General features: G+C 34.4%; 5 protein-coding genes and 1 pseudogene across 7 annotated transcripts in view; 5 read left to right on the forward strand and 1 right to left on the reverse strand.

Annotated features, from left to right (window-relative positions):
* The window catches only part of LOC119641552, a 2036-nt pseudogene extending 980 nt beyond the window's left edge, over positions 1-1056 (reverse strand).
* Positions 1057-9978: 8922 nt separating this feature from the next.
* LOC119641563 (proline-rich extensin-like protein EPR1) lies at positions 9979-11782 on the forward strand. Of its 2 annotated transcripts, none has more exons than XM_038040307.1 (6): positions 9979-10211; positions 10285-10607; positions 10671-10758; positions 10823-10873; positions 10940-11397; positions 11454-11782. In XM_038040307.1, the coding sequence occupies exons 1-6, from the start codon at positions 10073-10075 to the stop codon at positions 11595-11597; spliced, it is 1203 nt and encodes a 400-aa protein (XP_037896235.1). In that variant the 5' UTR covers positions 9979-10072; the 3' UTR covers positions 11598-11782. The 2 variants fall into 2 exon arrangements, with proteins under 2 accessions (XP_037896235.1, XP_037896236.1); XM_038040308.1 differs by having other exon boundaries at positions 10671-10749.
* A 13733-nt stretch (positions 11783-25515) lies between these two features.
* LOC119641570 (23 kDa integral membrane protein-like) lies at positions 25516-34712 on the forward strand. Its single transcript, XM_038040318.1, has 6 exons — positions 25516-25639; positions 27299-27398; positions 33529-33720; positions 33785-33946; positions 34023-34217; positions 34300-34712. Exons 2-6 carry the CDS (start codon positions 27339-27341, stop codon positions 34369-34371), a joined length of 681 nt encoding a protein of 226 aa, XP_037896246.1. The 5' UTR covers positions 25516-25639; positions 27299-27338; the 3' UTR covers positions 34372-34712.
* LOC119641569 lies at positions 25694-27117 on the forward strand. Its single transcript, XM_038040317.1, has one exon. The coding sequence runs from the start codon at positions 26340-26342 to the stop codon at positions 27066-27068; it is 729 nt and encodes a 242-aa protein (XP_037896245.1). The 5' UTR covers positions 25694-26339; the 3' UTR covers positions 27069-27117.
* A 23881-nt stretch (positions 34713-58593) lies between the features above and the next one.
* Positions 58594-67808, forward strand: LOC119641560 (CD63 antigen-like). 2 transcript variants are annotated; one of them, XM_038040300.1, is made up of 6 exons: positions 58594-58806; positions 66829-67020; positions 67085-67246; positions 67315-67518; positions 67585-67667; positions 67726-67796. In XM_038040300.1, exons 1-5 carry the CDS (start codon positions 58747-58749, stop codon positions 67654-67656), a joined length of 690 nt encoding a protein of 229 aa, XP_037896228.1. In that variant the 5' UTR covers positions 58594-58746; the 3' UTR covers positions 67657-67667; positions 67726-67796. The 2 variants fall into 2 exon arrangements, with proteins under 2 accessions (XP_037896228.1, XP_037896227.1); XM_038040299.1 differs by having other exon boundaries at positions 67585-67808.
* Positions 67809-70801: 2993 nt separating this feature from the next.
* LOC119641553 overlaps positions 70802-72089 on the forward strand; it is a 5197-nt gene continuing 3909 nt past the window's right edge. The window contains exon 1 of the mRNA XM_038040293.1: positions 70802-72089. This exon is cut by the window's right edge and continues 131 nt beyond it. Within this exon, the coding sequence (XP_037896221.1) occupies positions 71550-72089 (540 nt within the window). The 5' untranslated portion in view covers positions 70802-71549.

The raw sequence follows: 72089 nt of genomic DNA on the forward strand, positions 1-72089 counted from the left end.
TTCAGCATTATCATTCAACAACTGATTGATAATGGGTATAAGAAAAGCCGCGGTTTTGCCGGATCCAGTCTGCGCACAAGCCATCAGATCCCGCTAAACTTTTTATGTATATGTAAACGTTGAGACTATTTGGAAAGACAACATTAATATTATCGTTTTTACTTTATACATATGTATTATTATTGTTGATGCGCTTGCTATGTAGTATTAGTGTTTCATAAATATACGTACATGTGTTTGCATATAAAAATAAGCGAAAAATTTTAAGTAATTTTTTTTCTTTACTCCTCTCAGAGCTATTTCACATTTTCTTAGGTTAACATGCAAAATCAGCAAAAATCGTCTAGTCCAAATCAGCAATCACAACAACAACAGCAACAACAGCAGCAAATGTTGTCCCAGCAGGCAACACTTGTTCAAAATATTGGTGGCAGAGCCAAAATAAATGATACAACACAGAATCTATCAAACGTCGGTAAGTGGTAGTATCATTAATTAATGATTATGGTGTCAACGGTTACTACTGGTACAGCAGTCTTTTGAATGGGTGTAGGTACTTTATAACCGAACCGTTTTATATTTTTTAAAACAATATCTCGAAGGCCAGCATCTTCAAATGTTTGAACGCATTCTGGGTAGGTTTCTGACCATTTACCTTAACAGGAATGCTTTCATATTTAGAAAAATTTATGCAAGAGCTTATACCCCTACCAAACATTTCATCTTCATTATCGGTTTGTTCTGGCGGTATGTAGAATTCGCGAACTTTCCGTGGCTTATCTGCACCACCATTTTGATCATCGCCATTTCCATTCGATAGTATATGGCTAGGCGGCAGTATAAGAATGCGGCAAAAACGGCTGTAATTATAGCAAATCAAGAACAGGTGACAGATAACTATAAAATTGCACACGATTTATTATTTTCTATGGATCAAGAATTACGGCGCAATAATTTGGCGGTAACATCCGACCTGAGGCACAATCTTGCACCGCTACCACGTAAGTCTTCACTATTCACTATTTCGCTTGAACAAGCATTGAATAAGTTTACCATCTTTCTCTTTTTAGCAATTTAATATTGATAGTCGACTGAAATCTCGTACGAAGGGAGCCATAGTTAATGAAATGTTGATCGATCTTCCTTAGGTGGATCTTGTACGAAGAGAAAATGGCATGAAATTAGCTCTAACGGCCACGAATAAATTATTTTATAAATATTTCTTATTTATTTGATCATGATATGATTTCTTATGGATTAATCTTATTAAGAGTGTGAATTATTTGTTATGTAATAAGAGCTAGAAAAATAGTAAAGAAAAATAATTATTTTGTGGAATTATTTATAACAAATTTATTATTATTATTATTATTGTTATTAGTTATAACTTTTAGTAGAATAAGATTGTTCATATTTTATTTATTTTTTGAAAGAAGATTAATTCCTACATTATTTTTGATTTTAGGATGGGTTTATCAACCTGAGCGTTTGCAGGCAGGGGTTTATTTATTATTTTATACTTTATTAGTTTCTTTACCTATATTAATCGGTATTTTTTATTTATATCTTTTAACAGCTTGTAAAAGCTACACCGCGCTAATCTTCCTCAAGCGGGCATCTAAGATATCCGACTATTTTTTTTTTTTTTTTGGTAAAATAAACCTCTCCCCTTTTCGTAGACGTGCAACACGGAAAGAAGCGAGAAAAGACAAGAGGACAAAAAGTGGCTACAACTTAGTGGTTATGTGCTTGGTAAACCTCTTTTCTGAAACCACAATCAAGTGTGAACAAACCGCACTGGGAATTGAACCGGCGAAAACCGATTGATAGTCTCGGCGCTAAATATAAATAAATGGTCACCGGCGTTGTGTCATGGGCTTCTGGGTTCCCAATCACCAGGCATCTATTAATTAGCAAGATTGATACTTCCAATGTTTCTCGTTTTTCCTTTCTGCACAGAACTCAAGTTCATAGCTTGGGAAAATTAAATTGCCTGACATTTTCACGCAATAACTTACACTTTCGCATAAGTGATATTTGTTTGAAATATTCATAGGCAAAGTAACGTTATTTCTAAAAAAAATCTTCTAGAAATTGGTGCTTAGCACTGAAGGTTTCAAGTTGAATTTTACGCTATTTAACCTCGATCTGATAATTTATTTCAATATTATGATAAGCGTTGTGATGAATTTTAGACAAAGTACATAGTGGTGCAAAGTTTGGATTCATACACAAAATAATCCTCTCTCATGTTTACTCTAGGTAAAATCGGCCGAACCTTATTAGGCGAATGCATTTTTTAGTTTTAAAAATAATTTTCGCATTTTTTTCGAAGGAAATCACTGCCGAAAACTACCTATTACTGTGTATAGAGAGTGAGGCCAATTTAATTTTTTCTTTTTAAAATCATACTTATTTTTCATCATCTTTTTTTATATAGTTTATTAAAACATTGATTTGTGGTGTCAAAAATAAGGATTACTTTTTTTTTTTTTTTTTTGGTATGTTGAATGGAGATGGACTAAGCCAAGAGATTTGTGGCTTATATATCCAGATAATAAACTGCCGTAATTTTTGGTCACAATTATGTACAAAACGTAACAAAAAAAAGATCGGCCGTGATAACTGGAGCTAGCATGTTAAGTGTAATTGTGTGTGTGTGTGTGTGTGTAATTGTGCTTGTTGTGTTCTTGAAAGTCAAACAGTGTTGCAAACTTTGGCTGAAAACGAAAAGGAATCCTATGGTAATAGAAGATGATTGAACGCAAAAAAAAAAAGAAAGAAGAGGAAAAACAAATTCTAAAAAGATAAATTGGCTTTTCTAATAAAACAAGTTAGTTCTCCGAGATGACGTAAATTTTTTGCTGCAAAGAGATCGTGGAGACAGCCATATAACTTGAAGAAGTTAAAGGAATCTCTAAAGCCATCAAGCCTATGACATCTGAAAATTAGATGCTCAGCAGACTCAACAACATTACAAACTTCACAAACATCACATGGTATAGGACGATTCATTTTTAAATAAACTTCCCAGGAATACTTTTTTAATTCATTAAAAATTTACTCTCAGATGTTGGCAATTTTTAAACAAATACATTTTTAATTATTGAGAATTGTAATCAAACATAAACATAAAGAAAATGTTGCGGGGAGACTTTTTCTGAGCTTTTGTTTATTTTCATTGAAATTCCACCAGTTTTTGTTCAGATTCATAGCACAAGTTGCAGCTTTAGTTTAAATACGCATTGTTTCTTGTACATGCAAATGGATGAAAAGAAGTTGAATGATTTTACTGAAGCTTTTTTTTTAAGAAATCACTTTCTACAGAAGGTTGTGAAGTTATATTTAAATATAACTAGCAAAGATATAAACTAAGATTTATTTGCAGAGCTCTGTAAAGCCGTTAATAGAATTCTGTTAAACGAAGTCTCGGATGGATTTAACCCAAAATACAAGTAAAACAGACGTTTTCAAGAATTTTTTTGCAAAATATTATAAACAAAACATGACTTTATGGAAATCAGTTAATATTCGAAAGGACAACATTTTTACAGCGTAACCCATTCAATAAGTGCAGCGCTGCAATTAGGTGCAGCGCACTCCATAAATGCAGATACATGCAGCACAGTCGCTAGGTGCAGCGCTGCAGTACAGTTGTTAGGTGCAGCGTGAAGCATTGCAGTTGGATGCGGCGCTGTTGCCAGCCGCCGTCTTGTTCTGTTGGGTTGCATATACAGACCGAAGTTTTTAAAATGTTGGGATGAAATTTGGCGTACTGACGTGTTTACCCACAAAATCTTTTAAATCATTCAAATATATTCGCTTTTTTTAGGTATCGCTTTACTTATTTAGATCTATTTATTTATCTGTAATCAAAAAGATTTAAACAACAATGGAATAAAAAGTGGAAAAAATATATTTTTTCGTATTATGTATAAGCACAAAATATTTGAAGTGAATATTCTGTTAAAAAGGCAAAGCAGTAGTGGAATAATCTGTTAAATGGCAAAGCAGTAGTGGTATAATCTGTTAAAAGGCAAAGCAGTAAAGGAATAATCTGTTAAATTGCAATGCCACCGGCATTTATATCTGTTAAATTAAAACAATGTAAAAAGATAAAAAAAAATTAAAAAGCTCTGTTGACATGACAAATCAATGCAAAAAAAACTTGAAATCTGAAACCTATCCAAACAAACAATTGCTTTTCGTTCTTTGTTTAACTTTATTGAATATATATACCCTTATCAATATATATTCAATATATATATATATATATGGTTATAACAAAAAATACAATATTCATCAATTTCGTTGTTTGAACATATGATGTGGAGAAGCGTGGTTCAAATTTTGAAATTGGAAAAATTCCTTAACGGCGCCAAATTAGCTAAAACTGGTAAAGCAAATTGCATGGTTTATTTCAACAACCAAATGGTTGTTTACATTGTTGTATGCTGTTACTGAAAAGTTCATGTTCGCGAAATTTTGAATATAAAAAGCTTAAGGTTCACATAGTTAATGGCCAATTCAATAGAAAGTTGACAAATGGAGATGCTATGCACATCTTGCTGTCTCTTGATCGAAAAAATATGGACCCAATTTCATATCATCATACCATCAGTCATATGCATAACTGTAGAGTTGTGTAGAATATTTTATAGTGCATTGCGATCCATTATTGTCTTCTATTTCCATTTTTTTATCCATAATACGCATAGATCTAACGGCTGATTTAGATTCTTTTTTCTCTTGGTCTAATGAATTATAGACATAATAAAACGACTAACGGCATTTTCACGTGCCTATCACAGTACCTCAAGGGTGGTGTGGAAAGCCGCTTTCTTTTATAGCTCCTTGGTCGGCTTACGATGAATAAGTCCATAAGATTAAATGGAAAACAGAATTCTTCACCAGTTAATGGAAAGCGAATTTCACCAGATTTTACATGTACAATTAATCTGCAAGCGTACTTTATAGCTCTTGAAATTGATGGCCAACTCAGTGATAGGATAGGATAGAATACACGAGCCAAGAAATAAAATTTAGAAAAAAAAGTATTCAAAGTCATAAATGACAATTTCTAAATTATCGATCAATTAGCATACAAAAAGACTGTCGATGATGTCATAAAATTTAGGTAAATTATTAAGATTAAGAATATAATATCTCGAATTGCAGAACTTCACGCTAACGAACAAAATTCAAGACTAAGAAACTTAACTTTATTGCTTATGTTTACATAGTTTTCGTAATTTTTACTTCTAAACCACATGTTTTTGTTCACATTTCCCTGTAAAACGATATGCAACGCGTCTCCCCATTGTGTGTTGGGGGTTTCTATTCCAAAAACCAAAATGACGAAAAAAAAGAGACTAAGAAACTCTTCACCACTTCACGATAAAAATTGTGTAAGACGAGCTGGTTACTTTTATGAGAAATGTAAAAAGTCCGTTTGCCTGGAAAGTATGAAACCATTTCATTCATAATTTTTTATTTATTTCAGGCTATTAAATGATACTTTCCCAATTTGATTTGTCGAAAATCTAATTCCCAGCGATAAGGTCATCAAAAATCTATGTCTCCACGTACGCATATATTACATATATATGTATTCTATATATATATATATATATGTCGGTCATATATATTCCTAAAAGGAACAAGAACAAGGAACCTACACCAAAAGGGAATAAGAACAAGCAACCATATATATATATATATATATATATAAAATGAACAGATTTAACTATATACCAACTCAGCTGAGTTTGGAAGTTAATATACCGGAAATTTATTAACGATGCAAAATACTGCAACTCCTTTGTAATCAATTTGAAATTTGCATTTAGAATGTATCTGACAAATCATCAATAACTATATATATATAAATATATCAATTGAGCAAAATTGCATAAACCTAATCTGAACAGAAGATTGGTTCTTTTCCAAAGATTTTTTGCTTTCACTGGCTTTAAAATCATTGAAAACTTTCCAAAGACTTCTTGGTAAATACTCGATCTCAATAAACAATCCTTTTCTGATGAGATTCTCATACTGCTAGCGCGAATAACTAATGCCCGGTTGATAATTGTGTCTTTTATATAAGCAATACAAAAGCATCCAATCTACTGCCAGTTTGTGCTGCTGCTCTATATCACACAAATTTTTTAATGCGATTAACAAATCGTTTTCGCATTTATATTCAATCTCTGGATCCTTTTTGTACTTTATATAATCGAGATAAATTCTACAAATATTGCTAAAATTATTTGAAATATATTTGAAAAATTTTCTCAACTTTTAGGTAAGGCACTCACATAAATGATTGACCTCCTTGACCTTGCTCATTTAAGGGCTTCTGTATATAATCTGTAGCTGAAATATATTCTTCCAGTTCAAGATTATAAATGAACATGTAAAAACGAAGCATTGACGCATTACTAAATAGGTCTTTCAACTGAAATAATATACACTATTTTATAAAAATTTTTTTTTTAAATTAATATAAAAATGTAAACATAAGCGTACTCTGCGCATTAGGCATTGGTACATATCACAATTACCGATCGCACGCATGTATTTTGCAAGAATTACTTGATCTACAAGAATATTTTGTTCGTTGGAAGGGATTATAGGTCAGTTTAGTAATGAGTCGCCGCAGTTGACATTGAAGTTGCTGAGAAGAACGATTCTCACGACTTATTTCGGAGACATCATCTTTTATTAGTTGTTCATAGAGAGTTAAGGTTAAAGGTGAATCGATGCATGCTTCAATATCATCGTAGGCATCCTGATCCAGTGATTTTATGCTTTGAAAAGCTGGGCTTGAAGTAGCTTCAGCTAATTGTATAAAGCGCGCTTCCGGGTCGAAAAGACTCCAAAACGCTTATAACCAAACCAATAACTATTCTATTCACGTTTTATACATATCCCATTGCTTTCTTAATCAATACTAATAAGTCACAAAATAAGCAGCGTTTTAATGTTTCCATTTTAAAATTGACTGAAAATTTCAGAATGAAATATTGTAGCTAGTAATTTTTGCTTGACTTCACTCGGTATTTCAGGTTATTGTTTAATTGGGCACATGGACAATTGGTCTCGAATTTTCTATGCTAAGAAATCTCGGAGGTATTAGTAACCTTAATGACAATTTGCTCACATTCCAGCAAATTAATTTTTCAATGAATATTTTTCTATCTCTTAAGCTAATTTGGCAAGCAAGTACATCCGAACGTACTTTCTAATCCTTAAATACCTTTGGAAGCAGATGTTTTAGAGGTTGCGAGACGACGCTGTTCTGGCTATGTTGGATATTTTTACTTTTTAAATACTCTGCCTTGGCTGGTGAAAAGGATTTTTAAAGTCTGCAAAACTGGTCCCACTCTTTTATAACAGCCTGTATTGTTGTATGTAATATAATTTCCACATATTAATGAAACAAACATTCATACCATGAACCATAAACAACAACAATGACTGATATGTTTAATTGCAATTAAGGTCGATATGGAAAAGAAATTTTTACGGACAAGATAAGAAAGACGATATTATCTATTGTGCGTGTTTCGATCAGGTTTTACAAACCAAATTTCACTCTTCAATCGCGCAGGCAGAGAAAGAAATGAAAGGAAGGAAAATCAAATTATAGTTTGGTCTATTGCATCGGTTCAACATCTCGTCGGTCTTAACTCTCATTACACCACAAACAGTCTATCTATCTATCTATCTATCTTTGAGAATAAGCATATTCGTTCTCATTTGTTTTGCATGTATTGTGCCGCTTTGAGAATAAACGTATATTCGTTCTCATTTGTTTTGCATGTATTGTGCCGCTTTGAGAATAAGCATATTCGTTCTCATTTGTTTTGCGAAAAAAAGATTCGGTCACCAATATAATCTGCTATAGCCCTTTATTTTTTGAAGTTTTGAAGAATGATTCAAGATATAGTGATATATGTATTTTGTTTATAAAACAACTACTGAAATAATTGATTCGATTAAGTGGAAATCTATTACAGGATTCGAGCTTTATAAGAGAAATGATCCTTTGACATTTCCTTATCAGAACACAACTTTATGATAGCCGAAATATGACAAGTATAAGGAATTGATTTATATTCGTGTTAATTTAACGAGAATGAGTTCGCAAATAGCCTGGTGATCCGCAAGTTGAAAAGTCATGGGAACAAACAGTAACCCAAATCCAAACTATCCTTTCCTATATATATATATATATATAAATATATATATATATATATATATATGCGCTTCGAAGTCTGAACCCAAAAATAGTGAAACCCCTCATTGCATCAACCACCAAAGGAAGACACGAATTATTTGAATATATGTCATTATTATGATTATAAAAAGGTCCTTGAAAAAAGCAAAGTAAGCGATTATGCAGCCGATTACACGGTTTGCCAATACACTTGTTTTACACGAATTCTTTCTTTCTGGTCGTATAGTATACTTTCTGGTCGTATAGTATACTTTTCTGTCGTATAGTATACTTTTCTGGTCGTATAGTATACTTTTTTGGCCGATGATGAAGACGAAATGGAATGAAATTGGAATTTGGAGATAACGCGTAAATCGCAAATGCCATCCTACAAATCTTCTTAAGTTCGTTCGGAGCATTAAACTGCGATATGAAAATCCGACTGTAAACAAACGAAGTAAAAAGACAATAATGTCGTTTTGTATACTCTACTGGAATAAATTTGAAAAACGCGAATATTATGAAGGATGTAAAGAACTAAAAAAATTATATTTTATTAAAATGAACTTGTCTGCCTCCGTTTATTCCTTAAGAATAAAAATTCCTTTTTTTACATCAAAATGTACGCAAAAGTAATCGCATATGATCTTAATATTTAAAATGTAAACAATAGCAGACGCACGACAAATTTAAACAAATATTAGAATTTGCAACATAACCATATGGGTTACTAGTGGCAACTACTGTATACTACAAACAAAGGAGCATCGTTTCCTATGTGCGCATCAATTGATTTGGTTTTTTTTTTGAAACGTGCAAGTCTGCAATACGTATAATCTTTTCTTACTTTGATTACCTGGTTGGAAATAGGTAACATCTAAACATATTGAAAAGATTGAATGCTTATAGCAATAAACAATTAGAATAAAAAATAAAAATCTCTAAATTTGATAATAAAAGTTTTTCAATAAATTTCAAATTAGATAACAACATTATTATTATTATTATTATGAATTTCGCCAGAGAAATAAATTCTAAGACTAAACTCTTAAAAGCACTAACATCTAAGGCTATCGGCCTTTATTAAAAACTCTACCGCACTTGAGATTCGAACCCACGACCACTGAGTTGCTAGTCGAGACTCTTGCCTACTCGGCCACCCAGGTGGATAGATAACAACAATTTGCTTGTTTTGAAAGAAACTTCTCTTTTCTTTGAACGTACGGTTTTGAGCGTTTTTTATTTTCGTATAAAACTTTGTCAACTTCAATCGAAGCTAGAAATGTTGAATAACCTTACAAGCTTGCAATGCCCAAATTTTCGATGTGTGTTCAAAGAGTACTGTCATTATGTTTAACTCATGCGTGAAAGCCTTAGAAGTAAGAATATATATTATATTATTATATTATGTGTTGTCATCTAAGGGTAATTGTTCAGACTTTGACGCTTAAGTTACCATTATTAAAAGCGAAAAACCTTATAGATCTTTCTATATCATTGTATGAAAACTTGAAATGTATCTATTCCACAAGCTGACTTGATGATTGCAAAAACATCTACATAAGACATTGCAAGCCGTTTTCATTCTTTTCTCAGCTTAAATGCCATTTTCCCCAAAGTTAGCAACACTTGGTTAGGTCGTTGAAAATTCTAACAGATATTCGGTATCGATTGCAGATAAGTTATCGCATATAATAAAAAAAGTTATCGATAATATTCAATCTTTATGATAAACATCTGGAATTCGTGTCAAAACTTAGCAATAATTGATGTAATAACTTTTTAAAATAGTTTTTGCCGAGAGTAAAAATAAAAATCGTCAAAATTACGGAAAAAAAGTTTAACTCAAAAATGCCGCCCGCGGGGTCAAATAATAATACCTCGAACGCGAATGCGGCAATACAGGCAGCTGCCAAGGCAGAACGGGAAGAAAAGCTTCGCGGTGCCCTTAAATCTTTTATAATGAAAGAGCGGCAACGCAAGAAAGAAGGTTCATTTATCAAAACAGCGTTGTTTTTTCGTTCTATTTGAGTAAATTTTCTGAACGTTTTTATTTTTTATAGAATTCGAAGCTAAAGTTGAAGAAGAACGTCAACGCAAAGAACGGGAGGCACGCGAACGGCAAAATGACATGACATTGGAAGAAACTCGTGGTCAGATTGTTAAGTTAGAGCAAAAATTATCAGAGTTACACAATCAGAAACAGCAATTATTCCTACAACTCAAAAAGGTTTTGAACGAAGATGAAATTCGGAAAAAGCAACAAAAGGATAGTGAAATGATTGCTATGCAAGCATTGCAAGCACAACAGGCAAATGCGCCGCAGCCACAGGTATTTTTACCGCCTATAAGAGTGCAACATCATCAAATGCCTATGTTAACAAAGGTACGCTAAAAAGCCGAATTAACCACTTAATACAATGAAGTACACCTTTTAAACTATTTTCAGCCCGTTGGTAATCCACCAGTGAAAAGAGGACGGAGTCCGTCCCCAACTCATCAAGGATATTATAAGACTGCAAATTACGGTCAGTCCAGTACGTATATATTATTTATTGGCAATTAGATAAATAAGTATTAATTTGTGTTTTCAAATTTCAGAGCACGATGATGGCCGCCGCAATGCTGATTACGCCAGAGTTTTATGGAACAGTAAGTCCAATGTCTTGCTTAAAACAAATGTTAAGTTTTTCACTTAATATTATTAACTCAATACAGAACCGCACACTACATACCAGAGTCCAGGGACGCTGTTTTATCAAACAACGAGTAACGGGCCTCCCCCACAACAACCGCCAGACGCACGGGGACCTGCTCTAATTTATACGCCTTATAATCTACCAATACGTCAGGGCTATCATATAGAGTTGCCTCCCGCGTCGTCGGTGCCCGTATCTAAAACTGATGCGTCGAATCAAAAGCCCACTCAGGTGTATCACATTAATTTAGATCAGCCGCCAATTTCGCAAGCCGGTGGTAATGGACACAGTGTAGTGCAATCACAAAAGCCTCAAATAACGATGGAGAAAATAAGTGATCGTTATCACGTTGAAGTGAAACACGATGCACATGGACCTCCCCCGCCTCATCCTTTACCGGACAGCGTAGTGTATACGCCCTTAATACCAGGAATGCCTCTACATCCTAATGTTATGCAAATAAGTGCTCCTCCACAGGTGAAGGCCATGTTTTTGTGTTTAAAAGTTTTACTATAACCATCTTTGATTGTTAGAATCCCAAAGCTGGTAGTAGCATAACTCAAGGATACGTTCCAGCACATGAAACGCAGATACCACGTCAACAGTTAACAGTAATACCAGGACAGCCAGGTCAACAGCCCCAGCAATCCATTCATTACCAGCGCCATATGTTTTGATCTTACAAATTTCATTTCAAGTGGAGAACCCAGGTGACTGATTGTATTAATTGCACTATACATATAAGTTTAAGATTATTTGTAACCGTATTGTTTGCCGACAATATATTTCTACTGAGAATATTTATTTTAATGTAAACCTAGTGAAAACGTACAACGTGTTCTTTTTTATAATTTCATGGTTTTCCATTCCGATAATTTAAAAATTTGTATACGAAATGTATGTTTTTGAATTTGTTGTAAAATATGTGCAAAAAAGAAAAAAAAAGTAAAATAAGTAAAGAAAAGTTAAGTGAAATCTTGTGACGAATTTTTGTTTTATTATGAATATTTCGCAGAATGGATAAAAAAATAACATTTCATTAATGAAAGAGTTCGAACACGCACTGAAGATTCCGTCCAGCATAGCTTATTCCATTGCTCCGAATTTTAAGGGCCAAAACCGCTCAGAAATGGCGAAAGTTTAAGTGTTCACTTAAACTCGAAATTTGATTGTAAAGAGCAAAAACAAAAAAAAAAATAACGATGTTAGAGCGATGACGATTTGTGCCTCGGCATTAAAAAGTGCCAAAATCTGTTCTTTCAAAATCATTTCCTCGATTGTGTGCGCTTTTGCATCAGGTAGATTCTTGTATTGATATCTTAAATGATCTTAACAAATATCTGCCTGCAAATTACAAATTATAGGTTTTCGTTTATTGTGAGTTTGATTCGTGATTATTAAGAAATACCCGGCTCTTATGTTATAAAAGTTTAATTTTAAATAAAAAAATGTGCTGGCAGCCAAACTATTATACGTGAATTGCTTTCACTCGATATGGCATATGGATTATACAAATACATGTTTAATTATTGAAAAATGTAAACAAATGTGTGGAAGCTTATTCTCACATGGTTGGCATTTTTACAAATTATTAAGAACATATACGGCTTATTCTTATAAAGCGCGGTTAGATAATACGCTTATATTCTCTAAAGCGCCATTAGACATTTTGGCAGTTGAGCCGCGGAATACCAAATCTGGATTGCTGACATCAACTAACAGTTTATATGATATGTTTTCTTCCTCCTACCTCCACAAGTGTTACAAAGAGAATATGTCCCTAAGTTTTCGGTGATGAATTCGGGAAACGCTTGAATATTATACAAGTCAAAGTGAGCAAACCTCACAACACACAACAATGCTTTTCAGTATCGCCCTTGAGTTTAACATCAGATCAAATGCGTTTCAACGACAACAAATTCGGATTAAACGTTGCCTTACCATGAAAAGTGTAAGGAAACATTTCAATTTCCATTGCTTTTGATGTTGCATTACATTCTTGATCTTCTATTTACTATATAACTGTTAATAAGTGAGTCTCAGCTTATGAAAAGCCGCCAAGCAAGAGAGATTTATTTCTCCAACGATAATGGTAAGAAATGCTTTATTAAATTCTTTGAGAAACATTGTGCATTGCGTATGTATTGATACGAACTACCCTACTTAACCTTTAGGTTACCCTACTTTTTAGGTTAAAGAAACCGGTACAAATTTATTTACCTACCTAGCATATGATACTTATTTTAAGAAATTCAATAATATAAATGAAAGGGAGAACACATTTTTTCTTTCAGCTAAACGACATTTTCAATGTCGTCGTATTTACAAGGTATTATTCTTTATACGTTACTTTTATGACCAGTTTGTTGTCTAACATTCATTCTACATTCTACTCTCTTCTAAGATGAGGTTAGATGTACAGCTACCTGATAGGATACAGGTAAGTCGATTTTCGCTCAATATTTTTCCCTTGTTCCTTGTTTCTATCGTAAAATACGTTAGAAAGCACTTGTGCAAATGAGAAAGAGTAAATAATAATAATAAAATTGAAATGACTTTGCAACTGGTTTTCCAATAAAGTTTAGTTATACAATACTATGTCAAAATAATATAACAATGTTTTATTTTTTACATGAGCTTATAACAAATTAATACAGCGTGAAAAATGTTTTCGTAATGAGTAATAAATTTATCATTAATGTCATAACGTGTCAGTATCTCATCTTTGTAGGAGGTGGGCAATTAATTAAGGAAAATGTTTCGAAACATAGATCGCAATTTTGATAGATATATTCGCAATACGTATTGAAATTTTGTTGTTTCGAGATTTCTGTCATTTACCTGTGAAAACGTCTGTCACTGTCTGTGTGTTTACGAGTCGATTATGATCAGCTTTGAGGCTCGTGGATTCAATGCTTAGAAAAAAAAACAAATAAGTGAATAATGAAAATGTTTATTTTTATATTTCATTCTTAATATTATTTTTTTATTTGTTGCCTTTATTTTAATTATATGAAAATGTTAACGGCGTCATCTAAAGACATGAATAAAAGCACAATTAAATGCCCAGCATCACTTCGTTTAATCCAGTTGCTCTTATAAAGACTTTTCAAATTAAGGGCTTATATGAGAAGTAGTCGGAAAAGTTGTACAATCTAAAACCATTTTCAATGGCGTTCATCTTTGGGCCAAAACAAGCAACTTTTTGTATACAATACTCTCATCGTATCACTTTATAAAGATCGCGCAACAAGCAAGAATTTCATTATCTGTTATCACAATTAACAAGTAAGAAAATTAAATTCGGTCAAGACCGAAGCTTTTATACCCATCACCGTTGTCTTAAAAAAGACAAAAGAAGTAAAAGAGCAAAATTTTCGTGGTCTATAACATGGAGTAGGTACAGATGATTTTTTTTATTTTGAATATAAACATTTTTGTCGTAGAGGCATGTGGACGTTGCAGGCGCGTCCATTCAAAACTTTAGGTCTATTCCAAATTCTTTTGCAAAATTTGTAGGTAGTACCTTCATTTTCACAAATGAGAGAATGTTTACCATAATTACTATAAAGTTGCGCAAACAGATAGACGGACATACGAACAGGCAGGAGTCTTTAGGTCTATTCCAAATTTGAAATTGGCCAAGAATTTGTACACTTTTTGGGGTTTTTGATGCTTGTTTCTGCGCATATTAAAGGTATTGAAAAAACAATTAAATTTTGGTACAATGTAATGTTGAGTGGGCGCGGTCTATTTTTTCCATCGGCATTGAGCAAAAAAAAACAATTTGTCATTCCCTTTGAAAAACAGAGGTGTGCTGAGTTTACTTGATATTGTGGGCATGTCCGTCGACCGATGTGGCCCATTTTCAATACCAACCGGCGTCCAAGAAATTCCAATGTTGCCGCTAAATATGAATTCGATAGTTTCAGTTTCGCAGCCAGGAGAATATTTACAACAAATATTACGCAGACGGATAGACGGACATGTTTAAATTAATTTAGAATTTGATGCTGATCAATAATATATATATATATTTTGTGAGATCTCTGATGGTTCCTTCCCTTAATTTAAGCTATCTGTTAAGCTATTTATGTACTGAAAAAAGTTAAAAGGTTGAGTCGATGTCGAATACCGTCACTAATGTATTATTTCAATAGTTTCCTCGTTCATTAGCTGATGCGTGTGTTTATCAGTGTTTACTTTCCATTTTTAAAGTAAAATTAAACTACATTTGGCATTATCTCAAAATTGCGATCCGTACACTGAATAAAAGAAAACAAGAAGGACAAACGGACAGACAGACTTCAATCAATTTAGAAAGTGATTCTAACCCAATGGCTGTAGTAAGAGGTGGATTCATCTTAAGTCCTTTTGTATGTTGGATACATCCGCATAATATACCCTTCTACCACAAGTGATGTAGGGTATAATTTAAGAGTTTAGGGGTAGCGGATGTATTCTTAATATTAAAATAAATCACTTTATTGATGACAACGGCGGGTTTTCCACGAGTTCGTATTCCTGTTCGGGAGACTTTAGGGGAGTTTTCTTTTCTTATTTTATTTTATTACGAAGTTCTTAAATTATTTTTTATCGTTGAATTTACTCAGTATATATAAATATTCAGTTTCGGAATATTTCAAGTGGATATCCTTTTTATTCTCACCGCTGAAAGAGGAAAGAAAAGTATGAAAGTATTTTTTTTTTCCGCTAACCTCTTATTATGAATTACGTTTTTAATACTCTTCTTCGAACCAGTGCCCCGAGGCAATAAATTTTGTAATTAGTTTGTTCGTCTAATTTACAGTCAAGCATGAATTAAATCATTCTGACAGTGTTAGTTACATCACATGAGTAGCCGACCAGCTCAGTTAATCAATCAATGTTTGTCTATGTTTGTAAGATCTTTTGATTTTAATATCCAGCTAATGTCATAACACATGATTCATTACATACACCTCTCAATGTTATTCTAGCGATCCGCTTGTTCTCTTTAAGCTGCTGAGATTTATGAGCACGTATACACGAATAAGTTCTATCAGCCTGTCCGAAAGTTCAAAGACTAGCGACATTTAAATTTTACCGTCATGATGGACAAGACACGGTATGGATGTATGTATCGTGTACTAGAAGAAAATTTCTGCGAGTTTTCATTCGTTGTTTTCAATTCACGTTCAAGGTCGGAGATGTAAAAGTTAGAAAATATTTTATATGTTTATGTAAATATATATGTACTTGAAGGCTCAACAATTTCTTGGGATGTAAGGCAACGGCACCACAACATGCACTTTGCAGCGTATATAGCCTGGGAATTCTCTCCAGACCAAACTCAGTAAAATTTGTTTGTTTGCATAGCCATCGAAATGAAAATGGTTAGAATATGTACTTCTTTCATACACACTCACACACACACGCACACCATGTCTATATGTTACCCTTAAGGTACGCGTTGCAATTTCTGAACACAACATTATTTTTTATTATTCCTTAGAATTGTAGAGAAGGATTATCACACACACACACACACACACACACACACACAACCAATACATACACACAGAAAGCCTACACATTAGTCTTAGGGTACGCGTCGCAATTTCTGAACACAACAAGCTCTTATTGTTCTACTCCTTAAAATTGTTTAGAAAGGTTTCGCTGTACTTTTGGCGCGGAAAGTACGAACAAACCAGGAGGAGCGCAAACCACATATCTATCACTCAGTCTTGATCTACAAAACTATAAAAAAAACAAGATTATATCTGGTTTAGCCCAAAAGGCTATTAAGACAAATGTCTGGCTTCTGTATAATTTTTAACTACAAGATAGATGAGATCATTCTTTTATTTGCCAGATCAAACCTATATCGTATTGGCTATCGCCGATAATATATTATATAGACAACGGTATATATGCACATGGTTTAGATGTTACGTCTTATTTTTATAGAATTTTGTTTGTTAATTAGTTCAGTGAAACGGATTTTCTTGCTTGATTCGAAGATTTCCTTAAGGAAAACTTTAAGATACAACTTAAGACCGTGTACCTAGTGTAACATAATAAGAGAAAACGCAGATGAATATCATTTTTTTTTTTTTTTTTTTTGTTATTAATTGCGGATCGATTAATCAGAAGAATAAATTAATAAAACCACACATAACCCATGCGTCTCTGATGCTTGCTTTAAATATAAGATAAACCTAATATAGGATAGAAGAGGAAAATATAAAATTAAAATCAATTTGAAACTCGCAAGGCGGTAACGAAAGCAGCGACGAAAGTGTTTTCAATCTTTTTTTTTTTGTAACCAATAAGAAAAAGTTCGAGCACAAACACTAAAACTCTTTTCCTCACTCTGTCTTGACATCTTGACCTACCCTAAGCGGACGGTCAAATAAAACAAAACAAAAAAATGGAAAAAGGGAAAGCGAAAAACTTTTTCTATTGTTTTTCATTAACATAGCAGCAATCTGCCGCATTAAGTCAGAAAATCTTTGAAAGATCCTTTTTTTACCCTACACTCTACACGAATACATTAATTTATGCGAATGTATAGAACGCTCAGAAGGATTCGAGATCAATATACCGATTAGATTAAATTCATTTTTTAAATTTATTTAAGTCTGTCTGTCCGCCTGTCCTTCTTCTTTTCTTCTTCTATTAAGCGATTTTTGAGATGAAATTTAGTACACTGACATGTTCTGGCCCAAGGATGAAGGCTATTAAAAATGGTTCGGATCGGAGCGCTTCTCTGATCACTTTTCATATAATAATTTGTTTTGAAAATTTTGAAACAAGTTATTTTTAAATGTTGGATCACTGTAGGTTGGCGTAGAGTATTTAATGTTCGCCCGTGCCTCGTTGTAATGGATCTATTTTACTAAACACAGCAGTCAAGCTGTGTGTAGTGTAATTTAATTTTACTTTAGATTTAGAAAATAAAAACAAATAAACGCTTTAGCCGAGGAAAGTATTGACAAAATATGCTGGTAATAGTGTTCGACGGAGGCTGAACCTTTTAATTTTTAGCACATAAATAGCTTCTTATTTACTATGCTTTTATACCGGTCACCGAAGGATCAGTGGTATATTTATTCGGATCAGCATCAAATTCTTTCAGAGAGAATGTCCGTCTGTATAATGTCTGTTGTGAACATTCTCCTGGTCGCAAAAATAACGCGATTGACTTCAAATTTAGTAGAAATGGTTGGAAGTTCTTGCACACAGGTTAGTATTGAAAATGGGCCACATCGGTCGAAGGACATGCCCACCGTACCACGGAATGAAAAATTGGTTTTTTGCTCACCATTCATAAACTATAGCAGATAAATGTACAAAAATTTGAAAGCATATTCTACAGGCGATGCTATAGCATTGGCGTACAAAAATGGAATAACTTGACCACGCGTACACAATATCATAGTGTATCAAAATTGAATAATTTTTTCAATACCTTTCTAACGCGCAGAAAAAAACTCCGTAAAGTATATAAATTCTTGGCTAGTTTCAAATTTGGAATGCATCTAAACACGTGCGTCTGTTCGTTTGTCCATCTGTCTGTTTGCCCAACTTTGTAACGTTTGTGGTAACATTCTCCCGTTAACGAAACTGAAGATATCGCCTACAAATTTGCCAAAGGATTTGGAAATGCCATAAACCTCAAAGGACCTTCAAAGGACACGCCTACAACGCCTACACGACAAAAACTTCTTTGTCAAACGACAAAAAGGAACTTTGTTCCTTTATTTCCTTTGTCTTTTCTTAGAGTAAATGGTGATGGGTGCAAAAGATTCGGTCCGGACCGAATTTAATTTTCTTACTTGTTTTTGTCTTTGTTAGGATAACGGTGACGGGTATAAAAGATTCGGTTACTTGTTATTGTTGATAACAGATAATGAAAGTATTGATTATTAGGGATCCTTATAAAGCATTCAGGTAACATTGTGAGAACCTTATTATTTTAAAGGCCTTGATGGTAATAGCGATATGAGACGAGCATTGCGTAAAAAGACTGCTTTTTTTTTTGTTTTTTTGAAAGTCATTCGACGTAAGTAAATTGAATTTTTCAGTAAATAACAAAAATGACTCATTAGAGTACAGAGTTTCTTAAATGCTTTGACGAAAATGTAGAAATATATTTACGTTTGCAATACAAGCGAAGGATCTTTAATTTTTATAGCTTACACTACTTGTGTCGTAACAGTACATTGAATATATGCGCAAGTTTGTGCAACATCCAGAGGGATTTGCCATAGATCCAATTATACCGACTGATTCAGAATCGCTGTTTGTTCGTCTTTCTGTCATATGGGCCCAAATTTTTGTAGGTATTTTGATGGGATTTAGTAAATGAAGATATTTTAGGACGAATAATGGTTCGAATCGCACCCGCTTGACAATCACTTCCCGTACAACGCTTTATTTTGAAAAGGCGTTATCTCAACAACTTTAGGCTGATGTAGAGTGTTCAAGGGTTGATCTTGGCCTGTTATAGTTCTTCTACTTACTAATCTGCGTTAAGGTGTTTTTCATAAAGACATTGGTTCTTTTTATTTTTTTTTTGTTTATCAACTTTTCCATTAGAAACTTCATGTACCTCATTGAACTCATCATAGCATTGAAAGTGATTTGCATTTAGTTCGATTCATTTCACCTAAAGAAATCTTATTAGCGATGCGTTATGTCGACCGAAAAAATCAAAGTATTGGCTGCCCATTGATGGGGTTACGCAAGAATGTACATACCTACAGATATTCCATAAAATATGTGGATCGTTATCAGCGTAAGCTGTAAGCGATTTAACCCTAGCCCTTGCCCGAACTTGAATGACTTGTGGTTGCGAGAATTCATATAGAACGCGGACACCGTTAATTCGAGTTCACAAAAGCGTGTAATCCGCAGGCCGAGCAAGCAAAAGGTCTTGCCTAGCAACTCCATTGGTCGTGGGTTCACAGCTCAAGTTCGGAAGAGTTCGCCGTAAAGCTGGTAGCCTTAGATCTGCTTGGTGCTTTACGTTTTTAATCTTAGAATTTATTTCTCTGGCTGAATGAAACATAATTGTAATAATAGTAATAATAATAATACTAATGATAATAATAATCCATAAATAAAAATAATTCCTGATAAACGATTCCGTTTCCCAGTAACTGTTCTCATTAATACTCAGTAATAAATTTCTCCATAGACCGTTTTAATGATTTGCGGTTAGCGAGTAATCCGATTGAGAAACACTGAAATAGAATCATCAATTGTCTGCAAGCATGTACGCATACACACACACACACACACACACACACACACACACACACACGTTTGAAATATTAAACGTCTAGTTCTATGTTGAAAACTAACACTGAAGAAAGCAATTAACGCACAATTAATAGAACTCTTAGCTAAACACTTATGTGAGAAGAGAGCAGAAATATCGTTTGTTGATCATAGGCAAAATTTGAAATTGAAAATAAAAACAAAACAAACAACCTGACAATGATGCATTCTTTCTCAAGATCATGACAGTTTTAATTGCCAGCAGCGCCAGCAGTGAACTTATTACACATGTACTTACTTATATCCGTGCATTGTGAAATTGAACGAATGTTTTCTCAACACAGTTAGTTGATGTATTCGATATTAAATATTAAGCATTTGATGCTATAGAAATAAAATAAATTGCTCAACGCTAAAGATATTGGAACGAACTTTTCTTTAGATTTAAAGCCATTTTAGGCATAGGTTGGCCTATTCGATAATATTGCGAATACAAGGTGGGGGAATAATTGCGTAAATAGTGTCAAAAGTTATGCTTTTGTATCCTGCAATAGTACACTAAAAACTCGACTCTCTACGTAAGTTTAGAGAGCTTTTAAGTTATAGCCGAAGTTAGGAGCCGTTATGACATGAAACAATTCATGGAGTTGAAAATGTTATTATATCCATTCTATCCAAAGAAGATTGCATATTTGATTTGCCTGTTGGTTAAGAACAGCGAAAAATATCCATGTTTAGGTATATCATTCATCAGCCTAACACTCTAAGACTCTAAGTTATTTTAGTCAAGCCCATAAATCCGTTTGCTTGCTTCATTTTCGCCAATTCTTGCAACGCTTACACAAACGTATACTTTGAAATTTAGGAAATATAATATGCAGATATCCTTCATCACATCCTGAGTAGACTTAATGACGTTTATATGTCCACCTATCCGCCAGTCTGCTTGGTCTGGTTGGTCGTCGTTTGTTGTAAAATATAGTAAAAATTAATTAAGATTTTGAGTTGATTAAATCATGTTCGTATGCCCTTGCGTTTCTCTGATTGTCTGTCCGTCTGTCCGATTATTATCTGCTATTCGAATGAAAGATACTTAAGGCTCGAATGCTAAAACCGGGCCGATCGGTTTACAAAAAATAAAAAACTATTCACTAACAATCCATTGCGAAGTGCTGTTTACATATTGCAATAAAACAGGGGGAGCCAAATGCTTGGATTGTAACAGCTTGGAGTGGAACCTTTATCTAAAACCGGTTGCTAATATGCTTTAGGAGCATTTAGGTGACAAATTGTCTTGATTGCACAGTTGACCGATTATTCATTTAATGAAATCTTTTGTAATTATAATGCATCAAACCCGGAAAGACATATTAGGTATGGCGGAGAATGGGAATTTAAAATGAAACAATACTAGCTACCGATTGAGAGAAATTAAGGTGAATTGTAATTAATCAGAGGCAAGTAATTAATATCAAGAAAAAGTTTCCGTAAAATATTTTTTAATTTACGTCTTAGGCGCCCTGGCGCCTTGAGTCCTTCTACAAATTTATTTGCATTTATTTTATTTCGAATAAATTCTTCACACATCATAATAATATAATGCCGTAGAAATAATTCTTTCCCCATTTGATTGAGTATATATCACTTTTGATTTCCTAATGCAAGCCGAGAGCGGAGAGTGATGGCGTATGAATTTTTTAACATTATATTAATAAAATGTTAAAAAATTTTACGTTAACATAAATATCCTCCATGCGGTATGAGGATATATTAAGTTTATGTGGGTGTATGCAATACAGAGAAGAAGTCGAGATAAACGCAGTTTTTTTGAATCAAAGTAAATCTGTCTACCGGTCTGTCTTGCTTTCTTGCTCCACTTTGCGAGATGTGTTGATGAAATTTGATAAACCAAATATGTTAACGCCCATGGGCGAAAGCTATTGGAAATGGTGAGGATCGGATCACTTCCCATATAACGACTTCTTTTCAAAAATCACTATATGGTCAGAATAACTGCATTGAGAGAAGTGACGCAGGATATTTAGTGCTGGGCCATGTCCCACTGTAGGGATTTTACTGTAGGGGTTTTAATACATAAAATATAAATTATTAATAAACAAGAATTAAATTGTGATTAAAATTCGAAAAAACTTAATAATTTCAATGTCATATCAAATACGCACGCATTTGCGCACATTTCTTTTTGATGAAAAAATATTTAGACATTTTTCGCACGAAGAAGAAAAAACGAAATGAAAAAAATACATGTAAAAAATGTTAAATACATTTCTGAATAACAAAATATTTATATGATGTCATTGTACGCGAGACGGGTGACACCCGTTCGATCGATTCACCCACATGTGCATAAGAACAGTTGTGTTCAAAATAGTAGCAGAGTACTATTGCATTATATTGTGTTATTGAGTTGGGTCTAAATATCTTATATAAATTATTATCTTTTTTTTTTTCTTTTATTACACATTTAATTTATAATCTATCTAAAAAGTTAAAAAGCCGATCTTATAGCAAGACGAAGGAAACAACAGAGGTTCTTAGAAAATTTAACCGTCGTTAAATAAAATGCAAAAGTAAGAAATTTTTGATCAAACACAAAGTTAGGCGTACCCCATAATAGATTTATTGGTCAAAGTCCGCTTCGGATTAGTGCTAACTTAGATCCGACCGATAAGTCGTCTTAAAGATTCGTTTTAGATTGTTGCCAATAAAGCTGTGAGAATATCATAGGTGGATTTTGAGCGAATTTACTTTTACTTTAGAATACTTTAAGAAATAAAATTTAAGTCTAATGCACTAGCATCTAAGATTATCGGCTTCACTGAAAACTCTACTGCACTTGAGATTGGAACCCACGGCCCCATCGGAATTGTTATAACAGATACGTTGCCTACTCAGACGGATTGTGAGAATACAAGCTGGACCTCTTTGGATGAGAAGCGAAAAATTTTTAAAACACATATGTATATTATAGATTCGACAATTGGGGTTAAAATGATGTACACCACTCCACTTTTATTCATACTTTTCAAAATAGGACTTCATGCGGGAGGTTGTCCGATCCGAACCACTTTCCAGCCATAATAACGAATGCATATGCATATGCCTTGTGGTATGTTCAAGCGAAGAGTAATATTTTCATAATTCATCAAAATTGTCATGGATTTGTAACGGAATCCTACGAACAACGATTCATCTGCGTCTGCTGTAAGGTTTTCCGTTCACTTGTGGTATAAAGGTATATTAATTTTGCATTGATCTAAGCAAGACTTAGAAAGACTTGAGGTAGACATATCTTGTCTGTGCGTCTGTCCGTAACGTTTTCTTGTGTTTAACCCACAGGTCGGGATATTTGAGATATTTTAACGAAATTTGGTGCACGGCGTGTTTGGGCCCAAGGGCGAAACCTATTGAAAATGGTTAGAATCGGGCTACTTTTTCGACCTTTTGCTGTCTTACACCTTGTTGTGAGAAGTCGTGTTATGATACGATTGTGGATTGGTGCAGGGAATTTAATAGTGGGCTGTGGCCCTGTACAATGCTTTTACGAGTTACATATAGATTTCGAACAATTTATTTTCCGTCCTATATATTTTAAGGGCTTTTAACACTTTAATAAACAATTTCGCTTTAATACAACATACTATTTAAAAAATTAAAGAAAATTATTTAAAATAGATTATTTAATAGTTTTATATAAACGAGGATACACACACCCAAAAATATCACATTTCACATTTGTTTAAAACATTTAATATTAACATTTTCTATTTAATTTTATATATCAAGATTTCATTTTATTCTTAACTACTATTGATAAAAGCAAAAGTTTTATCTGTATGTACATATGTGTACAAGCGTACGCATGTTTACAAAATTTGGTAACTCAAGTTTAAGAAAGAAACTTATTCGACTCTTTGTCATTTTGTGTATTGAACTCTTATTTATTATGTACCGCATATGCTTCTGTGTGGTCAAGTGTAACTTCTTTTACCCATCGGATATATTCGTTATTTAACTTAATATTATCCTGTAGTTCGTAACAAAGTTTTCGTTTGCTAAGGAATCTCTTTGTACGCTTTCCGTTTATTGAAGTATGATTATATTCAACATCCTTTGTGGTTATAATTACGTCTTATATAATACCCAGTACAAACATTATGGAAATCAGTTCGTTTAGTTTTATGCCCACAAATCCTAGAAATTCGAGTAAAACCTTCTCAGTTGGCTTTTGATCAGCAGAGTCTTTTTATATCTTACACTACTCGTGGTAGAGGAGTGCATTAAGCCAGTATGGATGTATGGAACACCCAGAAGGACTTTAGACAGACGCTGTATGTGTTACACCAGTCTATTCGGAATCACTCTCTTAACAGATTTAAGTATGTCTGTCCGGCTGTCCTTCTTGTGCTAAATTTGTAGGGCGAAGACAAATTGTAGAAATTTGGTACACTGACAAGTTTTAGGTCAGGGACGATCGTTATTGGACCACTTCCATATAATGGTTTATTTTGTAAAGTCATTATACGTACAACGGTCGACAGTATAGAGGACATTTAATGGCGGGCCCTTATCCACTCTTTTTACTCATTTTAAACTAAACTTTTTACATTCTCAACGAAATTGAAAATTTTTCTTTAATGACTTTTTAGAAGAATTTCAATCATGGACGATAAAAAGCGAATGGAAAGAACTTTACTGGATTTTTTAGTTTTATTATTATTAGTTATAATATTAAATACTGGGCTGCCTTTAACGGACTTGAACACATTTAGTCACTTGTCATATATCTTTGATCGATTGATTACTCGACATTTTCAAATTTTTTTAAAAAATAAAATTAAATCAAATATTTTTGCAATATTTTGAAAATCGCTTTTTTTTTTTTAATTAAAAAAATACTACTAGTTTTTTTAACGCACAGTATATTCATGTATACATGTGCGTACAGTAATACATTCAAATACAAATAAAATAATATTATTAGAGACAAATGTAACATCATAGTGAGAGATATTAATTTAATATATTAATAGTATAAAGGGGACATAAGACAAAAAAAAAAAATATTTTAAAAATGAGTATGCAAAAGGCAATCTATACACAAATTAATTTTTTGAAAATATTTTATCTCTCACTTGTCGGTTTGTTGATCAGAGAATGATGCTTGTTCGATATACAAAAGTGCAGAGTGAAGAGGTGATTGTCAGGCAAAACCACCAGTTGTTAATGTAATTGATGGTTTTACGAAGCACAAACGAGATTTCCAACAAACAGTCTCAACAGTCTCTAATAAATATTACGCTGTTTAACACGAAAGCGCTTAAATTATAAAGCCAGAGTTTAAAGAAAATAAAAAAACAAAGCACACAAAAAAAAAACAACAATAAAAGACAATAAATAAAGCCTTTTGTTAATAAAATACAAGTTTAAGGTATAAAATTCAAAATTGACGAAAAAGCTCGACTAAAGGAGTTTCGGTTTCGTTTTCGCTTTCTTTAATTGTAACAGTGAAAAAAGCAAAAAGCTTAAACCGTTAATTATAAGAACGAGAAAAGCTATTCTTTCTTTCTATATTAAATTAATTTCTCTTCTCTTTCTCGCTCTCTGTTTATAGTTCAATAGTTTTGTGCATGGGTTAAGAGTAGAGTGTTTATGTGATTTTTGTACATTAAAAGAGAATAGTATGACTAGCTCCCTCTATACGTTTGTCAAAAGCGCAACGATCACGAAAGAGACAAACAATCGTAATATATTTTTCCATGGTTGCAACGTATAATGAGTAGATTAAAAAACAAATCATAGAAAGAAAAGAAATTGAGAGAATGTCAAAAGAAAAATTCGCAATTTTTTGTGAATGATTAGAAATATAAATATTAACCAATTCTTACGCTTGAGACTTGAATAAATTTTTGCGAAGAATACATTCAGATTTAATGTGTACTTACAAATAAATGTAATGCGAACATATTCACATAAGATCGTTAAAGTAACTTTCCTAACTAAAAGTGAAAAAGTATATTTATAATACAATGATGTCATCAAACTAAAAACGGAACCAAAAATTGTCGAATTAAAGATTGAATCGAAACTTAAGTGAAAGGATTTGTGGGGTTTGCATCGAATAGCTTCATATGGTGAAAGGAACTATGGAGGATTATAAGAAATTTTTTATTACCAAATATCACAACTTATGCAATTTAATGGATCGTCAAACTGTTGGTACCGAGTTATTGGTTTACGGCACCGCAACGGCAATGCTTTTATTTGCATACGCAAAACACCGGCCGTTATATTTGGTGCGACCATTTAAGAAACCTTCGCATATACCAGATAAAATAATCGATGCACGTATTAAGCATAAGGGACTTGTGCGGGATGTAAAACAAAGCGGCCAAGATACTTTATTATTAGTGAGCCATCGTCCCTTAATATCGTTGCTTGCAAGCAAAAATCGTTTATTGCCCGTAAAGTTGGCTGGTATTGAAGTCAATGGCAATGGATTTTCTTGGATACAAGAATGTTTAATTGGACGTGAAGCCACTTTTTTACCGTTGAGCAAACATGACTCTAATTATGTAGTTAGTCAACTATATTTAGTGCGTCCGCCTAAGGGCCGTTTGGTGGACATCTCTGAAACTTTACTTAAATTACGTTTTGCACGTTTTAAGCCAGATGAGAAGCAAAGTGTTAAGAAAAATGCTAAATACTACAAACATCTGGCCAAAGTTGAAAACCGCACAAAAACTTTTGAGTCATGGCTAGCCAGTCTTTCTCGTTATCCTTGGATTTATAAAACCTTTTACAATTTGAAAACTTCATTGTTGCCTAAAAAAGAGCTTTTACACGAGCTTGTACGTTGAATAAACAAAGTTAGAAAAAGACTAGGACTGATCTATATGCTTGAAACGGCCTTTAACGTTAGCTTTAGATATAGTAGACAAAAAAAAGAGAAAAAAACTTTAAATTACATTTTTATTTTCGTGTTGCTGTACAACAATCACAAAATGCTACTCTTAACTAACTTTACCATTTATAATAAATCATGACATTTTTATGAAAAAAAAAAAAAAAAATCGTGTTTTGTTTTAAGATTTTTGCAGCTTTGTTCAACTTATAAAATTCCCTTCAAGATGAGTTGTGGAATGTCCATGGTCAAATATATTCTATTCTTATTCAATCTGCTATGTTCGGTGAGTACTTAAATTACACTTTAATCTTTGTACAATTTGTACGTTAGAGCGAGTTTTATATTCGAATCCAATGTTCCGCTTACAATTAAACTTCATTTACCGTTGCATCTCAAGTTCGAATGTTGACTCTTAAAATTTTGGTTGGTTGACGTGCAATTCTTCAATGATCACAATGGTGGCTAATACAGTTGAGTTTCTCTCATCACCTAAATTACTTGCAAAGTCTAAAGTCCAACAGTAAGAAAGCTAGATATTTTTGGCTAGATCACAAAAGCTTTTTCCTTTCGTTTTTCTTATTAACAATGTTGCCTACGCGTGGACCTAAAGCAATATAAAGTGGTTTAAAATCTGAACTGAAATAAATATATTTTATTTGTGTTGAAGTATGGTTTGTTGATAAAGGTAGATTGAGCAAAAAGACACAAAACGCAAAGATGGACGGATATGCTAAGATCGCTAGATTAGAATGCAAAAAACAAGACAGACAGACGGACGGACAAGTTTAAATTGATAGATTAAAATAGAAGAAAAGGCAAGTCAGACGGACAGACATGCTTAAATAGCTAGATTAGAACAGAACAAACAAGACAGACAGATGCATAGACACGGTCAGACCACGGACAGATAGATTAAAATAGATGAAAACAAAGCAGACAGCCAGAGGGACAGACACGCATACATCAATTCAGAATCACATCCTGAAAAAAATAATAATAATAAAAGTAATAATAACGAGAATCACAGAAAAGCGCACTAGCCATAGTTATGTTAATCTTACAGTTGTACAAATATTTTTACAGTGGACTGCTTGCAACAGAATCACAGAACAACATATTTTAACAAACTATGTGGAATTATTTTCTACACTATCTGAAATTATTTCTCACTTCCATTACAGTTCGACACACACATCAAAATCTCTGAATCGATATGATACAGAATGGATCTAGGTATTGCACATGTCCGCACAAGTTTAATTTGTCATTATGCTACAAGTTGCGTATGATCAAAAATCAAAACTCTTTTTTCTGCATATCTACTTATGTGTTTCATGGTATACCCTGTGAATTGTAGGCTACAAAACTTTAATCTTTTATAAATGTAAACAACTAATACTCGTTAGACTTTCAAAAAAAATCAAATAGGAAGAGAGTAAGTAAAAATAAATGAAAAACTATTTTGCAATTCCTTTATTAGTTAGCAGCACTTTGCGCTTCACATAAACCTAATGCGCGTGATTGGCTGATGTCATTGCATTCGTTTGTAAATATGTTCTTTGCATAATGAATCTAACATGTATGGCAAGTTATCCTGCATTAAATGCCCGTGAACTTATTTATGAGAATAAAAAAATGACTGCCATAGTAGCGTTATGCAAATCAAAGATTCTCGGACCGGTTAAACGTAGCGAAAAAAAAGAAACTAACTTTTATACGAATCCTTGATCGATATCTTTAAATTTCTGTAGACAATTGCTCTAAGCATAATTGACTGTACCCTATGCATCGTTGAAAACTTTATTGATCACGGACTCAGTTTCCTATGTCGCCTTCAGCCATGCTACGCTAGAAATAATTTTTCATAGTTAATATGAAGCGATTAATGTAAAGTGGTATTTTGTTAAATATATTCTTTCAATGTGTTTGTGTATTCATTTTGTTTTAAATTTTTTGAGACCACCTCAACAGAATCTTTGCTGCCTCAACAGAGCTACGTTACATTTTTTGTTTCGACTGTGGGTTTGCTAATTTCATTTGAATTTAAGTTCATACGTTCCGCATTCTAGGAGTCTCATAATCGTTAATCAATCTAAAAATTCTGATAACGCATGTCCGTACGTCCAACACTTCACTTATGTAATTGGCGCTTGCCTGTGGAATGTATCAGACAGTTGAAATATAATATGTACGGACTTAGTTGATGACCGTAAGTCGACTTCAAAAAGTGGGTGTGATACAATCATAATTGATAAGAAATTTGTATATATTTTTGTGAAACTTCTGGGTGCTATCCACTTAAAATCTTACCTATTCATAATAGCAAAACTGTATGTGTACTGATCTATTAAAATGTACTTGAATGAAATTTGGTACAAGTATTTTTCAAACTTGGAAGACTTAAGCAGTGTAAAAATATCTCCCACATAAATATGCCCATGATTTAACGAATTATTTTGCAAATCCAGACGTGGGGCCTATCGAAGAGTAGACAAATAAAATTTTACGACTTGTTTTGTATGTGTTCCTTTTTTACCGAGTACCCATCCCGACGAATTATGCAATTTGCATTGTTGTAATGGTAGAAAATGTTGGTCCATCATCTTCTATCAAAAATTGAACTCTCTATAGAACAATAAGGATAGTTTTTGGAAATCTTAGCAAGTAGATATAAGCTTGATTCGTGATCTTAGAGGAGAACGTCGCTTTCCCTCTGCCTTATAATAAATCTTCAGAGTTAAATGCTTTGTTCTATTCACAAATAATAGAAAATAATTAGTCATTAGCGTGTGATAATAGCAAACAAAGCACACTTTGAGAATTGCAATTAAAGATCAAATTTATCCGAGTACAGTTGTAAGTGTACATTTGTTGTAAGCTTTCATTGAATTTTGAATTAAGCGAATAAACAAAAAGAAGCTATACTCATATATATATATACATACATCTATATATGCCTATATCTGTACATCTACATCATATATATATATATATATATATATATATACAAACAAATACACACATATTTATCGTATATATATATATATATACCTCAAACATTTTCTAACTGGCCATGGCTGTTTCCGAAGTTATCTACACAGATTCGGACGTGAGAGTTCCCCAGTATGTCCGACCTGTGCAGATGCGGAAGAAAATTTGGAGCATGCAAGGTTCAACTGCCCAAGATTTGTTGCGCGCGGTCGTCCTAGCTGTAGCCTCATTCAGACAGTACATAGCACGAAAAGCCGAAAACCCCGAAATATGGGGCACAGCGAATATCTTTGTGAACAATGTGCACAAGGCGCGGAATTAAGGCGCTTAGACAGACAGCAGGTGTAGAGAAAATGAATTGGAAATCAGTACTGTTTTCACCTAAATTTCCACCACATGGGGCGCACTAACTATAACCAGGTACCGCGAGAGTGGTCGGACTAATGTGTGCATTGGGGATACTTTTAGTATCTAGCCGTCATGGATGGCGAAGTAGTATCTTTGGATGATTTCTAGCTACAGATCGCATGGCTATATACATATGTATATATACATATCCATACGTCCGTATGTGTCCCTGTATGTGCTTGCATGTGTGCATGTACAGGTATACTTTATGTGTGCGTGTTGTGTTTGCGCATTTGTACATTGTGCCATTGTTTCTAACGTTATATATGCATTTGGGCGCGCGTGTTTATTGTACACATGACATGACAGATACACATGGCATAACCAATTTTAATATACAACGGGTATAAATGTAAAACAAAAGACAACAAAAGCGACTTAAAGCTTCGAGTAAAAAAGTAAGATAAAAACCGGTTCTCAATATATTCATTCAAATCATATAAATATGTAATGCATTTATTCATGTTTCGAGGTTAACATGTTTTAAACCGACTTTTGTTTTTCGTTAAAATTATAATATTAAAAGTTTAACGTTTTTTATGCTCAGTACCACACATGCAGTTTTTCGTTGCGACGATCGATGCCATGTAGCTTAGCTTAGTTCACCCCATTGCTGAGGGTATCACCCTTATCCGCAGATGAATGCAGCACACAAAAGGAAGACGTCACAATATTTTTCAATTCGCAATTTATTTATTAAACTTTTCATAGCATCCTCAACTTCCCTAGCAATTTTTTACGGATGCGTGTGTGCGTTTACGATCGAAATGTAAATTTCGATGCCTACGCATTTACAAACTATTTTTATAGCCGTGACATTAAATACGTTTTGAAAGTTCGCTTATCTTCTGAAAATTTTGGATGAAAGGAAAAAATGTATTCTTAAGATGTTGTTTTTCATTTTCAAGTCAATTAAAATTCAATTCGGTTCACGGCCGTTTCCTTAATTTGGAAACAAATAATTAATTTTTTTTCTATACTTTTTTTAATTCTCATTTTAAAATTTTGTATCGAGCGTTGAACTTTATGATCTTAAGGTTTTTTATCGATTATTGGTTGAGTGATGAGAGTGTGTTAATTTTGCCCTGGCGCTTGTAATAAATTTATAATAAGTGTTCCGATCGGTGTAAGATTGTAGACCGATTTAAATCCGCTCATCATTGCACCTTAGATCGGTACGATTAGTTTATTGTTCTTACAAATCATTTAGGCCAAAGAAATAAATTTCAGGACCAAAAAAAAACTGCATGAGTACTAGCATCTACGACTATCGGGTTTTCTCTTTTTTAAAGGTAGAACTACTTGGTTAGTTATTGAGTGAGTTATCCAGACATTTCCAAGAAATTTCATTCGCGGTTGTTATCTCCCGGCACATTTACTTATGGTTATGGTTAGCAAAGACTGGCATAGAGGACTAGAATTTCAGAAAACGAATGATGAATGCCTTTGTGTCGCGCATCATGCACGTTGCACTTGTATTGGAACATGCAGCTTCCATTGCATTGCTTAATTAACAATTAAAAATCGTATAAGAAAATACTTTGCATAATGCACGATGCAAATGGATTGATTGTGTTTCCTTTTCCACTCTGTCTCGCTCTTTCTCTTTCTCTATCTCTGTTTCTCCAGCGAAAGTGACGAATGCAAATTCTATTGTTATTCCTTCTCTTTGATCGTACAAATTAGAGAACCTAGCAGTTTGGTCCACATATATACATATCTATATATATGTATATATACGCTTATACAATTATCATAATGAGAGACATTTCTTATTCTTAAGTGAGTGGTGAGCGTGCGATTCGATTCGAGCCTACAAATACAAAATATATAAAAATGAAATATAAAAACCGGTACCTATTTGCTTACTCATAGATATGTATGTTTCGATATGGAACAGTTCTGCACGTGTGCCCTCGATGCAGTTTTAATAAACTTTATTTATTGCATTCATTGACTTTATTATCTTTTTCATCTTTATCGTTCACTTTATTTAGTTATCTTATTGTTTATCATCGGTTCGTTGTGTGATAGATAGTTCGCCTTCCTAAAGATAACTGCACTAAATTGTCTCTCATATAAATTTATCAATAGTGACAATATTTATATTTGATGCTATGAATTTATTTACTGATGTGTCATATACATATATATTATATATATTTGCAACATCCAAGAGGAAGTTTGCGTTCACTGATGGGTTGTATGTATGTATTTGTGTATTACATTGATTTGCAACATTAATCTAGGCATGTATGTCCGTCCGTCTGCTCTTGATCGAAAAACTTGCGAAAATCTATAATAGATACACCGATAAAAAACTCCGTACGTATATTCTATAGATAGGAGATATATTACCTCCGCAAAAATGGAAGATATTAGCCATGCCCATCCTATATTATGAAGTATCAAAAATTTTTTTTTTTTTTTAATTTTCTTTAGAAAACGGTCATATGTACATATAATTTTTTTACTTGTTATACCCAACGCCACTTGCAACACCTAGAAAGACTTGAGATGGACTCGCCTTTTATTATATAGATCGATTTAGATTCATTTTCTGAACCGATCTAAGCTTGTCCGTCCGATTTTCTTTTGTTCAACCTTTGGGATGTTTTGATGAAATTTGGAGCACTACACCAAGGGCAAACGCTGTTAAAAGTCATTCGTATCGGACCAGTTTTCCAAACGCTTTTCATGTGACGCTTCATTTTGAGAAGTCATTGTATATTGCTTCAGTGTTTTTACTTGTTTAACACCTTAATTAAATTTTAAGGGAGGACAACGTGATACTGAACCTTAAGGAAATGAAACACTTCGTGCTGCCCTCCAAGGTCGTAACATATATTTTTTCCAAACAAATGAAACGAAGTAGCGAGGGTTTCTCGCTACAGCGCTCTTAGCTCAGTTTTTCATGCGGCAAACTATTTTAATGCCAGGCTTACTGTAATGGATGATTTTTTGCTTCTTGTGGTAATTTTTTACCTGAATGTTTTATTTATATATTTTTATAGATATGCGGCATATTGTTGATAGTGTTCGGAGCCTTGCTCTTCACCAACATTCATACAGTTGAAGATTTTGCCGAGGCTTTGAAGACACAACAAGTACCCATCACTTTGATCGTTTTGGGCGTCGTAATATTATTGATATCTTGGTTTGGTTGTTGCGGAGCCATACGTGAAAGTTACTGCATGTCTATGACGGTAGGATTTACAATTTTCCCAAGTGTAAAATGGAAAGAAACGCGAAATCTTTTATTTCTTCCAGTATTCTGTTCTATTGTTCGTGTTAATGATCGGTCAATTGGTTCTGGTGACATACATGTGGTTGAATAAGGATAAATATCTGATAATCATGGGTGATGTGGTGGAGAAGGCATGGCTGAATCGTACCCGTAAAGGTGACTACATGGATGCCATACAAATAAGTGTAAGCGCGTTTAAATTAATTACATATCAGAGCTCAGTTTTTAGGATTTTATGATCTCCTTTTCTGGCTCATTCAGATGGAATGCTGCGGCAAGTCCAGTTTTGAGGACTATCGGTATCAAGGATATTTTCCACCATCTTGTTGCAAAGATGCTCAAAATTGCCGCTACGAGACGGTCTTTAAGAAAGGTTGCAAGCAAGCTTTTGTTGATTTTTGGGATAAAAATGCCGACATAATCAAGTACGCTGGCCTAGTTATTGCAGGCATCGAGGTATGTTTTTTCATGCTTAGGGGTTTTGCTCAAGTGTTAAGAGAATAAACAACAAAATCTTTTTTCTTATCTTTTTCAATAGTTTGCCGGGTTTATATTTGCCTGCTGTTTGGCTAATAATGTGCGAAATTATAAACGTCGTTCCGCTTATTAAACACCGGGAAACTTTACTTATTTCTGCTTCGAATCTCTTGTTAATCTGTACATAATTCTATGAAAATAATTTAAATGAATTGATATCGAACAATAGATTAATATGCAGAGAATAATGAATAATCTTATATATATATATCTATATATATATATATATTGTATAAAGTGTCCCAATATAGCACACACAATACGCAGTACCTAAAAAAATGTAATTGTAATAAAAGGTACAAACAGTTATATATGCATAAATTTAAGTGTGTATACGTGCACGTATACATGTAACGTAAATTATATTTAAAGACAAAAGAAAACGAAAGAAAAACCCATCTCTTATAAGAAGAAATAAATACTTTTTGTTAACACTTTAACTTACTACACTGGTTGTAATCATTAAGTGGAAATAGAGAACCATTTGCTTTCTTGCATAGTCTGGGCATTTAAATCAGCGATGCCCAATCTTTAAGGTTACCACATTCGACAAGATGTGACAATCAAGATATCTAATAAGGACCATTTGGGATTTTAGTGCGAGAATGAGCTTCGTTTGCCTAAAAGTACACTAAAATTGTTTATTTCAACTTACGGTTACATAAGAAGGCTTTATATATCCCCAATCGACCTACCGCCAACTTTATTATGACTGAAGCAAAAAACTTCTCGCTTAGCTCAGCAACTCGTCTGATGTTGATTTGCTGACACGCAGAAGAAGAAGAGGAGGAAAAGACACACCCCCTTGTTTAACAATATACATTGCAAAAGCAAAACGATATTCCTTGCAATCATCTAAAAATCGTGAGTAAAAAGACTTGGAAAAAAAATGTTTGAAAATTTTTTAAGGCAGAGCTTAAAGCGGCGAACACATCTTTAACCACTTAGACAACCTTCGTAGAAAGGTAAAAAGATGAATTACTTAATGTCACGACTTTCCTCGTTTCATTAATCTAAGCGCTTATTCCGAATACGACACAAGAAAAAATTAAATTTTTTTCCTTTTTTAAGGGAAATCTAACTACCAGGTACGTAAACATGAAACCGGAATTTGCACGTAGTCTTAACGCCATTGCTGCATAGAGAGCATAGCAGCATTTATAGCTAGAACAACAAGTAACCATAGGGAGTCGTAATACCAGCACATGTCGCAGCTGAAAAATGTTTTTCGAAAAATGAGAATGTCAGAGTTTGTGCCAAATAAGGAGCATTCGCGAACAGCATTCTTGTTCTTTGCCCGAACTAACCACATCGACTGCAATACTGAGTGGCTTCCGTACTTCTTGGGAGAAGAAGAGTGTGGTCTGTTGTTAGCTGTGCTCGTAACAACAGCAGCAGATTTAAACAATTTGGGACTGTTCCCTGTCCAAAACATGTGCGAAACATTAAAAAAAGGCAACACAAACGCATTTTTTTACATGACAACCTCTTATCTAATTGCTCAGGCCACTTACTATTACCGTTCTTGTCGACCCAAAAAGCAGTTCTTGAGCAGCGCCTCTCTTCTCACGTAAATCCCCGAACGTGATCCGACCACTAGTTTGCCTTAAACTATCAAACTGATGGGAAAAAAATCTGTAGCTAGCAATGGAAAATACTTTGAATAAAATATTTTTTATGATTTTCATATAATAAACGTGTATGTGTTCATGTTCTCTACAAAAATTCCGATGTCATGTATGCCTACCTAATAAGTATCAGTTTGAAAATGTCGAAAAAAATACCAAAACATGGAACCAAAGTTTATCGTGCATGTGACTTTTAGTACAAACCTTTAATGAAGCAACCGTTGCTTAAGGTACTAAATTAGTATAAATAATATATATATATAAAAAAATAAAAAAAAAAATTAAAAATTCTAAAGTCTTATAAACAAAAAATTTATTGATTTTCTTCAAAATTACAAGTGATTTCATTACTCCGACTAAAGAGAGAAAGAGAGAATTAGAGGATGACTTTTTACTCTTTCATGAAGTACTCTTTCTACGTACTAAACGTCTTAACTATGGTAAGCTCTTTTCTTAGTGTTTTTAGTTCTCATTCTTCTTGTACATGACCACTTGTTAGTGTTTACTTATAGATTACAGATGGGTGGGCTCACAGCAAGTGCGCAAGTGCAACGATCTTCGCCGTGCGAATGTTGCGATTTTTTACTATCCATGAAAGTAACTACCAACTTTGAATTTGCGCTAAATATGCGTAAGGGACGAAAGTATATAGAAAAGAGCTAAATTTATGCTAAATGCTCACAAGTGTCTCTCAGTTCGCTATTCGAAACGTCCATTGACGGCAATGTCGGCATCTCAGCGAGCATATACTAAGTATGTACGAGTGTTCGTCTCTCTGAGGATCAATGGAATTTATGCGAATGTCTTCACTCAGTAACGCCCGTCAAATGTTAAAAGTGTTTTCTCATCCGTTATCTCTACTCTTTGATGGCCAAAGGAACTGTAGCATACAATGATGTTAGTAAGACCTAAGCATCTTCCAGTGATTACGAATTTGTCGAATTTTTGAATATCTCTGTAGGCCTGATGATCACAAAGACCTTGTCCATGCTTTGCCGCAGTTCGCAGCGCTACAGGTGTTCTCTACTCCGGCAGTCAAAAGGCTGATTAGGCCAATTACAAGCATCTCCAATTTACCTTTAACACGGGTAATCAATATAGTCAATAATACTAGAGTCTAGATTAGAGCATCGAACATCGATAAAGAGTTATAGCTGTCGTCTAGACCCTTGGTTGAAAGAAATGACTAACATTGCTTTCAATGAAAAGCTCAAATGCCGTAGACATCGCCCAAAAGAAAACGTGTTGCGGATTTAATATGCTGACTATATACTTCGTGAGAAGAAAACAAAAATCGATATAGTTATCTCTTTATTTGTCTGTTTATCCCTACGTTCTTCGAATTAATTCTATGATGATCAGCCACTTGAAAATAAGTTGATGTTTATGGCGAAAAAGGGAATTACATGTAAATTGTTCCCGAGGCGGCCAGACCCAAGTTCAAAGTGTCATAGGGTGCTCTACATCTGCAAAACTAAAACAAACAGATGGGAAGGCTGAAAAGACCTAGTAGCCCCTTTCTGAAAGATTGTGGGACTTTGAGAACGAACAACTCTTTAATCTCTGTTAGCGAATACTTGCACATAGCTTAGGCATGGGTCTGTTCACCGCACACTTACTGAACGCTTTCTTTACTTTTGTCAATCATGAATCCGTGAACTTTTCGCTACGCACATTCTTCTTGTGCGAATCTTGGGCAAGACTTGCAAGCTTTCATCTGGTAGTTGCCCCCGAATAATGCCGATGTAACTAGTGCGGATATCTGTCGGGGTATATTATTTTTTGCTTCTTCTTAAGTCGCTGACCATATTTTTGTCGACATTTAAAATCGACATTCGGTGCAAGGGAAATCATGCTTTGTTTTCTGGCCGATAACATTCGCATAGCCCTTTCTGATCATCACCGCGCCCCCACATGCAGAGGACATCCCCCGAGTGCCTGGGCATAGACAAAAAATAATCAAAAACTCTCCCTTTACGTTTTCCCACTAATAGCATTGAATTAAAAAAGACTCTCATCATTTCAGTTGTGCGATAGAAGACCGCGCTGTACTTTCATTCTTTGACCGAGTCTACATACATACAATGATAAATTGACACCCATTTCATTTTGAAGGGAAATTTTGTGATGATGCTGAGAGCACCATTGAAATCACTATCGCTGTTATCTTTTCTTTTTCTTCTTTTGTTTTTGCGTAAGATATGCGGCATCAGTTTATTCGCTGTTGGATGCGAGCTTTTAAATAAAATGAATCTTATTCCGGAATATGTCATCAAGTTACACATTTTGCAATTTGAGTTACCAAGTGTCGTCATAGCGGTGGGCATTATAACAACAATTTTTCCATTGGTTGGATGCATTGGTGCGCTACGCGAGAGCAAATGCTTTCTGATCAGTGTAATTATTTTCCGTTTTTGGTTTAGTTGTTGTATTTATTTCAAAAAATGTCTTTTTTTCTTTTTACATCTTCCCTCAAGTATGGAACATTATTGATATTAACGATTATTATACAAGCGGCCTTATTTTGTTATTTATTATGCTGGTCTGGTGAAGATATCGAACATGTTCTTAACATTGCTTGGACGAAGAACACAGACGATTTTAAATACCCTATGGATGGTTATCAATTTTTAGTAAGTGAAAATAATCCATAAATAATCCTTGCTGCCTCGTCCCTTGCAGAGCGTACATCCATATATTTTTTTTTCCTCAAATCGATACAGTTTACTTGCTGTGGCTTGAAAAGTTATGAAGATTACCTTAGAAATTCCAAAAAAATTCCGAGTACTTGTTGTGGTTACTTAGCGGGTGAATGCGAGGAGGAGGTGTATAAGGAAAGACCGGGCTGCCGTCAAACGGTCGTCGACTATTGGGAATTGTGCATAAATGCTATCGAAATTATTTCCATAACTGCCGCTACCTTGGAAATAATGACTTTAACGATAACTTGCTATCTATTTAAAAAAACGAACAAACTATTTTGATAGTAAATCAATTATGCCTTCAAAAAAGAGAAAAAAACAAAGGAAAGGACAAAGTGAAATTCTCTTCAATTTTTTTTCTTTTCGTAACTCTATGTTTGTTAAATGTACTTACTCTGTGTCGCGTTTTTATGAGCTGACTTCGAATTGTAATGAAAGTAATCAAATTATTTTTAATTCCAAAAAGTTGAAAGGCAAAATAAGGCTCAAAAGTAATTTCATTATTTCAATTACTTTTCGGCTTCGGCTTGTAGAAGGACAATAAAGATTGTTTGTATGGCACTGGAGTATGGACTTTGTGTCAAGCAATATGAAGATATTATTCCAAAACAAAGATCGCTATTGGGCTTAAAAAGCGTAGCAAACGATGAAAATGAAAACAACTAATGCTATTCTGTTGGAAGAGTAGAGCTTGAATTAATTTCTTTAGTTTTAAATTTTGTTTCAAATCACGTTTGCTTGCTGTAAGTTAAGAAGGCGCACTTCCACGCTCGTTTTTGCCCTCACAAAACTCTCTCGCTTGGGTAGGAGGGTGCTAATATTATATACTGAGATCCGGGAAAATTGCAATCGATCTTCACAGCACACATGCCTTCAATCGCAATCGGTTCCTTTTGAGAGTGGGCATCGAAATTTTTTGCTTTTAGCATACTGTTAAAGGAAATTTGGCTCCAAAATGCGAGACGTTTGCAAGACCCTATTAAGGTTAAGTTTTAAGGCTTCAAAATGCTGGGAATAAATAAAAGACGAAAGTCCCTTACATTGCATGTTTCACCGCTTTTAAGATAGGTAATAGTAAAACAAAGATTCTCGCATTCACGTTTCGAAACGAATTTTCCAGATTCTCTTGTTCATTTTCGCGGTCACAAAGCGCAAAAACGCTGGAGAATCAAGAGTGCTGAGCAGAGCATTTTCTCGAAACAATTCTGATATCGGAAAGCTAGCTTACTCTTCGACTTGAATATAGCCCAGTGGCTATCTTATATCTCAAGTTCGTCCGTACCGAGCGTTCAATTCATTTCGTAATTGAACGCTTACAAGTCGCTTACATCCGTGGACCAATCGCAGGCATTCGACGACTTCGTCATTTTTGAATGCAGTAAATCCAGCGAATTCGTTATGATGCGGTAGCAATTCTCGTCTTCAGATAGCGCACAGTTAAGCTTTCATAGCTGGATTGCTTTTTGTGTACTCTGTTTATACTTTAGCTTGCGATTTGGCTTCAGATTATCCAGGGGATGATTTCGTTTTGTGATTGTAACTCACTGCCAGTTTTTCTTTTTTACGCGGATTTTTCCCATCTATTTGTCGCTAGGCCATCTCTTTGACTCGAACATATTCAAGTCTGTCTGACGCCAATTCTTTTTACTTGGTAAAATTATCGTGAAACTGGCTTCGCCTTTCTCCGCATTTCTTTTGGTCTGGCAAAAATTGGTCTTCAAAGCTCTCTTCGTCTGTGCTAATTCATTCTCTTGAACTTTTTTCTGTAGTATCCTCACTTTGGCTTCGCCCTAAAAACGCGTGTACACCGATTAATTAATTAATATTTGCTGAACAAAAATGATGTTGAAAGAGTGAGTTAGTGAGGTGGACAACCCCGTATCTATTAACTGTTTATTAATTGCGTGACAATATATAATGCGCGCCGCCCTTCGCCTCCGAAAGCACTTTTTCCATTAATATCGTTAAGATCATTATTCTCCTGAGGATGCAGATGTGCGACCTTGTAAGTGAGTTTAGGATATGATGTTACTCGTTCTGGTCACAGTGACGAGAACTGGGTTAACTGGAACTTCATACTCAAGCACTTTCATCTCTATTCCCGGGAATATAGGTTTACACACAATTCTAGGCCAAGTAGTCTAGCATTGCAGGCCAGCATACGTTTGTAGTATCGGAAAACCTGAAGGAAACGATGTCGATACAAGCAAAGTAACTGCTTTGGAAACTTCACTGGTAGCATTTCTGCAGGGGGCCGCGGCTTCTTCGGCTTAGCTCCAAGCAAGCAAGTCATCCACTTTGTGCCATGATAAACATGCAATTGCAACAAAACACTGTCACTGACGTGGCAGACAAAGAGAGCACATTCCCAATGCGTATTTATTATATATCTCACCAACACGTCACTCTGAAGGTTTGTTTTTAAACAATATTCGGTAACATATGGAACTTTTTTTTTTTTCTTGTAGATCAACAATAGAAGAATTCAAGAATTTGCAGATGTGCACGAGTACACGCTAGTGCTCCACAAATGTGCTGTTGTTGTTGTTGCTTTCCAAATTTCAAAAATTATTTGTTATAGTTGTGTGTGTCAGCGAAAACATTTCGAGCCGTCATGAACTGTCGTTCTATTGTGAAAAATGTGTTCTACTTCGTAAACATAGTGTTCGTGGTGAGTATATCCTCAGGTATAAATAAAGTTAAATTGCGAGTAAAAGCCTAATGGATCCATAGTGTTAATAAGGCGGGTTGTTTATAGCAAAATTTCTTACTTAAGCTATTAATTGCGAACCTGGTCCTTGAAGCCTACGACACATAGTGCTGCTGGGCATTGCTCAACAACTTTCGACGTTTAGATGGATTATCTATGTATGTAGTGAAATATATAGGACAGGAAGATGCCACACGAAGGGGCCGCCGCAGGGGATCTATCTGAACTATCTCGCTGTATTTACGCGATTACTTAGCGACCTTCTTCAATCTCGTCTAATTTGTAAAACGCGAATATTTGCCCTTGGAATGCCAAGGAATTTCTTCGCATACAATTATACTCGGATTAGGAGATCCGCTCTGATCTCAAATAAATAAATTCCTTTATACTTTAACTTTAATAGTATGAACATTTTGTACCATTTGCAGATTAATTTTTTATTTATTTATATTTTTTTATTTTATTTTATCTATTTAAGTTTTGGGGTGCGGCCGAGATTACTCTGGGATGTGTTGTCTTGGAAAAAGTAAAAGTCCTTCCGCATTACACTCACGACGTTGATGTTATACAATCTGCGATTCCCTTTCTTCATATTATGATAGGGTGTTCAACAGCTGTGACTCCAATTTTTTTAGTGTTAAGCATAATAAGCGCAAGTAATGGTTGCCTCATTTTTGTAAGTTTCAATACGTTCGAGTTGGATATCGCTTACCTTTAACTATGTAACACATTGGTATTTTTTCATAGTATGGAGTTTTAAGTTTGATGGTTTCTTTTATGCATCTTTCATCGAGCATTTATTTCTTTGTTGCACGTGAGACATTCTCAAAGCGCATGGGCAATTTAATCGAAGATGTCTGGTCTAGAAACAATGAGGAATATGATTATCCTATGGATGATTTTCAAATTGCCGTAAGTGTTATCACTCTGAACGATGGCCTGCCTAAAATGCTTAGAGTCGTGTATTTCTTTCCAACAGTTCGATTGCTGTGGAGTGGACAATTACCAGGATTATCTTGAAGCATACAGATTGGTTCCAAGCTCGTGTTGTAATAAACAATTCGGATGCGAGGAGGATGATTATCGCGCAAAACCCGGTTGTCGTTCAACATTCGTGCATTTCTGGGATTCCCTTATAATATATATATGCTGTAGAGGCATGATATTAGGCTGTTTAGAAGTTAAAGTCATTGCTGCCATTTTCTATCTCTATGCAAGATCCCACGATGTAATTTAGTCAGGAACAATTATATCGCACCAACAATAGTCATAGAATAATCTTGAATTTTTTTTCTAAATTTTCCTTGAAATTCTTTTTTCTTTCTTTTACCGTCAAATCTTTTCAATGGTAGGCGAAAAAAAATCTGACATTTATTGAATCATTTGCTTATCAAATTTGAAAATAAAATACGATATATTTACATTTCGTTAAACGTATAACGGCACTTTCATGCCGCTAAAAAAAGTCAATTCAAATTTTGAAATTATGTAATAATGGGCGGGCACTCTACATGTCCATCTCTTAGTCTTAATAATGAATAAAAAAAACATGTTTTAAATTACGGCAATTACGTCGTTTAGTATCATGTGACGATGGAGAGGAAGCTTGTCAATATTATTATAATATTATAAACGATGCACAAATATACGATATTTGATTTTACACAACTCAATTTTGACTCTTTCGGCTCAGACTAAAGATGTGAAAGTGAACTAAACTAGCTTAGCTCTCCAAATGTGTCCAGTAGTTCTAAAAATGTATCCGATGGAAATTTTAATTCGGGCTACATTAAGAGCAAACTTTCCTTTTTCTGGTCGGCATACAAATATAATTCTTTGTAAATGTATTACCAAATGTGTCACCTGACAGATTGCTTTTGAGCTCGTGCAACATTCACTGTCTGCTTGGATTTCACGTATTTTGTTTGGGAAAGTTAGCCTTGAGAAGGGCCTGTCGCAGCAGAGTTGCAAACGATTCGAGTTTAATAAGTTTTAGTTATTTTGAAATTTAGACAAACTTATGAATTTAAGGAAAAAAAGGGTTTAAATTACATCGATGGTTTTAGTTTGCCTCAAAAGTACATTTAGTCGCTTAAAATATTCAATGTGACGAGTCTTAAGTCTTCTTATGTGAAAAGAGGACGTTTGCTGGCATAAGAGTTTCGGCATTTTGTACCATAGGGCAGAGTATAATTTACGTTCTCAGTACGCCCAAAAAAAATTTTATAAGAAGAAAAAAGTTGAATTTGTAATAGACGGGCAAGCCCTACGCTGAATACATTTCTTCACCCGTCTCTATTATAAAATATCAAAAAATACTCTTTGTTGCTTTATTTAGGCTTACTATTCATGCAAAGCTTTGAATGAGTAGGTGCTTAGAACCAATGTAGTCCGCACTTAATACAATTATATATATCAAATCATTACCAATTCTACCCATTGTACCCATTGTAATCATAAGCCATCAAAAATGAGAGCTTAGCGTTTTTTTAATAAAAAAAACTCCAAGCCACTTTACAAGATAGCGCCATTCGATTCAAATTTTCCAATCAAAAAGCTTTTTATATATAATGAACTTTTCAGAGTGCGATTGTATATGGAGAACATTTTAAAAAATATGTTGACCGAGTGTATTGGCTCGTCAAAAAATTGCGATGGGTAGCAAACAAGAGTCAAAACAGAGGTATCCAATCAAATCCTTCTGCGCACACTCCCATAAATTTGATATAGTGCAACGTAAAATGCTTCTTGTGATTTGGCGTTTCTGTGCAACTTTTTTTTTTCATTAAATTTGTGCACTTGAAATGTGATCTTGGGGTTAATATATGTCTTACTTACAATTCTTATTTACGCGAACTTACATTTGCAATGCTTCTTCTGAATTTGTCCATTTGAAGATTACGGCTCAACTCTCTTGACCCGACTGACTTTGCCTTGAAGTTCAGGTTCAATTTATTCCTGTTCAGTTTTAACAAAGGTAATTTATATTATTATTATTATTATTATTATTATTTAGCCAGAGAAATAAATTTTAAAACTAAATGAAATCATAAATTTCTATATCATATATGATGCTTAGAAATGGGCTAAAATACGTGACCATCAATTTATCGTTAGAGGAAATGAGAGATTTGCGCATTTGTTTAAAGCTTAGAAATATGCTACAAAATTCTACATTTATCATTATAAATTGCCAAAGAAATAAATTGTAAACTAACGTATCTAAGGGCTTCGGCTTTATTGAGTTGTTAGTCGAGACCCTTCCCCTACTATAAGACGCACCTTTTTGCATAGAAAAATGGACTCATATTTTGTGTGAGTTTTAGGGCCCGAAGGTAACATTAAAACCATTTTCAATAAATTGCCTTCACATTTGAGGTTTGAAAGGAATGACAGCAATACGAGTAGTAGTACCGAGAGTGAAGATGGACTGAATATTGTTGGTACGAGTTATGTTAATAATAAGCACGAGTTATGTTAATAATAAGTAAAAATTTTGATCCGGAAGTAACATTACACATTTCATTACATTTTTCTAAACATCATCTTATAAATTCGAAGTGCGCCTTATCGTCCGAAAAATACGCCAGATAAAGTACTATAATTCATTATGTGATTTTCGGAAAGTTATTTTTACATTTCTAACAATATATATATAACATTCATTGTAGTAAGGATTCGACTGTCTTATTATTAAATATCAATTTGTATCCACTTTGCGATAAATTATTCCTAAAAATAGGAAATGCACCTGCCTAAGAACTAGGTGTACATAAAAAATTGAATGGCTAAGTAAATTGGCTTTTGCTTACAGGGTTATATATTAAGCTCGTTAAACCGTGGGTATTTCTCCTTTCTGGATAGAAGCATAGCTCGTTATCTGTAACGAGCGTAAGTCAAAAGTCAACATTTTTAATTCTGACAGAATTTCGAAACTTTTAATAAGCTGCATGGCGCATGTAAGTCGTCATGAATGTCTATTCGGATTTAACATTTTTAGAATTTGGCTTTGTCTTTGTACAAACTTATATCATTCATCATCATTGTGAGATATGAGTGAAATAAACGTGATATCAACAAGCAAATTTACGGGCATATGTGAGAAATATTTGTTCACTTCAGCAAAGACCAAAGAGAGAGGAAATTTAAATTCTTTGTTATATGGTTTCTTTAGAGAAAAAGAGACCAATTCTTGAATAGGATACGCAGATGGTTGAACTACTGAACGGTGATGCATTTCGGGCTAAGAAAAACCTAAATAAGAAAATTATATTCGGCTGCAACCGAATTTTGTATACTCATCATTGTTATCCTGAAAATTCTAAAAATTTGAAAAAAGTTAATTTTCAAATTTTATCGTATCGGGTGGGCGTGGTGGATTTCTTATATTTTCCTAGAATAAAAGTGGACACTTTTATCGTCTATCCTGTGGAATTTTTCAGTAACGAACAAAAGACCAATTGAAGCTGTTCTCAGTTTTTGTTGTACCCTAGGCGTGTCTTTTAACTGATTTGGACCATATTCAGATTCTTTTGCAAATTAATTGGTGACATCTTCATTTTTGCGAGAGGGAGAATGTTTTCAACAAACGTTAAACAAAGAGACAGACAGCCGAACAGGTTCAATCATTTCAGAATATAAGACTGATATAAATATATTATTTTAGGGGCTTTCTGAGGCTTCCTTTTAAGCGTTGGAAACTTTTTGACAAACTGATTATATCCCCTATCCTTCAGAACCGTTTAAGTTCTGAACTTTAACATTCCCCAGATACTTGTCTAATATTTTTTTAATACACTTTTTTGGTAAAAAGTGTTGATAAATTTTGGACTGGAATAAACCAGTTTTGTATTTCATGCGAATAAGCAAAGCAACCCTTTCCCCCATATTTTTGTTTATTTAACTTTGACAAGATAGGCTTTATGAGGAGTGTTATAAAATTTTTATTGCATCGAATTTTTACACAAAATTTTCAAACAAATACAACCATATTTGAATTAATTCATTAGTTGCATACGCTTTCGTCCTACAAATCCAATGCAATGTATTCGAGTTTGACTGAGTATATTAAACGAAATATTAATTGCATTTTTTATACGGTCAATCATATATTCGTGGTAAGTGGGGTTTTGTCAAAAATAAAAATTTTCTCAGATCCATCATATAACGTCCAGCTACAAAAAAATACGGTTGGTGTGATTATAAGAGGGAGAAGCTGGGGATGCTTTAACGTATAGGAAAAATTTTCCGTTATTCCAATGAGTTGAAAATTTAAAAAAGAGAGATTTTCTTCATAATGGCACGTACGGACCCTTGGCGTGAGTAGATCTTCGGAACCAAAAACTCTCGCCTAGTAAGAATGATTAAAAGAGATTTTTACCCTAACTTTAATCTTTAGAATTTTTTTGGTAAGAAGAAATGCTTTTTCGTTAACGTCCATATTTGCTGTAAGCAGTATAAACAGTGCCAGCTTTCTGTTAACGGCCGGAAATTGGCAGATGTTTTGAATAGATCTCAAGAATCGGAATCTCTTGGCTGAAAAGATCGCTTGTTTGATTAAAAGAGAATTTTAACTTAGCTTTAGCCTTTAGAATTTTTTTTTGGTGAGCAAACGGTTCTCCATTAGCGTTCAATTTGCTATAACTTGTAAAAATAGTCGGAACTTTCTCTTAAGGGCCTAAAGTGCCGGGTACGTTGAATAGATCTTAGGAACCAAAATCCCTTGCCTGAAAAGATAATTTTATTGATTAAAATAGAATTTTAACTTAGCTTTAACATTTAGAATTTTTTTGGTACGCAAACGGTTCTCCATTAGCGTTCAATTTGCTATAAGCTGGTAAAATAATGAAGACTCTCTCTTAAAGGCCGAAAGTATAGGGTACGTTGAATAGAACTTAGGAAACAGAAACTCTTGGCTGAAAAGATCGTTTGATTGATTAAAACAGAATTTTAACTTTACATTGGTTTTTGTTTTTGTTCCAGCGCACACTTTGTCTTAATGCACGAAGATGTCTGGATGCCAATCGATCCATTTCTTGTTTTGTTTAAATTCTTAGTCTCCTTTACTCAAGTAAATAAATTTTCTTGATCGGCAAGCTGAGCTCTTTAACGTTAAGAAAAAAAAAATCTGATCCTTTTATTCTTCACACAATAAAATTGTTAGCTGAGTTTGAAGCACACCGATCAGCTGCTGGCGCCGGCAGACAAGCAGGAATAGCTTGTCGCTGCCATAGCCATTAAATATTTATTTTTGCTTAAATTAATTTCCATCATTTTCCATCATTCCATCATTTAAGCGAGCATAGGCCGACTCTTTACTTGAATAAATTAAAGTGCGGTCCTATGTAACATACAGTAGGGCGTAAGATAGATCCAGCTTTTATTGTACCGATCGATTCAGCATCAGAATCTGAATTGATCTGATTGAATCTGTTGATCTGTCCGTCTGTTTGTCTGATGTCTGTCCATCTAAATATCTGTTTAAACTGCAACTCCCAATTTTTGAGATATGTCGATGAAATTTGGTACAGTGACGTGTTTTGACCCAAGGACGAACGGATCGGTCCCATTTTTCGCCCCCCCCCCCCCCCCCCCCGTACAAAGTCCTATTCTGAAAAGCCGTTCGATGGAAAAAAATTGTAATTTTCGAAATTTCTCGGCCAAAGTGATTAAGTAGTAGTATTTTGGCATTCTAAATTAGTATGAAAACTTTGGACCGGCAGTGGCAATTTTTGAACCCCATATAACGAAAACTAATGTCCATATGACAAAAAGGTATAATTTTCAACGCATCACGATGAGAATTATATCATAATAGTAATTTAAGATAAAAAAATTAACTGTGGCAAATTTGGAGCATCTCGGCCTATTTTTTAGATCCTGCTCTAATAAGGATTCTATATAGAAACAAGATATAATTTTTGTTTTCTATAATAAAAACAAGAATTGTGTTGGACAATGTCCAATTTAACGATCGGCCTTGCCCGATTATAATGTTCTTATTTGTTTCGTTTAAGATAAACGGCATTTTTTTGATAGCTTTCGGATCTGTACTTTTAAAACGCGCGGAATATATTCATCTTCGTTCTACTGAATTTGGATGCAAATTAAATTCAGTACCAGTCACCATCATCGTAGTGGGATGTGTAATAATTTCAATATCACTTTTTGGCTGTTGCGGTACGAGATATAATAATGCCATAACGGTTACCATTGTAAGTCCAGTAAAAGTGAAAACCTTATATCTCTTTGTAATTAATTCCTATTTTATTTTGTACTAGTATTCAATTCTAATGCATGTAATCTTCATAATGCTTTGGTTGTTGCTGCAATATCTTGTTTATCAAAGAGAAATTTTCGAAGATATGGCCAACGAATTTGTTGACGAAGCCTGGGCGAAGATGGACTCGATTCACGCTTTGCAAATGGAAGTATGGATTTTAAATTCATTAGATTCCTGCTATAAAAACAATATATGCAAGAGTCGTAGTTCTCATCTCCATTTATAGTGAAATGTGTCTCTTGGAGAATACTAACCTTCTTTAAAGATCTATCCGCCGCGTTGCGTCTTTCTGTTAGGGAGAGAGAAAGAGAGACAGAGAGAGAGAGAGAGAGAGAGAGAGAGAGAGAGAGAGAGAGAGAACGAGAAAGAGAAAGAGAGAGAGCGCTAAAATTACATCCAAGATTTATTTATTTAGGTTGAGTTGTACACTATGCGAACAAAGTGAATACTTTTCTTCCCGTTGCAACGAACCATGTATTCTTGTGTTCAAACTATAGGTCACAATTTTTAAGATATTTTGATGAGATTAGTGCTATATTCTGAAAAATTGTTATATTGAAAAAATTACAATTTTCAAAATGTTTCGACAAAAGTGGCTAAGTAATAGTATTCTAAATTGGTGTAAAAACTTCGCATCGACTTTGGCATTTTTTCATACTCCCTTTTATGTCACCATTCCTACGACAACTTAAACTTTATATGATCGAAAGATATAATTTTTAATATTTCATGGTGAAAATAGGTTCATAAGAGTGAATTGATAAAAAAATCAACATTACCGAATTTGGGCAATGTAGGTCAATTTTTTTTGGTACCAGCGCACATAAGAACTCTCACAAAATGTGGTCTCTCATGAAAAGTATGTCTTCGCAGAATTGGTAACTTTCAGTGTTTTATTAGCAAAACGAGTTAATTAGCATATTAGGCGAGGTGGTGTAGGATATCTAATAGTTGACCTTGCCTGACTATAATGTTCTTCATTGTATATGCGTTGGTAAACTTGTATGTACAGCAATTCCTAGATATTTGAAAAGTTGATTAAAATGACGAAAATTTTCTCGTTTCAGTTTAATTGTTGCGGTGTTAATGATTACGGGGATTACAAGGAATCAAATCAAAGTGTTCCGTTAACATGCTGTGGCTTGAATATTCTTAAATGCGATTCGAATGAATATATAACAGCACCGGGTTGCCGCGACGCATTCACCAGCTATTGGGCTACCAATACAGACATTATGATATCAAGCGGTCTAGGTATAGCTTATGTGCAATTTGCTTGCTTAATAGCTGGACTTTTGGTGATGGAAAAATTACGCGGAAATTCATTTAACACGTAATCGATGTTTGCCTCAAGAACACATATAAGAAATCGCGTACGTGATTTAGAATTTTTGGCACTCAAATTGTTATAATTCAAAAAATACATATCATTTTCATTTTACATATATATATATATTTTTTTAATTTTTATTTAAATTTTATTAATTCATTAGTTTTCTTAATTCCTATACCTTAAATTTGTGCGGATCCTTGCAATACACAGAAGAATTTGCAATAGAGATAGAACCAACTTTCGATCTAAGCTGTCTGTCCGTCCGTCTGTCTGCCTTGTTTTCTGGTATTTAACACATAGATCTCATATAGGTCGGCACACCGACATGCTTTGGCCCAAGAACGAACAACTTCGAAAATGATTCGGATCAGGCCATTTTTTCGCTCTATATCCTTTTCAAGAAGACGGCATTAAGCAGTGTTAAGTGTTGACATTTAATTTTTAAATTTTATTAATTAATGCTTATTTGTCTTGAATTAAATAACCGCTACCCGGTTGACTTTTAAATAATCGCTCATTTTTTAGATAGTCAGTGCTGTCTGCCATGTAATTCTTTAATTGAATGGAAGATGACTCGAAGAGCAATTTGTTGATACTGTAAATTTGTAGTATTTGAAGGGAGTCATGAAAAGGTTACGTGGTTTGGCACCATTTGCTTGAGAATGCAGTGGATTTGATTGGGGATATAGTGTTGAATGATTTTTGAGCAGAAAAGCATTGAAACGAAATATCATAGTACGTTTGTAGGATATGAGATTTGTTGCGATACTTGAGAATGTATTCAAGGCGTTTCACGTTTGAACGGGACAGTGTGCTTGATTATCGCAACTGTTAATTTTCGAGTATATGTCTTCATATATTTGGCTGCCGATGCGACGAAGATTGTAATGGTTCTCTCTAATGATCCTCTTTTAATAACGCGTATCTTCATACACTACATGAGTTCTGGGGCAAGTGCACATTAAGCTTGTGTGGATGTGACTAACACCCGGAAGGACTTGCTATAGATGCAACCTTCATTAGAAATTGATTCTGAATCGATCCAACTTTGTCTACGTGACCATTCGTCTGCCCGTCTGCTGTTGTTGTATTTAACCTAAAGGTCGCAATTTTCTAGATATTTTCTAATGAAATTTTCTTTGTGAAATTCATGCCTATGAATGCACGATTATACGTCACTTTATCTCATTCGTAAGCCATTTTTTGTAGGGCTTCCACATTTTATTCAATTATGTCTATAACTGGACGTTTTACACGATATTTATTTTAGCAGGTGATGTAAATCTACACGACCGAGACGTGTAGTCATATCTGTTGTAAAGGGCTCAACCTATAAGTCGCAATTTCTCAGACACTTTCTAACGGAGTTTTCTTTATGATACTCGTGCCTATAAATGCACGAATAGCATTATACGTCCCTCTTCAGTCAATTTTTGTTTATCATCCACATTTTATTCAGTTACGTCTATAACTAGAATTCTGGCAGAAGATGAAGTAACTCCATACGACTGGGGCCAATGGCTATGTCTCTTGTAAAGGGAATGTATAAAAACACGATAGGCAGTGATTAAAGGTGATTCCGAATTGCGCCGATGATGGAGCGGGAGCAATCAAAAACTCCAATGAGTTAATTTTATGTAATGCAGTTGATAAAGCGAGGAATAAATGCATTTGACAGTTCATTCCCCAACACTAGCAAGCTTTGACTGAATACAAATAAATTGCGAGAGTTACAAAGAGTTTGATAAGAAAAATACAATAAAAATGGAATAGAGAGATTTTATCATTGATTAGAATGAAAAATCGACTGTTTTAATGAAGATATTCAGTTCGTTAAGATGAGCTTAGTTAGGAGCAGAAACGATATCAAGAAGATTGTTATATGTATTGTAAGGACCAAAAGACCGTCCAATATTGTCAAATTTATTGCTGTTGAAAATGTGTGCTGATGTGGTTGATTCTATTGTGAGATAGACATTGCATAAATCATTGCCAACAGCTCGAATTACTTTCAAATAATAGGGTATATCATACGTATGCTTAGCCATGAGTCGGTAGAGCACTGGGGAATTGATTTTATTAACGATATTTCCGTAATCTGTTGTTCTTCATTATTACAAGTTCGTCGTATATTTGGTGCGGGCGTGTGTAATACGCAGAAGGACTTAAGATAGGCCCACCTTTTAATATACCGATTGATTCAAAACCATTTTCCGAACCAATCTAAACCTGTCTGTCCGTCTGTCCGTCGATGTAATTGTATGTTCAACCTACAGCTCGCTGTTTGTGAGATATTTTGATTAAATTTGGTACACTAACGTGTTTTGATCTAAAGGCGAACACGATTGAAAACGGTTCACATCGGACCAATTCGACCACACCCCATATTACGACTTATTTTGATAGGTGGTTAACGGAAAAATAATATAAATAAAAATAGGTTAGTAATAGTATTCCGGCATTATAAGTCGTTTGAATCGTATGGATCAAATTTTTAAACCCATTGTCATATAAGTGTTGCTACGGGAAGTAACGCCTTATATGGAAAGAAGGCCTAGTTTTCAGTACTTCTTGATAGAAACTCATTCTTAATGATGATAATTTGACATAGAAACTAACCTTATCGAATTTGGACCATCTCGGTATATTTGATGCATCCCAATACGAAAATGCCAAAACTGTCTAATTTGTAGTATTTTATGATGAAAATGTGTGCTTAGTAAATCAAACATAGCGAATTTGGATCACATAGAACAATTTTTTTGATCCCAAAAATGCATCTGAAAAATAGAATATTTTTGACAAGTAAATGAATGTAGTTTGCTAAATTTAGACCACGTTGACGTTTGGTTATCCTTCAATATTGGGGCTTTCATGAAAACTGTGCATTTACATAAGAATAATGTATAATATTTGGTGTATAGCTCACTAAAAGAAGCAGTGTAGGCTATGTAATGTTCGGCCTCGCCCGACCATAGCATTCTTATTTCTCTTCCCTTTTAATAAAATAGGTAAGTTTGATCGAAGCCGAAACTTCAAAAATCTGCTTTGTGCGCCATTCAACGGAATAATTCATACCTTCGCGTAGAACTTAAGCATAGCACTTTGGAGAAGTTTTGATTGGACAAATGCTTAGAGAAAAAGTGCTTGTACAAATCCTGATGAGAAATCAACTTGATTTGGTAGGCGGGAAAGTTTTGTCGTCTTTTATTATCTGCCGACAATTGTACTTGTAAGCTCAAGGCAGGCAGGGTGGAACGGGTCATGTGAGTTTTTTTCATTTAACGTACCTAGCGTAGAGGGGCATGAAAGTACTACTTTTAATATTCACCATCAACTAGTTGCGAAGTGCGGTGGACAAGGCGCATTTAAGACGTTGCAACTGAGATGGGCTCTAGAAAGGAAGCAATGCACCGATTGCTTGTGAAAACTCATGCAACACTTAGGGAAATGAAATTGTAAACGTTCCGACCTATCTATCAAAGATAGTTTGCCAAATTTCTTTCCGGTGATTTCAGCCGCAAAGAAGATACGACTTTTGATGAGGAACATTCACACACATATTCAAGCGCTTTATTTGTGTGTTTATCTGTATTTGCTGCCCTAGAAGAAGTGCATCATAACTTGTTTGTTTTTGTCTGGCTGTTAAGCAATAATGGCAGGTTCGTTAAATAGATGATCCGAACCATTTATCAACTGAATTCTAATATCCCTCCAGATAATTGTTCAATTTTGACACAAGAAAATTTCGGACGTACGTTAATCAAATTCAATTTTCACAGTTCCGTTTAGTGATTGCGTTAAAATGATTGTTTTCTTCTTAATTATTATCTTTTACACTGATATTAATTAAACTATTATTTGAAATAAAATAGACGAAAAGAAAAAATAAAATAAAAACATTTGGCTCTTCTTCTTAATAAATTTATTGTTGTCATGTTTAAAAAAATTTTTGCTTGGTTTTGCAATTGTATTTTTTATATAATTAATTTAATATTTGTGGTAAGCTGCTCTTCATTAAATATTACAATAACTTATGTAAATAAAAGAAACTAGTTGTCACAAATAAGAGGAAAGAAGGCTGGAACGGTTATAGTGTGATGTAAGAATCCGTCAAGCATATGGAAGATATTCCGACCTTGTAGCGAACGAAAAATGAAGGAAGAGTACCGCAACGTTGTAAAAGCACTTAGTATGTAAATACTTCACTTAGTCTATTGCCTACCATCGAGACATCGAGATGCTATTTGACCGAAAATTTGTATGAAAACATTTGCTAATAATCCGACAGGCAATCGCCTTGTAGCCTCCGAAATTTTTACCTCCAGTGTATTCAATATATATCGGCTTTCTTTTTGAAAATTTAATTTAAAAAAAAATGACAGGCTATCTGCGAGATCCCTGGTTAGTAGTAACTTTTTCTCGTTTCTCAAGCTTCTCAAGTATTTGACGATAAATGAACAAAATCGAGATACTTTTCTTCATTAAACATAATAGTAATAATGTCATTCCCAGGTCCCTGACCATCACGTACCACGTACAACGCACACACACTTATTGATCGGGCGCGTACCTTGCTATTATTTCTTCCTTCCAATTTCTTTCTACGTTCTCTCTGTCCGTTTCCTCCTGACCACCACTGCATTAAACGTCGAAGTGAATGATCGGCCATTTAAAGAAAGTAGAAAAGATCGTGTCCTGTTGAGTTTCTTCATTTTTCAATCAGTCTTTCGTGTGCCGCGACGTCTATTTTGCTGACTCCAATATGTAATTTCAAGTCGTTTCGACGAAATTGATCCATGATAAATATCATAGCATAGCACGTCATTTCACCATAGTTTCGTGGGTTACGTGGATGTACCATTAAACTTGATGATAAATAAAATGAAGTTCTTGCAAATATGAAGCCTTAGGTCTGCTAAAACATAGACCTTAGCCGTATTGTTTCCTTCAAAATTTTGAAAGATTAGGAATAATCATGAAGAGGTTAAACAAGTTAGTGAAAATTGCAGCGATTGTTATATACATTATAGAGTGAATGCGTGGCTGAGCTAATGAAGGATCGATTGGGACTAACGTGCAAACGAAATAGAAATTAGGATCACATTTTTCAAATATTTTGGTTTGGGATTTGGGTTCGTGCTTTTAAGCTTCTCGTGACGGTGAACTCATTGCATTGTGTTATTTGGATGCTTGCTAAGTGTCTTTTTGGGTACTCTTTGGGTTTGCAAAGAGTTCCTTTTAAAGTCTTCGCGGATATTTAATTCGATCCCACTAGAAGGAATCAGGAATGGAAGTTTTATTTTTTGAATATGGAATTAATCAATATTGTTTCTTGACAAGGCATTGCTTAAGCCTCATCAAAGATACCCAACTTCCCATATTAGGCGAAAACTTTCGTTATTGTATTAGTAAGTTCTGAACGGCAGCCGGATATACTCCTTAGTCAAGCAGTTTTCGTATTACTGGTCAGGGCCATAAATATCAAAAACAATTTATTCTCATAGGATTTATATATATATATATATATATATATATATTTGGATTTTAGTTATGCGGCTTATTTTTAATAATTTTCGGATCAGTTATTCTATACGCCATAGAGTCTATTCACATATTCAGTAAAGAATTTGTAACTAATATCGATACAGTCCCAGGCATCATTATTATACTGGGATTTGTGATAGCTTTTATATCAATTTTTGGATGCGTCGGTGCTAGATATAATAATGCCAAGCTTCTCATCATTGTAAGTATCATAAACGCGAAAATGTATTAAATTTTTCTTTTTTTTTTTCTAATTCATTCTTCTTTTATTTTAATAGTACGTTATCTTGATGTGTCTAGCCTTCCTTGTGCATTTGTTCTTGATAACTTTCTTTTGTGTGAAAGAAGACGCATTCGTACAGCTCGCGGCCCAATTTATTGATGAAGTTTGGGAGCACAACGACGAATCAATGAATGCGATGGACGCTTTACTGCGATGGCAGTATGTATTCTCTTTCCATTAAGTCGTCGCATTAGAATTAACAGTCACCAGTCATGAGAGCAGAATTTCCTTTTGTACTGTAAAGTATTAAGTGACATATCCATCCGTTTCAAAAATTCAACTTGGGATCATAAACTATGGACGTATATTCGTTTAGCACGTAGCTGAAAAGATACAAAGTTCACGTATTAGTCAATCGTAGGCAACAATTTTTACATCTTAGTAGAGGCGCACGAGGAAATTAGAAAATTAAAATTTGTTTCCCTCAATGTTTTCCTCGGTAAAGAAGAAGGCAATGTACCTCCTTCTTGGTAGGACTCATATATAAACATATATTTATTTCGCCTCTAAGTAGCGATATTCAAAAGTCCCGGTCTCACAACATACTCCTGAATAATTAAAGGCTTTCTGAATATGATCACAATTTTCCTCAGCAATTTATTTATATCTCGCAATCATTGCAGTTCAAATGTTGTGGTGTTCACGATTACAAAGATTACATCAGCAGACTTCAAAAAGTGCCGTTCACGTGCTGCAATTTAGACATTGAGATGTGCGCTACGGAGGGATATAAAAACATACCCGGCTGCCTTGACGTATTTCTTGATTATTGGAACACTAAGTTGCACGTTATACTTTACAGCAGTCTAGGCATAGCTGGCGTGCAAATGGGTTGTATTATAATTGGCGTTGTAACTGTATATAAATTAATAAATGATTAAAATTTTCTTAATGAACAAATTAAATAAAATTTTAAGTCGAAAGGAGTTGTTTTTATATGACAGCAAACGGAAAACTTTTGCTCAGAAAACAACGAAATATTTAAAGAGTAAGGTACAAGTTGTGAAATGAAACATGCCACGTTTTTCTAACGAAACATGATCTTCCTACATCGCCCGGCATCACGCGCCTTAGTTCACTTCACCTAAAAGAAAAGATATTTACTGCAGCCCAGATATAAATTTTTTTTTTTATGCTTTGTGCGACATCAGAATGCAAAACTTTCCTAGCAACGTAATGCCAAGCGAAAAAGCCACTAAGTGAAAGACTCGGTTAAGTTCTTTTAGCTTTATGCGTCAAAAACTTGACTCCGCCTAAATCACTCTTTCATTAATTTCCATCCTAACGCTACTGGATTTCAACTAAAACGATTAGGTATAACGAACAATTTTAAGACACAAACTTGATGACAGTTGCTAGGCATGGAAATACGAAACCGCAATTCGAACATCGATGAGCTTCATGAGACGTATTGTGGACGAGCACGTCTCAAGTTGTTTGTGAACGTCTGCCAACAATAAGCCCTAATAACACAAACACATAGCGAAACTCGAAAGTACTTTCTTCCAAAAAGCAGAAGTTCTTCGCTAAATAAAAAACCTTCTCCGAGAACATTTTTTCCCTGTTCAAACAACGCAAAAGATATGATTGCATCATATGAAAATGAGGGAAAAAAATGGATTTTGAGAATCCACGTAAATATTCATGGTTGGGTCCATGGCTGTGCTATGCACATTGCAAGACTGAATCGCTTTGGCAGGAAGACGATATTCTATGTTTGGTATGGGCGGAAAAGTGCGCGGTCTGCTATTAACTGTTAAAGATCACTGAGACGATTAATACCGGATGTTATCAACAGCAATTAATCGATTTGAACGGCTTACTATTCGGCATTGTTGATACTGTATAATACTAAGTATGCTTGGCCGATTTGTTCAATTTTCGTACAGATGCCCACGATATGGAATTTGTCGTTATATAGTTGAACCTGGTGTAGTTTACGAGAGATAAGCAATACAATCAGTTTATTCACCTTTATTACAAAATATAAACGCTATAGTGGGATACGTCTAACCATTAAATACTCTACGCCAGTTCGCTTAATCGTGTTATTCATGTAAAGACTTTTTAAAATAAAGATTTATATGAGAAGTGGTCGAAAAAGTGAGCCGATCCGAAGCATTCTCAATAGCGTTCCTCCATGAACCGAAAAATGCCTGCGTGCAAACGCAAGAAAACTAGACGGTCAGAGGAGTCAAGACACTTCACAGTTCGATTCAGTATAATAAAAGGCGGATCTATTCCAAGTTCAAGTACCACAAGTGATGTAGGGATGAAACGAGTTGTTCTCTATTTATTTTGTGTTGTGGGCGTGCCCATTGACCTAAGGAACTTTCAATTTGTTTACTAAATTTAAAGGCGACATCTTAATTTTTGCGGTTGGGTAAATTTCCAGCAATGTCATTATAAAAACGGAAAGACTAGGTGTACCTAGATCGACTTACAATATGTTGGAATTTATGGAACCATTTTGAGCATTGGAAACGCTTTGAGAAAGAGGCATGAAAGCCTTTAAGCTTACTAAGCTGAGTTGGTGCGCCCACCATTACTACCAAATAATTGGAATTTCCCTATGTATGCCTTACTTAATATTGAATTCTTTCTCTTTCTAAGCTCAACAAATATAAGCGAAATTTTTCATAAAATGTGATAAGATATTCTATTTGAGGATTGCACTATTCACTGTCCGCGTTATGCGATTGTTACCTATGAAGTTTCGTAGAATAAGTATGTGTAATCGGTATATGTATGTATGCATATGAAATGAAAAAAAGACTTCTAGAATAATAAACCATTTTTTTAGCATTCAGTTATAATTTAGATTTCATTTAAATACGTATCATTTTGAATTCTCTTAAAACAACGAGCGAAAAACAAATAAATAAATAAATAAATAAATAAGTAAAAAAAAGCATTAATAATAAAAATAAATATTTAAGGATATTTTGAATATTATCGAAACAATGGATTGCGGTGGTGTTTTAGTAAAATATATATTATTCGTATTTAATATACTTTTTGTGGTGAGATATCTGAAGACAAATATGTGTTATATATATGCACACATGAATATATTTATGTTTATAAAAAATTTTTCTGTCTGCTTATATTCTAATTAAATGACTAATTATTTAGTGAGAGAATTGCTGCACAACATATTAGATATTTGAAATGCATATACTCGGACAAGCAACACGTTTCAAAATTCAAATCAATTGGTTGCGTGTTCAATATTCAAAAAGCAAAAAAAAAAGTCATGCGTTACTACTAAACGACAAATTATAGCTGGAAATTACTAAATAATGTTTTAAATAATTGTTTTATAAATGACTGCAACCGTGTATGTGTGCGATCCTTCAAAATTTACAGAGTTGAAAACGTTCCCTTAGAACCCCTTCCTTTATTTTACGCAAGTCGATAGAATTGATTCATTCATCAATTTGTAGCGATGGCTATATTCAATTTCAAAAGTAAATACAAGTGTTACGATCGGCTCATAAGACGGATTTTTAAGGGTCTACTCGTCTCTTCAAAAAATTACATAAATATTTTTTAGTACTTGGGCGGGTCACTCGAGCGGATCGTTCGGAAATCTTCTTAAACTCACCTTTCCGAGAGACTTGAGAAACATTTTCTAAATATTAAGACCCGCTCCCTATTTTAGACTCCCTTCTCAAACTTAGGTTAGGGTTAGGAAACATTCCTACGTAGGCCATTCGTACTAAGGCCAACATTTTTTGTAGACTCATCTTTCAAAGATGCTTAGAGAGTATTTTCTAGGTATTAGGACCGATCTTTTTTTGGACTTCCTTATCAGATGGGATTAGGAGAGAAATTATTTTGTAGACTCATCTTTCATGTGACTTTCGATTCAGTTTATAATTTGTAAAAATTAGTCACATATGATGTTGCGGTTACTGTTTTGATATGATATGCAAAGTTTATCAATGCATAAGTGTCCCGAATTTTGAATCAACTGCGTCTTCCCTACCCAAGAAATCGGATTCCTGCACGATGACGAGCTCTAAGTTTACAAGTATTTTTTTTGCTTTTAGGCATTAATTGTTAAATTAAAGTAAAGTGAACAAGTAAAAAGATTATATGGGGCCGCAGTCTACCATAAAGTACCCTACACCGCCCAACAGTTAATAACGAATTTTCAACGTAGGATTTTGAATGGGAGGCGGTCGAAAAAGTGGAAAAGTGGGAGGTTTCTCAAAAATAGCGACTTGTAGATGGACAGAAAAGTTTAGATAGATTTAAGAAGTGGTTCTGCATAGATCAGTATAATAAAAGGTATCTCTGCCTCATGTCCTTCTGGATATTGCATGTATCCGCACAAACTGCATACACCCTGGTATCGCAAGTAGTGTAGGGTGTAAAAAAATTTTTGAAATACAATCTGAAAAAATCGAAATTCAAATCTGAAATGAGCCTCGGAAGCGCATTTTTTCCGGATCAGGTTCAACTAAGTAACCCTTACAAGTCTTGCATTAACTTATTGCGATAATGTTTCCCGTAATATTTCATAGACATGTGATATTTATTCTCGATTCGGAGTTTTAATCAGAGTCTTGATTTATATTTTCGTCAAATTTTAGAATAATAAAAGCTTTTTGCCCCCTATACACGTAAGAAATCATTCATTTTTATGGCATCTCCGCTATATATATTTCTGGGCGTTACAAACAGAAAAACAACTCTAACATATGCTTATCAATTTTTGTTTTTTTTAATCTTCTTAACTAGAGTTACATTTGCTTGTATTGCAAAAATTATTTAAATATCTACCTATGCCTTATACACATAAGTGCGAAAAGGCTTAGTTGATCTAAAAATATTTTGTTTACTTTAGACAGCGATTTTCTTTCTTTCTCTTTTTGTTTCTTGGTAATGAGAAAAAGCTTTCCATTTATTATTCGAGCATTTTGCTTGGATCAGCATTTACTGCGCAAAATTTTTCAATTGTTTTATGAATAATAGAGGTTGTGTTAAAAAACTTCAGCTTTCAGTTGAAACGATAGCGATTGCACATCATATGTGAACATCGATGTAATAGGAGGAATTTTATATTTATCTTATCAGGACTTATGATAAACAAAAGCAAAAACAAAAAAAAACAAAAAAAAAAAAGAAAAGAGAAGAACAAATAATCATCCCACTCAAAGATAAATGCTTTTTGAATAAAGTAGAAAATGGGAGAATTTTGCCACTTTGAAATTATTTATATGGATGATTAGCTTCCAGCTGAAAAGCTGAGTCACGATATTTTTATTTTCGATCCATGAGAAAGAATGGCAATTAGAAGGCCTAATATATGGAGAGTGCTGCAAATATGCTAAGACCTCTTATGTCGCTCCGATGCCTGGCTTTGCCTTGCCTTGTCTAGCTTAGCTAGATATAAAGAGGCACAGTCTTAGGGCCTTCCAGTACATGAATCTACTAATTATTTTTCACAAAAATAGGTAACATTAAGACAGACTTGGGTTTATATATCTATGTGTTTTTTATTGCACCAAGCCATTCCGTTTCGTAGTCCTTGTGCTTATCCCATATCAGATCATTTGTTACAACTCTGTCCCATACAATGTCTAATTTCCAAAGAGTCGTTGCTAAGAAATTTAGGGTGCTTTACAGTTGAGTTTTTTTGTCTATAAAGTTTTTTCATTATTTACACAATCTTAGTAATGAGCAGAACTTTATCATAATGCAAACACAAAGCATTGCATCTTATGAACTTGGTTTTAATTTTGTAAAGTTCCAATTACTGTTTACACATTTGCTCAACGATTTTGTCTACACGTCTCAAGAAATTCAGATTTCATTAAGTTCTCTCCGTCATTTTGGGGTATTGCCACAAAGAGTTGTTAGAACATTTTCATAAGCATTTTTTGTTATCAGTCACAATACGTTAGAAAAGCCCTCGTCTGATATCTCTGAAGTGGCGATAAAGGGAAGATAACAAAAAGTCACCCTTTTCTCCTAAGACCATTCTCTCTGTAGTAACGTCAAAACTTGCGCTTGTTAAACTAATGATTCACCAGCGCTTCCAGCTTTTTTACCTAACAGCACGAAATTGGGAAAATACCATCCAGCGAGAAGCTCTCCCAAACAATATAAAGTGTATGTATTTCTTGGGAATATCAAGCATGTCCGTCTGTCCGCCCGTCCATTTGCCTTTGGTAAACATTCTCTAAGGTTTCAAATTTACCAGATCTACTGAAAGCCTCTGCACAAACGTTGGTTTTGAAATGACGATCCGCTTAGTACGTCATACATTCAGAAGACTTGGTCAAGAGTTTTCAAAAGCAAAAAAAAAAAAAAAACAAGTTAGGAAACTACACTCGGGCTTAATCGTAGATATCGGTCAACTTTTCCTCAAAAGGAACACAAAGAAAAAAAAATTGAAACTTGGGCGGGCACATATTTTCTTTATTTCTTATCTTGGGCTTGAAAATGTTTTCACATAAGCTTCTATTAATACTCAATGAGTTTCTACAGTAATTTCAAGTGATGAAATAGCACTTCCTAAAGAGCTTGTTTTAAATGATCAACGCTACGGTGTTTAAAAATCGCGTCAAAAAATTTGGCTACATTTCAATGGGTTAATATATATATAGAGGTTGATAGCGAAGATGAAACGTGAAAAGAATTATTATTTGAAATGAAGGAAACAAACACTCCGCTCTCGAATCATTGTGAGTGTGAGCAAAATGAGGGGATTTTTCGGAAGCAAATAAAAAGATTATAGTGGACCACGGCGTACTACTAATGCCCTACACTACCTTACAGTTATTCATATAATGAATTTTCAAGATAACGCGTGGTCTGACACGAATTATTTTCAATAGCATTTTGTACTTGAATGTATCAAATTTCATCATTATGCCTCAAAAATAGCGGACTTTAGATTAAAAACAAGACGGACAGATGGACAGACATGCTTGGATGAATTCGGGAAATGGTTCTGAATCGATCAGTGTAATAAAAGGTGTCTCCATCTCGAATCCTTCTGGATACTGCGTACATCCACACAAATTGCGACTTGTAGTTTGAAGACAAGAATCCAAAACGGACAGACGGACCGACAAACATAAACGGTATCATGAAAGATGAGTCTATCTCAACTTTTTTTGAACATTGCATACATCCGCAGAAAATTAATATATCCTTCTAGCACAAGTGATGTAGGGTATGCAAATATGTGTGAAATATCATGTTAATCGACTTTTGACAATTTAAGAATTTTTAGAATGAAATAAATGAATGGACACTGGGAGGTAACATCGATAGCTCACTTTGGTTATACATACGCTTACTTACTTATCTATCTATAATCAACAAAACGATGTTTTACTCAACTATTTAATCATGTTTATGTAACGAATGTAACGGATTGTATTAGTACTTAAAAGACTCATACAAGTCCATAAGTGCTCTTCAGTTGTATATGTCATTTTCATTAACTCTCTGCGAAAACAAATGCACATCTACACGGATTAAACGATGACGAAAAATTACTGTCGAGCAGTTTTATTTCACACACACCTAAATCTTACTCATTATATGCGAAATATTTGCGCGTTATTTACTTACTTTTATAATTACACAAGGTTGAATAATTAGTATGACTAATTACTACTGGAGAGTATAAATATAAAGTTTTTAAAAACAGAAAAGACAGAACAGCGGAAAAGAAATTAATTTTAGATTGTGTTTGAAGTATTTAAAGCTTTCCGCTATCTCCGGCTTTTCTTTTTTTTAATGAAGTGGAAGACGACATCCATATTTTGCCGATTGCTCTGCAACCTTGAAATGACTCACAGTTTTTAAGAAGCTTGTAACCAATAACCGCATTTTCTGGTGTTGCATCTTTATTCGTTGCACTGTTTAGCTTTCTTTGCTCCCAAAAAATTATGTAGTATGCTAGGTAAACTTGTGGAGCCTAGTTAAGAAAAAACATCTTGTGATAGCTGCCTTGAGAATAAAATTATTGAAAGTAAAATTTCTTCCCTATGCACTGAAAATAAAAACTTCTTCCCGGCAATAGCATTCTGGCTTAAATCTCTGCTGAGAACTACTATTTCCCAAGAAGAACTTCTCCCAAAACACATTGCTGTCAAAAAAACTCCTTTTTACAAGAGTTCGTTCGTCAAGGAAGAGTGAAAAAAATCGTTCTCAAGAAACATCAACTTCCCAACAAAGTTCTTTCTAAACTAACCCTTTCCAAAGAACCCAACGCGGTCCATAGCATTTAAAGTGTCTTCTCGAGCTTGAATAAGCCACCGATTTTTTAGTAGGACAATACTAAGGAGATTTGCAGATACTTACTGCTACCCGACTACTAACCTATGGTCCACCATCCCCACGCAGGAAGACTGTGTGGAGAAATCCAAAGACTGAATAAAATGATTTCAGACGTTTTATGGTTGTCGACTACATCATGTTCATTGTAATCGTATTAGTTGAAAAATGTTCAAGTTCAAGTTCAAGTTCAAGTTTATTTATTCCAATTCATTTGTTTTACATTTTGTATATGCTTTGATTATTACATAATTTTCTTAACGTAACTAGTACTTTTCTAAGAATATATCTCTTGCCAGGTTGAAATTTAATTCTTTCGTTATTTAACATTAATATTTATATCTTTTACGGTTAATCACCCCCAAAAAAAAGGAAATGACAAAAAAGGGGTTTCTTTTACATTTTTTGGTTTTGCTTAAATCTAGAGCTATTCACATTCTTAAAAACTACTTACATCTAATACTAAGCCTACGAACAATTATTGCGAAGTGTTATACACTAAGCTCGTCAGATCATAGGAATGTTTTCTTCTATGGTAGAAGTACAGTTTATTGTTTATCGTTAAAGCATTGGCATTTTTAGGTGTTAGTAGAAAGTCAACGCTTAGGCATGGTTGCCTATATAGTTCTTCTTCGGTAGTATTATGTATGCACTCTTTCACAAGTGCGTTCTCTAAATAGGTGCATCTCTCTAAACACTTGACGTTGAAAAACGTTTCCATGCTACATGTTCTAATGAAGCTGTGCGTGCAATATGAACTTAAGAAGAATTGCCTTAAGAAACTTACACATTGTAGTACGATACCCTTATTCGCGTTGTACGGCCCTTGCACTATACCGCCTTTTGCTCTTTTTGGCAACTTGTGTACACCCTTCCAAAAGAACAATCCATCTAGTGCGACGAACCATTCCTCTAGCCGTCTTTTGTGCGTGCACAAAAAACGCGTGTGATATCGAAGCAAATAAAAAGCAATCTGGTGAAATCAAGTTTGGTGAGCAGGGTCTATGCGGCAACAAATCCCAGCCAAGTGTCTTCAATTTATCCTAAACTATTTTCCTAGTCTCGCCATTTTCTAATCGGTGTCGATTGACATTGATATCGATATCGCTTTCGCTAGGCTTTTAGCAGCTCACAAAGCACAGTACCCCTCATCTAATACTAAATGCAGGTAATTGCCTGCTGGATGGAATCGTGATATTTCGCGCTTTAGATTTTCAAAATAAATCAATTTTTCGTCACCCAAATTGATATGTAGTTAAACGACGCTCCAATCGAGTAGGCTCAATTCTCAATACGGAGAGCGCTTGATTGGTAAAGGCATAACACTTACCAATCGAGCAGACACATCTCAGGCTAAGGCCTTTCCCTATCGCATTACATGTTTTGCGGACCTCCTTCTTTGACGCTCGCGGGCATTCTCTTTACTACAGATTGAAACCATCACATTTAAGTCGTCGAAAACAGCTTTGACATATTCCAATCACTGCAGCGTAGCTAATCTGAAATTTTAAGAAGAAATCGTTCGAAATTTACAAATTGTTTAAATTAAATTGGAAAATCCTCATGCCCCAAATGCCAATTGTTAGGCACGAGTCGTGTCCTTTTTAACAGTAATAATACGTATGATGCTCTCGCTTACAGATTTTCTTTTATGAAATAACATCGATTTTAAAAAATGCATACAGAGAAGTAACGCCGGTACCGACTTGCTTCGACGGAAACAAAACAATTTATCTGACCGATTCCGCTTGCTTGTTTCGGTTGCATCAAGATATGACCGCAATTAAAACTTACTCTGCTAATCTTTATCAGCTTGATCCGTGATTGTGTTCCAAATAAGTGCTTCATTGAAATTGCAAACTTTTCCAATGATTAGATTAGCCCTTAAAGCCTTGAACTAAGCCTCGAATTTCGAGAGCAAGAAATGAAAAATTATAAACCAAAAAGACTATGAAGACAAAACTGTAAGAAATGAAAAGTTACAAACCAAATCTAGTTACCGTTTAAAATTCTTTTTTGTAACAGAAAATTGTTAACGTCTATCACGTCTATCTAAACGGTAAGGGTGTAGTGTGGTCGCATACCGCCGTATGCATCCACTTTGAAGTGTGAAAGTGCAAAAAAAAAGAAAAACAAAAATTTTGTCGCACTTCACCTGACTGGGTATTGCATTTCGTAATGCAGCAGTTCCGTGCCAACCAAACAAAAAAGGGCACTCATCCCACCCAAAATTAGAATATGTACATATCAAAAAAAAAAAAAAACTTTTTTAAAGATGACCAGGACGAATACAAAAAAAAAAATTTATATTTATCAAAACCTCATAAGACACATGAAGATCAGATAGATACATAGAATATTAAAATATAGATATTTAAAACAATAAGTTAAGAGGTCTTACTAAACAAAAAAAAATAATAATAATAATAGTAATAATAACAAACAAAAACCAAAATATATATATATATATTTGAAATAAGGGGCATAACTTTTTCTGTTACATTAATTGATTTTCAAAGACTCTACGTATTTGATACACCTAACAATGATCCCACCCAACTAAAAGCCAATCGCTATGATCCTTTTCTCAAAACTTGTATTTTATCACGGTAAAGTCACTGCTACACAAGATGCAGTGTACAGACCGGAAGTCCTCTCCCGCTATTTTTACTCCATGTTCCTTACCAAGAAATATAAAAGTGATAAATTAGTTATATATTGCTTTTCTTATCTTTGAATAGGTATGCGGTCTACTTTTAATAATATTTGGATCCTTAATGGTTTCAAACATTGGCGAGATTCCAAATACGCCGGAAAGCATTCAGGCAAATAGTGTACCAATTGTTATTCTAGTACTAGGCTGTATTATCTTCGTAATTGCCTTTTTGGGTTGCTGTGGCGCTATTCGAGAAAATGCCTGCTGTACTATGACAGTACGTATGAGAATATGTACGTAATAATGTCACAAATTAATTGTTTCACTTTTCTCTTTGCAAGTATTCTGTAATAATGCTGACCCTGTTTATATGTCAGTTGGCTTTAGTGATTTTCATTTGGCAGCAAAGGGTACAAATTTTGGATAAAATGGATGACGTGATAGAGAAGATTTGGGATCAACGTCACACCGATCAGAAGGTTATGGATGCTATGCAAATAAGTGTAAGGATATAGTGTTTTTTTTTTTTTTTAATTGTTTAATGTTATTCCTTCTTTTCTTTTCATTCAAGTTCAAATGCTGCGGTAAGAATGGATTCACAGATTACACATTGGCTGGCGAAGCGATTCCTCCATCTTGTTGTGAAGTCTCGGCAACTTCGTGCACCGCTATCGAAGCTATAACTCGTCCGGGATGTGTGCGTGCCTTTACCAATTTCTGGGAAAACAGTATCAACATAATACGCTATGCGGGATTGGGAGTTGCGGGCGTTGAAGTATGAGTTCAAATTTTTGTTCTTTTAGATTTGTTTACAAGGTTTTTTCTAATTTTTATTTTTCAGTTGGTTGCATTTATTTTCGGTTGCTGTTTAGCTAATCAAATGCGGAACAGACACCGCAGAACGCATTATTAAAAAATTCTTATGTAATTATTATTAAAATAATTTTAAAAAAGAGTTTCTTATTCCGTATTTAATTATTAGATATGTATCTGTTCCGTCGACATTCATTATGTATGTACAGTGATATAAGTTCAAATATATTATTTTATTTCTGCAAAATTTAATTAATTCTCAAATGCACAAGTTCACAACACGTTGTTTGAAAGTAATTTGTAGCGTACGTTGATTATCCGATCATCTGAAGACCATTTTTCTTGCTGCTTTAATCCAGGGAGAGAATGAACGGGATATCTTTACGTTTCTTAAATATTTGCCACGCATAGGTCTACAGATTGATCGAGCATTTCATTAACTACTTGCTGCCTTCATCAGTATGGTTAGTGAAATTCGTCTTTATATTTTGCACCACTTGCGATATAGGAATGTATTAAGTGAGTGCGAATATATGCAACATCCAGAAGGATTTGAGATAGACCCATCTTTCATTATATCGATCGATTCATAATAACTTTCTGCTTAACCGTCCGTCGGTCTCCTTTTATTATTTGTGTTCAACGTTTCGGCCCTAAATTTTTGAAGATATGTTGATAAAGTATGATGTACCGGCGTGTTTTGGCCCAAGAACGAATACTAACGAAAACGGCTCGGGTCGGATCACTTCCTCTGTAACGCTTTATTTTAAAACGTCATTATATGAATAACGGTAAAGTTGTGTAGGATATTTAATCCTGAGCCTATGATGTTTGTTTGAAAGCAGGATTCTGACCTTTAAACTTTATCGAGAAGGAAAAAACTTGATTTTGCAATTTTTCTTACCGGTAGTCTCTGGACGCACCCATGAATACGATGAGAAGAAACTATCTATCTATTACTCAGTCTATTGGAAACATGATTACGACCTCAAATAATATACGCGCTTGCGCTCAGTAGTCCCCTTAGAATGAATTACGCAACAGTTAATTTTATCCATGGGTTATTTCATTATTACCAAAAAAACCTACATAGTAAAATGTATGAGGCGGGGTACACAAATCTATTTGGATTTTAATATAGCTGCCTGTGAGGCTCTTCCACACAGCATTTATGAAAAAATGAAAAAATATGTACTATGCACAACTACGCTTTACGCTTTATGGCTCCTCTTGCTTTATGAATTAATGGAGTACCGAACGTATAATCGTGCATACAAACACGCACATATCATTTGCTACACAATAAATTCATTCCATAGCTCTGAGAATTACAAAGGTGGTGTTACGAAATCAACTCTAAGTTGATCGGAATGTCATGAAATTTTGACCCATTTTGTTTGTTCAAGATCATATGAATTCGTCAGTAGTGACGATATTTATATGTCGTATCTTAAGAATTTATTGAGCAATGTTTTATATCCGAAGCCAATCGCCGTGAGCTTGAGCAATGGCAGGCAAGATTTGCGGCCAATAGCCAATGTAACCATGTAAGTATTGAGAAGACGCGGACAAGTCAGTTTCTATTTCATTCAATTTCCCGGCGGATGCATTTGATGTGGAACAGAGTTTCGACTACATAATCATGACGGCGATCTGCAATATTCCAAACGCTTTTTGCCGAATAATGCAGAGAGAACATTTTCGCCAGAAATTTTCAAACCAAAGTTCGCTGCAATTTATAGAAGATATTGATCTTAACTCTACGTAAAATTTTTCCTTGAGTTTTCTTAAAAGTTCATGTGCAGACAACCCCATTTGACCCGTTAGAATTGTCGCGCAGTCACAAAATTATTTTCAAAAAGTTTTAAACACCAACAACTTGCGGGTACATGCACTATCTCAAAATGCGTAAAAGTCCAGAAGAGGGCTTGGCATGGAAGACCTTGTAAAGTATATACATTCCTAATCAAATTCTGAATCGATCTAAGCACGTTTGTCCTTTCGTATGTCTGGGGTAAACTTTCTCTTGATTGCAAAAAATTAAGCTATCGAATTCAAATTCGCAAAGACTTCGTATGTTCTTGCGTGTAGGTTAATACTGAAGATGGGCCAAATAAATGGTAGGGCCCGCCTACGCAATTGTACATTGAGAACATTCCAATTTCCAAATATAAAAAGATTAGTTTTTTGTTGCTTACTACTCATAAACTGTAGAGATACAATTATAAATGTTCCCTCATATTTTCCATACGAGATGTTGGAGTTGCCAGACCAGAAATAGGAAAAGATTCGGCCATGTTCACCCAATATTATAAAATAACGAAATTTAGTGGCCACAGATGAATACAATTTTCTTACTAATTTCATATAGTTTTCATTAGGGCTGGGACTCAACAGCAGGGAAGAAAGCTACAAAATTTTCTGTCTCTCTCTCGCTGGTTGGTAAGTAAAATCGTTCAACTTCATTATTATTCATTACTTCTGCTTAGTTTAGCAACACTAGCGCTACTTGAGAGAGAGATAGAGAGAGAGGGAGAGACAAAAAGCAAAAGAAACATGTGTTCCTTTGACGTTTTTCGAACGTTCGTTAGCCCGCATATACGTAGACTTCTAAGTATCTGTACGTTATCTACGATAAAATAATACACCATAAGCCCCTATGCCTATCGGCTATGCCCACTGTCCACCGTTGTAGTAGTAGCAAGTGGCGAGTAGACATCGCGTAAATTTTGGAGCTAGACCCTCCAAGGTCAATACATTGGGGAAATCCTCTTTATGGGTGTAGATTTTCAGCTACTTTGAACCTTTGCACTCTTCTCACTTCCAAATTATTAGTTATTTAGGCGTCAAAATTGTGGCAATAGAGAAGAGATGCAAAAAAATTCATTTGGAATTATTTTATTTAAACAGATACTTGGGAATATATTACATATTGATCCGCCTGAGTAGCCGAAGGCGAGGAATCTCGACTAGCAAGTCAATGGTCGTGGGTTCGAATCTCAAGTGCGGTAGAGTTTTTAATAAAAGCCAATAGTCTTAGATGCTAGTGCTTTTAAGAGTTTAGTCTTAGAACTTATTTCTCTGGCGAAATTAATAATAATGATATTATATATTATATGTATGCATGGTGAGGGGAAATAGAAAAGGGAGTACAATATTCATCGAAGATTCGTCTCTACAAAAAGAACGATTTCAATGCGGTATATGGGCAACTTCGGTGTTACATTACTTGTCACTTGAACCATTTAGCTTGTGTCGACAAGACTGACAATTCATATGAGCCGGAATGAATCATTGAATGTGATTGCAACATCAAAGCACCAAGCATCAAATAGACGGTTAGGAACACGCGATTGCTTGTACACGTTTTACATTCGTTTAGAATTCATTTGATATGAGAAATTTGTTTTAGTGTGAGTTTCTGGGCATTAACGATTGTTATCTGCTTCGTTGTATTGTTGCAATGAGAATGTGGAATACTACTACCTTACTTACTCACCCTATAATTGTTCATAATAAAGCGTTATATGGGGAGTGGTCGAAAGTGTGGTGTGATCCGAACAATTTTCAATAGCTTTCGTCTGTGTACCGCAACAAGTCGTTGTAGTCAATTTCGTCGTAATGCCTCAAAGATTACGCGCCTTAGGTTGTACACAGAAAGAGGGAAACAAGACGGAAAGGTGGACAGGCGGATATGCGGACAGATAAGCTTAGATCGATTCAGAAAGTCATTATGACAACCTCTCTGAATCGATCGATGTAACAAATGGTGAGCCTATCTGGGTGCTGCATACGTCCGTATAAACTTAATATATTCTTGTACCGCAACTGGTGTACGGTATAAAAAGTACAAATTATCAAAAAGCCTTAGTGACATTTTTCTTTTTTTTCTTGATAGATACAACAACTCACTTAGTTATTGCTATAAAAGAAGCTTTTCAATTATTTCAGCCGTGTGACTGTAGTGCATTACATTAGTTAAGTTTCGGTAGAATGGGAAAATTAATCTTATATGGCATAGATTTAAGTCCACCTGTACGAGCCTGTCGGATGACACTTAAAGAGTTAAATCTTCCTTTTGAGTACAAAATTATCGATTTATCAAAAGCAGAACATCTAACTGATGAGTATTGCGCCAAGAATCCTCAGCATACCGTGCCAACTCTGGAAGATGATGGTCACATCATATGGGATTCGCATGCAATTATGGCTTATTTGGTAAATAAATATGGTAAAGAAAATGATTCCTTATATCCAAAAGATTTATTGAAACGAGCGATTGTTGATCAACGTTTGCATTTTGAGTCTGGTGTCATATTTGAAGGCGCGCTACGTAGCATTACTTCACAAATATTTTCGGGAAACGATACCAACATACCAAGGAGCAAAATTAATGCAATTTTGAAAATTTATGATCTTCTAGAGGTATTCCTTAAATCGGCACCCTATATAGCTGGATCGAATATAACAATTGCCGACTTTAGTATCGTTAGTACGGTAACCACTTTATTGGCTTTCATTGATATTGACGTT

The sequence above is a fragment of the Glossina fuscipes genome, unplaced genomic scaffold (assembly GCF_014805625.2).
Source record: "Glossina fuscipes isolate IAEA_lab_2018 unplaced genomic scaffold, Yale_Gfus_2 154, whole genome shotgun sequence".
NCBI lineage: Eukaryota > Metazoa > Arthropoda > Insecta > Diptera > Glossinidae > Glossina > Glossina fuscipes.

Coding starts and splice junctions, on each gene's coding strand:
- LOC119641563 (XM_038040307.1), top strand. CDS start 10,073: ATGCCGCCCGCGGGGTCAAATAATAATACCTCGAACGCGAATGCGGCA. Junction 10,212..10,284: donor GCGGCAACGCAAGAAAGAAG/GTTCATTTATCA, acceptor TATTTTTTATAG/AATTCGAAGCTAAAGTTGAA. Junction 10,759..10,822: donor TGCAAATTACGGTCAGTCCA/GTACGTATATAT, acceptor TTCAAATTTCAG/AGCACGATGATGGCCGCCGC.
- LOC119641569 (XM_038040317.1), top strand. CDS start 26,340: ATGGTGAAAGGAACTATGGAGGATTATAAGAAATTTTTTATTACCAAA.
- LOC119641570 (XM_038040318.1), top strand. CDS start 27,339: ATGAGTTGTGGAATGTCCATGGTCAAATATATTCTATTCTTATTCAAT. Junction 33,947..34,022: donor TGGATGCCATACAAATAAGT/GTAAGCGCGTTT, acceptor TGGCTCATTCAG/ATGGAATGCTGCGGCAAGTC. Junction 34,218..34,299: donor TAGTTATTGCAGGCATCGAG/GTATGTTTTTTC, acceptor CTTTTTCAATAG/TTTGCCGGGTTTATATTTGC.
- LOC119641560 (XM_038040299.1), top strand. CDS start 58,747: ATGGATTGCGGTGGTGTTTTAGTAAAATATATATTATTCGTATTTAAT. Junction 58,807..66,828: donor TATTTAATATACTTTTTGTG/GTGAGATATCTG, acceptor ATCTTTGAATAG/GTATGCGGTCTACTTTTAAT. Junction 67,021..67,084: donor ATGCCTGCTGTACTATGACA/GTACGTATGAGA, acceptor TCTCTTTGCAAG/TATTCTGTAATAATGCTGAC.